General features: G+C 44.5%; 2 protein-coding genes across 3 annotated transcripts; one reads left to right on the top strand and one right to left on the bottom strand.

The window, feature by feature from the left end:
* Positions 1-28,242: 28,242 nt before the first annotated feature.
* LOC122926378 (protein BTG4-like) lies at positions 28,243-29,845 on the top strand. The gene is made up of 4 exons (XM_044277753.1): positions 28,243-28,415; positions 28,837-28,971; positions 29,056-29,341; positions 29,750-29,845. The coding sequence occupies exons 1-4, from the start codon at positions 28,243-28,245 to the stop codon at positions 29,843-29,845; spliced, it is 690 nt and encodes a 229-aa protein (XP_044133688.1).
* Positions 29,846-44,051: 14,206 nt separating this feature from the next.
* On the bottom strand, positions 44,052-70,397 carry LOC122927133. 2 transcript variants are annotated; one of them, XM_044278725.1, is made up of 6 exons: positions 70,310-70,397; positions 47,875-48,345; positions 47,312-47,519; positions 46,596-46,730; positions 46,230-46,515; positions 44,052-44,327 (listed from the first exon to the last, which is right to left on the bottom strand). In XM_044278725.1, exons 2-6 carry the CDS (start codon positions 48,317-48,319, stop codon positions 44,232-44,234), a joined length of 1,170 nt encoding a protein of 389 aa, XP_044134660.1. In that variant the 5' UTR covers positions 48,320-48,345; positions 70,310-70,397; the 3' UTR covers positions 44,052-44,231. The 2 variants fall into 2 exon arrangements, with proteins under 2 accessions (XP_044134660.1, XP_044134659.1); XM_044278724.1 differs by lacking the exon at positions 70,310-70,397 and adding an exon at positions 49,687-49,921.
* Between the last annotated feature and the right edge of the window lie 1,692 nt (positions 70,398-72,089).

Below are 72,089 nucleotides of genomic sequence, written 5' to 3'. Positions count from 1 at the left end.
GATTAATACCTCCACAACAAAAACAAACCGTCCCATGCGAGCTGAATCTTCTATTGTCAGAAGCAATCAACCCCAGCTGCATGGGCTCCTACTCAGAAGGGGCTGACAGCGACTGAGACCCCTGCGCACAGAATGGGACCGCTGCACAGTCCTGGGACCGAGTATGACATGAAGGAGAGATCTCTCCTCTCTCTCTAAGACGCCTGTCAATACGAACGGCCTGAGACATAGCAGAGTCCAAAGAAATAGGCCTTTCATGAAAGGCAAATGCATCTTTCAATCCCTCTGAAAGACCATGGCAAAATTGACTTCGGAGTGCAGCATCATTCCAACCAGTATCAGCTGCCCATCTCCGAAATTCTGAGCAGTATATTTCTGCGGATTGTTTACCCTGGCATAAGAGACGTAGTCTAGACTCCGCCAGAGCAATACGATCCGGATCATCATATATCTGACCCAGGGCTAAAAAGAATTCATCCACTGAACGGAGAGGCCGTGCCCCCTCCGGCAGCGAAAAGGCCCAAGACTGAGCGTTACCCCTGAGCAGCGATATAATGATCCCCACCCTCCGTTCCTCATCTCCAGAGGAAAGGGGAAGAAGGCGAAAATGGAGTTTGCAAGCCTCTCTAAAACGCACAAAATTCTCACTACCCCCGGAGAACGTATCCGGGAGCGAGATCTTAGGCTCAGAACAAGCTCCATGAACGCAAGCTGAACCGGTCACTTGAAGCTGAGAAAAAGTCTTACGGAGGTCAGCTACCTCCAATGAAAGACCCTGGAAGCGTTCAGCCAAAAGTGAAACCGGATCCATGCTTAAGACGGTTTTGGCGGCTTATAATGTCACGGAATGTGTACAGGTAACAAGGCAAAACAACATGCATAAATGACTCGCTGGATCCAACAGCTAAGGAACAAAAGGGAGACCCCTGTAGAAGACCTGGCACTTTCCCTGGCTGCTTAGCCTATGCATAGATCCGAATGGTGGAGGTATGCATATCCACGTACCTTGACTATATAACCCCTGAGCACCCTACAATAGTGAGGGGACACGACCACCGGCTCCCTACACCAGACACGGAGGGAGTCAGGGTCACCTGGGATCCAGCAAACAGAAAATAACAGATAACAGTTTAACACTTAACTTTGTAGAGGAGAGGAGAACCAGATTGGCATGCACACACACTCCAGGAAGAAATATAAGCCGCCCAGAAAAGCCTTCTGGGGAAGAATTTAAAGGGAAGCAATTAGTCCAACACATGACAGCTGAGAGAGGCTAAGGAGAGGAGGAGCTGAATACCACAACACAGAAACTCAAAGAGGAGGTTCTGAAAGGCCTCTGTCAGAGCTTCTCAGCTGTCTGGTTGTGACAATATTTTATTTGAAAAAATCTGCATATCCTTTATATTTAAAGGCGCCTCTGATCTTTCGTTTGCAGCTGTGACTTCACTTATGCGAAGTGCACCAAAGAATGTCAATAGGAGGGCTGCCTGAAATAGCGATGACTCGTAACTAGAATCACAAATGTAGGGTAAGTATTCGATGAATTTCTTTAAGTAATCTATTGACAACGGTCTTGTTCTAGAAGTTATGGGGTTGTTTCTTTTATATCCCTTTATGATTTGTTTCAATAAAAAAAAATTGGATGAAAAGGGGGGTATATTCAGTATCTTTTGAAAGTAAAAAAATTCCAGATATAATTTTTTGAATATAGTCTCCTTTTCTACCATTCCTTAAAAGGCAATTAATAAAGGGAATGACCGGTAGTATGTTCTTGTCACCATATTCGTAATTATGTGTTGAGAAAAATGTACTCCACGTGTTCCATGCGGCCGTGTAAGCAGCCCATGTATTAGGTGACAAAGCTTGACTAGATAAATTGTTGATCAATGACCATTCGATTTCCATAGCTCCGGAGGACATAGAATTCCTTTTCTTTCCGCATCTGGAACCAGTTGTCTGAACAGTGAGAATTTCTATCGGGAGAAAGAATCGGCAATTGAGTTTGATCTACCTTCTATGTATTTCGCTTTAACCTATATGTTATTGTTTAAACATATTAAGACAGTTTGTCTCAATATTTTAATAACCGCTTCCGATTTTGCGGTTAGGCAATTTATTGCAAAAACTACGCCTTCATTGTAAAAAAAACAACAAGATTTTATTTTTGAATTGATGTTGCCAAATCGTTAAAGATACTAACACTGGAAAGAGCTCTAAGAAATTAATGTTTTTAATAAAAGTTTTACCAACCAGTCCCCCGGCCATTTTTCAGCAGACCATTGTTTGTTAGATATTGCGCCATAACCTATTGATGCAGCAGCATCCGTAAATAATTGATATAAATCTGAATCGGCAAATTCTTCCTACTTGCCATTTAATTTTTCCCAAAAACATAACCAAATAACCATATCATCTTTCAATTTCCTCTTTAAACGGATATGATCTTGTGGGAATTTCTTACCCGCTGTGGCTGTATATAGACGTTTTGAGAAAATTCTTCCCATAGGGATCGCTCTTGATATAAAGTTTCATGATTCCAAGGCAGATTGTAATGTAATTGTTTCAAAGTATTTTTTTTTGTACTTGTACAATTTTTGTAGAATTCATTTTTTTCTTATAGGATTTTGAACTCCATATTGACGGTATTAATTTCAATGCCTAAAAATGTATGTAGTGGGATAGACCGTTTTTTCCTCAGCTAACTGCAAATTGAAATATTCAGCGATGTACTTTAAAGTAGTTAGTAAATTAATACAATCCTCAGATTTATCCTCACCTATAAATAAAAAATCATCTAAATAATGGAGGATATATCCTTCACTATAATGTTTTTCTACCATCCAATGTAGGAATGTAGAGAAGGCTTCATAGTAGTAGCACGATAGTGAAAAGCCCATGGGCGGTGCTTTGTCGTAGTTACCGTCTATTTGAAATCTATGTGAATTATATCCAGTTGGATTCATCGGTAACAGCTTGAAAGCGGATTTAATATCAGTTTTTGATAGTAAAACCTGTCTCCTGGCTTTTCCGAGTAAAGATAAAGCTTGTTCAAATGAAGCATAGTGAACACCAGCTGCATGTTTATCAATAGAGTCATTTAAAGAGAAGTCTTTCGGATAAGATAAGTTACGAATTAAACGGTAGCTGTTTGCTTCTTTTTTGGGAACCAAACCTAGTGGTGAAATTCAAAATTTTTTTGAAAGGAGGTGATAAAAATGGACCTGCAGCTCTATGCTCGGCTATTTCTTTCTTTATTTTTTATATAACCACTTTTACTTTTTTATTTTTATTAACTGATTTTTTATTTTAAATCATCAACAAAAGAACAACCGTTACCATTAAAGGTAGGAACATAAAAGCCTATGGAGAAACCTTCAATTAACAATTTTCTATGGAAGAAAGACGAGACAGAGGGGAGATGATAGAAACTTTTAAATACATAAAGGGAATCAACAAGGGAAAAGAGGAGAGAAGATTTAAAAGAAGAAAAACTTCTACAAGAGGACATTGTATTAAATTAGAGGGCAAAGGGTTAACAGTAATATCAGGAAGTATTACTTTACTGAGAGAGTAGTGGATGCATGGAATAGCCTTCCTGCAGAAGTGGTAGCTGCAAATACAGTGGAGGAGATTAAGCATGCATGGGATAGGCATAAGGCTATCCTTCATATAAGATAGGGCCAGGGGCTATCCATAGTATTCAGTATATTGGGCAGACTAGATGGGCCAAATGGTTCTTATCTGCCGACACATTCTATGTTTCTATGTAATTGAGCTTTCCCCTTGTCTGGATACATTTCTAACTAATGCATGAGCCTTGGCAATATCATTGGAGTTGCCTCCTCTATTGGATTCTTTGTTATTTGTGAAGCGTTGACCATGTTTTTTTAAAGCACTTTGTGGCTGGGTGATTCCCTGCACAGAAAGTGCACCCGTGTCTATATCTGCAGCTTGTTTGCCATTTGCATGTTGTCTCATTGAACGCAAAGCAAACTCCTTTTTTTGGTAATTGCTGACAAAAATGATGTGATCTTTTTGGCAACATTAAATGAATCCAAAAACCCACATCTTTGTATCCCCAATTTAATTCTGGATAAACAAATCATTTTGCCCAAAATTATCTATCATAAGTGCACCATGCTGTACCGCCAACAGTTCTGTCTGCGTCCAGTATACTGTCCAGGTGGTGAGATATTCCGCTGCAGTGCGCCGGATGTTTTTCACCTAAAACTGCAGCGTAAATGCAGAATGCCTGTATCCAATTTAAAAATTCTTCTGTCGACTCCTCTTTCTTTCCTCATCCTCTTTTTTGTCAATTTTCAATGTATCCTTAGAAGAGGGTAAGAGGGAAAAAACTTCACCATATTCCCTGTTCCCTATTTTTTTACTTTAATTGTTTTGACGAGTGGAATCCTAAAGGGGATATCTGGCATGGCGTGGATTCTTTTTAAAGATATCTCTATAATACCACTGCCAGCCTCTAAAGATGGTCTCAAACATTTATCATCTCAGAGGATTCAGGTAACATCTGACAATCTGATTCCGACTCTGCTAGGAGATGACCCAGCAGATTCCTGAGTATGACTCATATCCTTCTTAGATATAAATGATACAAACACCTTGGACACCTACCTGTATCCTGTCGTGAGGGCGTTGTTCCCCTACGTGATTAATATACATTTCAGGTTTTCAGTGCGCTGTAAAGTACAGTCACTATTAACTCTGTTGTGTGATTGCTCACCCTCCTGGGGGTGTTAACGGGTGATTTTTCCTTTTCAGGCGCGCGGGACCTCCTGACCGTTGACTCCGGTGATCGTTGGTCAGTATGAGATCGCTGTCGTCGTTCTCTGCGGGCGCTGTGGGGTGCAGAAACTATTTTATTTCTGCGTATGGTTTTGTCCAGCGATGGAGAGAAGGTCCTCTTCACTTTTCTGATTCTTTTCTTGGGAGGTGAAGATGGAGGAGCCTCAAAGTGCGCAGGCACCGCCATACTATCTGTATGTGCAGTGGAGCGCAGACTGGATGATCCGCTTGAAGATGATGGTCGCCGGTACTGTAGTCTTGTTGGAGACAATTCATTAGTCATTCTTCTCCTCCTTGTGATTCTGCCTTCCTAATAAGTTGCTTAAGAAGTTCCTCCATAGACTTGACTGGCGTAGGTCTGAATTCTTCGCTGCGACTTACGTGAATGCGCAGCAAGTAACTGTTGCTTTCTTTTACAGGTATCTCACGCTGCTGTTTGATGGATCGCCAAGCAAATTCTTATTTTCCACCTTGAGGATTTCAGACTGCTCCAACTGCATCTGTAACCCAGGTAAGTAAACCAACACATATGAACATTGCTTATGCAAAATTGAGGGTTCATGACACCATGTCCGCGCTTCTTGCCTATGCAATAAGGTTTGATAAAACTGTCAGAAACCGTCTCGGGGAAGCTCATCTGCTCGTCGTCCTCATCGGGGTCTGGACCTGACTGCAGTTCGTCGTCGTAACCAACTTGAGTGGGCAAATGCTCACATTCAATGGCGTCTGGCACGTTAGAGAGGCGTTCTGTTCACGGATGAGTCCCGGTTTTCACTGTTCAGGGCAGCGCGTGTGGCGTCCTGTGGGTGAGCGGTTTGCTGACGTCAATGCTGTGGATCGAGTGGCCCATGGTGGCGGTGGGGTTATGGTATGGGCAGGCGTATGTTATGGACAATGAACACAGGCGCATTTTATTGATGGCCTTTTGAATGCACAGAGATCCCGTGAGGAGATCCTGAGGCCCATTGTTGTGCCGTTCATCCACGACCATCACCTCATGTTGCAGCAGGATAATGCACGGCCCCATATTGCAAGGATCCGTACACAATTCCTGGAAGCTGAAAACATTCCAGTTCTTGCATGGCCGCATACTCACCGGACATGTCACCCACTGAGCATGTTTGGGACGCTCTGGATCGGCGTATTCCACAGCGTGTTCCAGTTCCTGCCAATATTCTGCAACGTCGCACAGAAGAGGAGTGGACCAGCATTCCACAGGCCGCAATCACCAACCTGATCAACTCTATGCCACGGAGACGTGTTGTACCCTGCCGGAGCTCCCGCCCACGTGGGAAGCCACGCTACGGGCAGGTAGAGCCCGGCCGGGCAATACTCTCTTTGCGGACATCTGGACTGGTAACGTAATTGAACATCTTACCGTTCTCAGTGACACTGTTTATAGACTCGCCTGACAAGCGCTTTAACTCTGAAACGGTGTGTTGCCAATTCCGTGGACACCGACTACTGCGCACTGTGTATACAGAACGATCCCATAGCGTTCAGCGCTACTACACTACAAGTATCAATACACTGCAGACTATTACAAATGTTAAACAGATCATTTCAACTTACTAGTAAATAGTTGATCTGTTATATGAAAACACAGATTGTTCCTGTTGGATCGCTGCAATTAAAGCTCCTCTCAGCACACACAATTATATATCCGCTGTAAGGGAGAGCCGAAGCGCGTTCATACGGCAGCACAGTGACTCACTTATCTATCACGGTCTTACAGCATCAGTAACTCTAAGACAACTGCTCCCCCTACTGGACACCAACAACAAATGCCCCAAAGCATCATTGCTGTGTTATAATATTATCACGGCTGCTTTATTCTTATAATATTTTTAATGGACTCTCTTTTTTAATATTTTATCAATTCTAATTACATTTTAATATATTTCATGTTAATCAACTCTCAGTATGTTTTTTCAGACCTTTTATTAATTTTCCATTAATTTTTTAATTTTAAATTTTTATTATCTTAATTTTTCATGAATTTTTATTTTTATTCCTCGCTTGATTTGTAAACACAATAAATTATTAATAGCACCACGACCATTGTGGTTTTTACATACAACCTGAGATACAGTGAGTGCTCCCCAAATCCAAAAACGACAGTATTTATTGTCTTTTGCGACACAGGGGTGAGTCGCTGGGTAGAGCACCTTGCTATTCGTTTCCAGTTTGGTGTAGCCACTAATCCAGTTCATTTGTTTCTGCAGTATTCATGCTGTCTAATCCGCACCTTGATATGCCTGTCACCGCCAGACATCTGAGAAGCTCTGACAGACGTTCTTCAGAACCTCCTGCTTGAGGTTCCTTTGTTTTGCTTTCGTTTTCTCATCTCGTTAGCCTCTCTCAGCTGTCATGTAGTTGCACTGATTGCATCCCTTTAAATCCCTTCCCATACTGCATCACTTTGCGGTTTATACAACTTCCTGGAGTGTGTACATGCTGGATGCTACAACTGATCCTTCTACAGATAAGTCTGTTCATTGATTTGTGTTTTCCTGTTTGCTTGGTCCTAGCCGGTGGTCGTGTCCCCTCACTATTATAGGGTGTTCAGGTGTCATACAGTCGAGGCACGAGGGCATGCAATTTTCTATCATAGAGATCTTTGCATGGGCTGAGAAGACAGGGAGAGTTTCAGGGCTTAAATAGGGGTCACCCTTTTGTTCCTTAGTTTCGGGTCAAGCCAGTCGGATCTATATTTGTAACTTCTTGTTTTCTGTTACACCATCCGTGACAATGCCACACCTGTGAGGTGGGATGGATTATCTCGGCGAAGGAGAAGTGCTCACTAACACAGACTTAGGCCTATTGCACACGATTGTGTGCGCTCCGTGGCCGTATTGCGGACCGCATTTGCGGATGCGCAATACACAGGCACCGTTTCGTGTGCATTCCACATCACAGATGCGGACCCATTCACTTAAATTGGTCCCCAAATCCGGAGATGCAGAATGGTGCGGAACTGAAGCACGGAACAGAACCCTATAGAAGCAGTCCGGAGTGTTTCCGTGAGCTTTCGTCCCGTACTTCCGTTCCGCAAAAAGATAGAACATGTCCTATCTTTTTGCAGAACGGCTGGATCGCGGACCCATTCACTTTGATCTGCTAAGGCTGCCCAACGGACGATGTTCGTGCGCATTTTGCGGCCCGCAGCACGACCACGGGGCGCACACGTTCGTGTGCAGGAGGCCTTAGACAGATTTGTGAATAATATTTGAGAGTAATGGGTCTTTTGTGTATATAGAAAATGCTTTAGATCTTTGAGTTCAGCTCATGCACACGGCCGTTGTTTTGGTCCACATCCGAGCCATTTTGGCAGCTCGGATGCGGACCCTTTTTCACTTCAATGGGGCCGCAAAAGATGCGGACAGCACTCCGTGTGCTGTCCGCATCCGTTGCTCCTTTTCCTGGCCCCGCTAAAAAAATATAACGTCCTATTCTTGTCCGCACTTTGCGGGTCTCATCATAGGTAGGGTCTCATTTTTTACTGGAAGAGATGATGCTTTCATTGGTACCATTTTGGGGCACATATTTTTGATCGCTTAGTATTACTTTTTGTGATGTAAGGTGATAAAAAATAGCTTTTTTTGGCACATTTTTTATTTTATTGCCGTTCACCAGACGGGTTGGATCACATACAATTTTTATAGAGCAGGTTGTTACGGACACAGCGATGCCTAATATGTGCACTTTTTTATTTTATTTTACACATTAAAAGCATTTTTGAAAAAAGAATCATTTTTTGGGCGATTGTCTCAAGGTAGAATCTCATTTTTTGCGGGATGAGATGACGGTTTGATTGGTACCATTATGGGGCACATATGGCTTTTTGATTGCTTGGTATTATTTTTGTGATGTAAGGTGATAACAAATAGAATTTCTGGCACATTTTTTATTTTATTCTTTTTATGGTGTTCATCAGATGGGTTGGATCAGTACATGCTATTTTTATAGAAACCGTCGTTACGGACATGATGATACCTAATATGTGCATTTTTTTAAAATTTATTTTATTCAATAAAAGCATGTTTGAAAAAAAATACATGTTTTTGGGGCTCATTTTTTGTGGGATGAGGTAACCGTTTAATTGGTGCTAATTTTGGATACATATGACTTTTTTGATCATTTTTTATACAATTCCATCATAGTTTTTCTTTTCTTTTTTATGGAGTTCACTGTGCAATAAAAGTCACATGATCCTTTTATAGATTAGGTCCTTACGGACGTGGCAATACCAAACATGTTTAGTGTTTTTTTATTTTGTACATTTTTAACCAATTATGTGTGGATATGGAAAGGTTTTTTATTTTGTTTTTACATTTTTCACTTTTTTTTTTATTTGTGGGACCCAGACCCACTTGGTTCTTGAAGATCCATTGGGTCCGATGGCTTACAATACACTGCAGTGCACAACTACAGTGTATTGAACTCACAATAAGGCCTCCTACACAAGTGCACCCCGTGGCCGTGCTGCGGCCCGCAAACTGACGTAATCCGTATTTTTTGCGGATCCGTTTTTTGCAGACCGCAAAATACATACGGTCATGTGCAAGAGGCCTAAGGCCACTTACACACGAAAAAAATAATTCAGTTTCCATTACGTCTTTGCGGGTTCCGTTTGCGGTCCGTACGCGGAACCATTCACTTCAATGGGTCTGCAAAAACAACAGAAGGTACTCCGTATGCATTCCATTTATGTATTTCCGTATTTCCATTCAAAGATAGAACATGTCCTAATATTGCCGCAAATTACGTTCCGTGGCTCCATTCAAGTCAATGGGTCCGCAAAAAAACTGAATGCGTACGGAATGCATGCGTATGTCTTCCGTATCCGTTCCGTTTTTGCTGAACCATGTATTGAAAATGTTAAGCCCAGCCCAATTAATATACTAACTGTTTAAACATTATTGCATGCTTCTCTTTTCGTTTGGAATCCGCAAAAAAACGATAAAAAAAACGGAAACCAAACGGAAAAACAGAATGGCAAAATGGAACGGAAGCGGAACGGAAACGGAAACACTACTAAAGCAAAAAAAAAAGGATCCGTTAAAAACAGACCGCAAAGCCATACGGTCGTGTGCAGGAGGCCTAATCCTGATCAGGCTTAGATATACCATGGCAAGCTGGAGGCCTGTGAACCTCTGTCCCTCAGGGAAACTTGTGTGTAGCGCTGTGTCTGCGTGGAGCGCTGTGTCCGCGTGTAGCGTTGTGTCCGCGTGTAGCGCTGTGTCCGCGTGGAGCGCTGTGTCCGCGTGTAGCGCTGTGTCCGCGTGGAGCGCTGTGTCCGCGTGGAGCACTGTGTGCTGATTGGACGCAGCGCCGAGCATGCCCAGTGCAAAACTAGTGACACACACACGGACACAGCGCACTCACACAGGGAGTTTATTATTATAGATATGGAGAAACGTTGAGACAAACAATGATCCAAATTGCCCCCCTGTATATTGGATCGATGCTCGTTTACCCGATTCCTGACATGGCCATTTCTGGGCCATAACTTTTTTATTTTTCCAACCAAGCCCATGTATGAGGAGTTGGTTGGTTGTTGCTGGACAATTTGCACTTTCTACTGGCACCATTTACGGTTACATACAATGTAGTGGGTAGCTGGAAAAAATTCCAAATGGGATGGAATAATAAAAAATAAAAAAAATTCTGTCCGTTTTTTATGGGTTTTGTTTTTAAGACGTCCTCTATGCTGTACAACTGACTTGTTACTTTCATTCTCGGGCTCAGTACGATCACAGCGATACCACATATGTATAGTTCCTCTTGTGCTTTATTACTGGAAAAAAAAAATTGGGAAAAATTTGCATCTCCATATTAAGACCCTCATAGTACAGAGCTGTTACATTAGCATAACTGGGGGCAGCCCGAGTCTCCACAGCCCCGCACGGACATCGTTTTAATAAACTGGATAACCGCGAGGCATGTTGGATGCTTAAATTACGGAGCCCCGCACCTGAAGGTCTGAACGAGGCCATAGAAAGAGTGAAGCAGTAGTGGTGACACCTAGTGGTCAGCTGGTATAATACATGGGGGATTATTATTAACTGGTTGTGATCCATATGTATGATGTGTTGATATGTATATTTGTAGTGTATTTATTTCATGATTTTTATTTTTATATTCACCTATTTGTGTAATTTATTCTTGGATCCATGCCTTGTTTTATAGATCGCTTATATCCTGGTTTACATTTTTCTTGGTATGGTGATATTTAAACCTTCTATGTCTCTGATGAAGGAAGCAGAACAGCTCCGAAACGTATTGTACGTGGCGATTTTGTTGAATTTTTTTATTAATAAATGTTCTTCTGGAAGACAGCGCTCTGGACCTTTTGTTTCCTTGGATCTATCCTCTGGCTTCTGTGTGGAGTGACGGGCGAGGAGGTGGCAGCCGTCTCCGGTGAAGCTCTCATCTGGTCCTTGCACAGCTCCATCTGGTGAGTGTGTTTCTATCCAGCGCAGTTGCTAATCTGGGAATGGTTTACACTATGGAGTGCTTGGGTTTTATATGTTTTAGTGTTTGAAAGCAGTTGTGATGTCATAGCGCCCACCAGCTGTGATGTCAGTGTTTGTGATGTCATAGCGCCCACCAGCTGTGATGTCACAGTGTTTGAGATGTCATAGCGCCCACCAGCTGTGATGTCACAGTGTTTGAGATGTCATAGCGCCCACCAGCTGTGATGTCACAGTGTTTGAGATGTCATAGCGCCCACCAGCTGTGATGTCACAGTGTTTGAGATGTCATAGCGCCCACCAGCTGTGATGTCACAGTGTTTGAGATGTCATAGCGCCCACCATCTGTGAGGTCACAGTGTTTGTAATGTCATAGCGCCCACCAGCTGTGCTGGCACAGTGTTTGTAATGTCATAGCGCCCACCAGCTGTGATGTCACAGTGTTTGTGATGTCATAGCGCCCACCAGCTGTGAGGTCACAGTGTTTGTAATGTCATAGCGCCCACCAGCTGTGATGGCACAGTGTTTGAAATACAAACCGGATTCCCAAAAAGTTGGGACACTAAACAAATTGTGAATAAAAACTGAATGCAATGATGTGGAGATGGCAAATGTCAATATTTTATTTGTAATAGAACGTAGATGACAGATCAAACGTTTAATCCGAGTAAATGTATCATTTTAAAGGAAAAATAAGTTGATTAAAATTTTCACGGTGTCAACAAATCCCAAAAAAGTTGGGACAAGTAGCAATAAGAGGCTGGAAAAAGTAAATTTGAGCATAACGAAGAGCTAGAAGACCAATTAATACTAATTAGGTCAATTGGCAACATGATTGGGTATAAAAAGAGCTTCTCAGAGCGGCAGTGTCTCTCAGAAGCCAAGATGGGTAGAGGATCACCAATTCCCACAATGTTGCGCAGAAAGATAGTGGAGCAATATCAGAAAGGTGTTACCCAGCGAAACATTGCAAAGACTTTGCATCTATCATCATCAACTGTGCATAACATCATCCGAAGATTCCGAGAATCTGGAACAATCTCTGTACCTAAGGGTCAAGGCCGTAAAACCATACTGGATGCCCGTGATCTCCGGGCCCTTACACGACACTGCACCACAAACAGGAATGCTACTGTAAAGGAAATCACAGAATGGGCTCAGGAATACTTCCAGAAACCATTGTCAGTGAACACAATCCACCGTGCCATCCGCCGCTGCCAGCTGAAACTCTACAGTGCAAAGAAGAAGCCATCTCTAAGCAAGATCCACAAGCTCAGGCGTTTTCACTGGGCCAGGGATCATTTACAATGGAGTGTGGCAAAAAGACTGTTCTGTGGTCAGACGAGTCACGATTCGAAGTTCTTTTTGGAAATCTGGGACGCCATGTCATCCGGACCAAAGAGGACAAGGACAACCCAGGTTGTTATCAACGCTCAGTTCAGAAGCCTGCATCTCTGATGGTATGGGGTTGCATGAGTGCGTGTGGCATGGGCAGCTTGCATGTCTGGAAAGGCACCATCAATGCAGAAAAATATATTCAGGTTCTAGAACAACATCTGCTCCCATCCAGACGTCGTCTCCTTCAGGGAAGACCCTGCATTTTTCAACAAGATAATGCCAGACCACATTCTGCATCAATCACAACATCATGGCTGCGTAGGAGAAGGATCCGGGTACTGAAATGGCCAGTCTGCAGTCCAGATCTTTCACCTATAGAGAACATTTGGCGCATCATAAAGAGGAAGGTGCAACAAAGAAGGCCCAAGACGATGGAACAGTTAGAGGCCGGTATTAGACAAGAATGGGAGAGCATTCCTATTTCTAAACTTGAGAAACTGGTCTCCTCGGTCCCCAGACGTCTGTTGAGTGTTGTAAGAAGAAGGGGAGATGCCACACAGCGGTGAAAATGGCCTTGTCCCAACTTTTTGGGGATTTGTTGACACCATGAAATTATGATTCAACATATTTTTCCCTTAAAATGGTACATTTTCTCAGTTTAAACTTTTGTTCCGTGATTTATGTTCTATTCTGAATAAAATATTAGAAGTTGGCACCTCCACATCATTGCATTCAGTTTTTATTCACGATTTGCATAGTGTCCCAACTTTTTTGGAATCCGGTTTGTAATTGTGATATCATAGCACCTGCTGGAAAACGGTTAAAAGAATAAATGAGAAGGGGCACTCCCAAAAGGATAGGTGAACCCCTGTAATACGATCTCCTTACCGGACTGTGCTGTGTGAACCAGGGATAACAATGGTACAAGGAGAAGTTCCTCTGTAGCTAGAGGATACCCGGGCTGGCTGAAATGTATAGCAGAGAAGAGGAGTCACCAGATGGACACGAGAACAATCGCGCGCTACACCAGGAGCTTCTGATAAAACCAATAAATAAAACAAAAGCAAAAACTAGACATACTACGCGTTTCAGCAGTGGCCCACCATCTTCATCAGGCTGCTTTATCAAGGTAGGTACATGATACATATACACAATGGTGACCTGTAAGCGAATGGTACATAATTGGTTAAATACATAATATAAGAAAAGTATATAAAATAAACTGAAAATGATCTAAGCATTACGACGGCTGCGCTACAAAGAAACAAGCTGGGGTGAAATATTTGAGTATAGGGAGACAGGAAGTGACATCACAAGCCTTACCTAGTGACAGGTAAACATGAATGTGGGCACCTGGTATACACAGGAGAAGTCCCAAAAAACCAAAGTGGAGGGGAACGGAAGCAGTCAGGAGTACGAGGCAATTTGAAAATCCAGAAGGTCTCCCAATCCACCAACATCGTAAAATCTAGAAGAGTGAGATATGGGAATCTGATCAACAATGGTGAGTCGGCAGGGCTGGTGCAAGGATTTTTGCCACCCTAGGCAAAAGCTAATTTTGCCGCCCCCCCTTGACTCCACCCATTGACCACACCTTTTGACCCACCCACAGACCTCAGAGCGCCCGCGTCCCCAGCAAGAGTGCGCTATACGTGATGGCCTACTCTGCTTATGGGTGGCGCCGGCCCTGTGAGTCGGAGATGATGAGTGTCCTTTGCATGTGTTTGAGCAAAATGTCTAGAGACACTATGAGTATAAAGTCCATGGCGGATATTTTACCGCTATTTACTCAAACATGTCCTCATAGGTTGGGTGGTCTTCCCCACATACTCCTCATAGGTTGGGTGGTCTTCCCCACATGCTCCGCATAGGTTGGGTGGTACACACTAAATGCTCCTCATTGGTTGGGTTGTCCATCCCACATATTCCTCATAAGTTCGGTGGTATGCCCCATATGCTCCTCATAGGTTGGGTGGTACACACCAAATGCTCTTTATAGGTTGGCTGGTACGCCCCACATACTCCTCATAGGTTGGGTAGTACACCCCATATGCTCCTCATAGATTGGGTGGAACGCCCCACATGCTTATAGGTTGGGTGGTACACCCCACATGCTCATAGGTTGGGTGGTACTCCCCCACATGTTCTTCATGGGTTGGGTAGTACGCCCCACATGCTCATAGGTTGGGTGGTATGCCCCACATGCTCATAGGTTGAATGCTATGCTCCACATGCTCCTCACAGGTTGGGTGGTATGCACCACATGCTCATAGGTTGGGTGGTACGCCCCACATGCTCCTCATAGGTTGGGTAGAACGCCCCACATGCTCCTCATAGGTTGGGTGGTACACCCCACATGCTTTTCAAAGGTTGGCTCGTGCACCCCACATTCTGAGTTCCCCAAAGTGCATCTCTGTGGTAAGTGTTGAAGGCCATCAGATGTGGACGGGTCTTTCCATAGATTGACAGTTACTGACCAATTTCTAGTCCAGAAGCCTAGACCATCGAGGATCTTGGTAGGACCCTTCACTACAGTACAGAAACGTCTCAAGAAGGCAGCAACCTCCTTCCTTGGTGTATGTGGGTTTTTCACTAAAACAGTTACTTTCCTCTCTTCACTTTCAGTAGAGCATAGATAGGAGGGGAATTAAGGATTCAAGGCTTCTTCTTCTATCTTGCTGTCAATTTTCGGGATGTCAGAGTAAGTGATCAGAGCTTCTGAGTTCCCCAAAGTGCATCTCTGTGGTAAGTGTTGAAGGCCATCAGATGTGGACGGGTATTTCCATAGTTGGACAGTTACTGACCAATTTCCAGTCCAGAAGCCTAGACCATCGAGGATCTTGGTAGGACCCTTTACTACTGTACAGAAACATCTCAAGAAGGCAGCAAACTCCTTCCTTGGTGTATGTGAGTTTCTCCCTTTCAGTAGAGCGTATAAAGGAGTGGGGTTCAGGATCGAAGGCTCTTCCATCTCACTGTCGATCTTCAGCATGTCAGAGTAAGTGATGAGAGCTTCTGAGTTCCCCAAGGTGCATCTCTGTTGTAAGTGCTAGAAACCATCAGATGTGGACGGGTCTTTACATAGATTGACAGTCACATGTTTCTCACTTTCAGTAGAGCGTATAAAGGAGTGGGGTTCAGGATTGAAGGCTTCTTCCATCTCACTGTCGATCTTCAGCATGTCAGGGTAAGTGATGAGAGCTTCTGAGTTCCCCAAGGTGCATCTCTGTTGTAAGTGCTAGAAACCATCAGATGTGGACGGGTCTTTACATAGATTGACAGTTACTGACCAATTTCTAGTCCAGAAGCCTAGACCATCGAGGATCTTGGTAGGACCCTTCACTACAGTACAGAAACGTCTCAAGAAGGCAGCAACCTCCTTCGTATGTGGGTTTCTAACAGAAACAGTCAATTTCCTCTCTTCAACTTCAGTAGAGCATGAAGAGGAGGGAGATCCCTTTTCCAATGTTTTATCCATGACTGTTTTCTGCTGATGGTGACTGGAGGATAGAGAGAAGAGTCCTGCAGGTCTGTAAAAGAGTGTGTATGAGCAGAGAGACAAGACCCCGGATTATGTCTGTGGAGGTGTCGGGGACAGGGCGTTCCTGTAATTGTCTCCTCCACCATTTTGTGTATTAGGAGTGTAAATCTGATTTACATAAAAGAAGTCTATTCAGTGTCTGAGAACCACACCCAAAATATCACACCATGGAAGGATCCCTCCAGTATCACATCTATCTCATATCTATCAATCAATCAATCTATCTATCTATCTATCTATCTATCTATCTCATATCTATCAATCTATCTATTTCATATCTATCTCATATTTATCTATTGTGGGGATTCGCTCTGGTAGTTAGGATAAGCGGGCGCAGTACAGAGGCATGCGCCATGATGACTTCTTCCTGGCCATTATAGTACAGAGCCGCAAATGCACAGGCCGGCTCTCTACTATACAGGCATATACGGAATAAGTCACCATGGCCCATGCGCGGCGGCGTGCGCGTTCAGAACACTGCGCGGCCCAGCCGGGAGAAAATCTTCAGTCTTCTGCGCAAGCGCGGCCCGGCCGGGAGAAGAATCCAGGAAGTGAACGTCGCACTCAAGGAAGGTAAGTATGAAAAGGGAAGATGAGAATACCCCTTTAACCAACTGCAGACTTTCAGAAACCGATGGGTAGACCTACCTGGGACTGGAAATTAGCCCGTCAGGAAGCTTTAAGAAATCCAAACAAATACTAAAAGACAAGGTGTGCAAAACCTTCTATGCCATCAGAAGGTGTCTGTATCATCTCAAAGCAACAGTGATCTTCTGGCTTCAAATCTTTGATAGCCTCATCGCTCCAATCTTCCTGTATGGGGGTGAAGTCTGAGGTCCGGATACATACCCAGACTGGTCGAAGTGGGACTCTGGGCCAACAGAAATATTTCACCTGGAGAACGACAAGCATCACCTCATGAGCAAAGCTGGGCAGATTTCCACTATACCTTGCTGTCCAGCAGTGGTGCTATCATTCAGGGGCCATCTACATAGCAGCAGTCCAAGCTCCTACCTTCACAAAGTCTTGCTGCACCAAGGAGCCCCAGGAAAATGAAGCAACCCACAACAATTCACCCAAACCGGGTCTAACTATGTCCCAACCAGTACAGCCTGACAAAGGGGGACATCCAGAAGACGATACACAAGAGAAATTTATCTGAGTCTGAAGGAACAACATAAGAACATCACAGAAGCTGACAATCTACCAGAGCCTACAGAGGAAGAACAAACTGCCCCATATCTGGAGAAACTCCCCAACCCCAGAAATGAACAGATCCTAAGCCTCTACAGACTCAGCGCCCACAGCCTGCTCATCAAACCCAGGCAAAGGTACAAACAGGCTGTGCCAGCAGTGCGACCAGGAGGCCGTGGAGGATGAGACCCCAAATACTCAGCAGTGAAGGACACTCACTTTAGGAAACTGTCTGATCTCCTCCCACATTTCACCTTGGGAGAAAGAGGGGAACACAGCGGCCATATCAGCACAATATTTTAGTGCCTGCCATAGACTTAGAGGAGCCTGATATGCCATATAATAATTATTTATTTGAAAGCGCTGTACATCCAGAAGGGGGTTACAAATACATAGTATAAAAACACCAACATAGTATGAAACTAATTACAGACAAGTAGAGCGTGGGAGAGGTCCCTGACTGCAAGAACTTAAAAGCAAGGGGAAGAATACAGTCGGTGAGTGTAGAAGCTTCTCGTCTGGCTGTGGGGTGGCAGTATGCTCATTGCAGGTGGTCGGATTTCCTGAAGAGGTGGTTTTAAGGAAACTTTTGAAGGTTTGGATGTTTGGGGAGAGTCTGATGTGCTGTGGTTGCAAGTTCTGAAGTAGTGGATAGTACATGACTGTGCAAGGAACAGACAAAAGGAGAACAGAGAAGGAGGTATTGTGGGGATCCAAGATTACGTGTGGGGATGTATCAGGAAAGCAGGTCAGAGATATGAGGAGGGGACAGGTTGTGGACGGCCTGATATGTAGTTGTTAGTATCTTGAACTGAATTTGCTGAGCAATGGGGAGCCAGTAAAGGGATTGACAGAGGGGAGAGGAGAAACGAGGGGAGAGGTGAAGTAACTGTGCAGCGGAGGTAATAGATTGGAGAGGAGTGAGAGTGGAGATGGGAGGCCACAGAGGAGAATGCTGCAGTAGTCCAGGGAGGAGATGATGAGAGCATTCACTAGTATTTTAGTTGATTCAGGATTGAGGAAGGAGCAAATACGAGAGATGTTCTTGAATTGAAAGAGGCAGGTATTGGTGAGGGTTTGGATGTGTGGCTTAAAGAACAGGTCCTAATCGAATGTTATCTCCAGGCAGAAGACCTGTGAATCTGGAGAAAGTGTTGTACTATTAACTGTAGTGGATAGGTGTGGTAGGGGGGCTGAGTGACATGGGAAAAGATGTGGAATTCCACTTTCTCCATGTTGAGTTTTAAGAAGTGTAAGAAGAATGAAGATACTGTATAGCCGACAGACAAGCTGGGATTCTGGACAGCAGGGAAGTGACATCTGGGCCAGAGAGGTAGACTTGAGTGTCCTCATCATAGAGGTGGTATTGGAAGCCATGGGACTCTACGAGCTGTCCAAGGCTGAATGTGTAAATGGAGAAAAGTAGGAGACCCAGGACAAAACCTTGAGGGACACCAACAGAGAGGGGCATGATGATGAGGTGGTGTATTAATAAGGAACAATGAAGGTTCTGTCGGTGAGGTATAAGGAGATCCAGGAGAGGGCCAGGTGTCTGATGCCGAGGGAAGAGAGGGTTTGTAACAGGAGAAAATGGGCAACAGTGTCCAAGGCAGAGGAAAGGTAAAGAAGGAGGAGGACAAAGTAATGACATACACCTCTATACCCCGCCCTGGATGTGTCCCTATCCCAACCCAATTACAAACCGGATTCCCAAAAAGTTGGGACACTATACAAATCGTGAATAAAAACTGAATGCAATGATGTGGAGGTGCCAACTTCTAATATTTTATTCAGAATAGAACATAAATCACGGAACAAAAGTTTAAACTGAGAAAATGTACAATTTTAAGGGAAAAATATGTTGAATCAGAATTTCATGGTGTCAACAAATCCCCAAAAAGTTGGGACAAGGCCATTTTCACCACTGTGTGGCATCTCCCCTTCTTCTTACAACACTCAACAGACGTCTGGGGACCGAGGAGACCAGTTTCTCAAGTTTAGAAATAGGAATGCTCTCCCATTCTTGTCTAATACAGGCCTCTAACTGTTCAATCGTCTTGGGCCTTCTTTGTTGCACCTTCCTCTTATGATGCGCCAAATGTTCTCTATAGGTGAAAGATCTGGACTGCAGACTGGCCATTTCAGTACCCGGATCCTTCTCTTACGCAGCCATGATGTTGTGATTGATGCAGAATGTGGTCTGGCATTATCTTGTTGAAAAATGCAGGGTCTTCCCTGAAAGAGATGACGTCTGGATGGGAGCATATGTTGTTCTAGAACCTGAATATATTTTTCTGCATTGATGGTGCCTTTCCAGACATGCAAGCTGCCCATGCCACACACACTCATGCAACCCCATAACATCAGAGATGCAGGCTTCTGAACTGAGCGTTGATAACAACTTGGGTTGTCCTTGTCCTCTTTGGTCCGGATGACATGGCGTCCCAGATTTCCAAAAATAACTTTGAATCGTGACTTGTCTGACCACAGAACAGTCTTCCATTTTGCCACACTCCATTGTAAATGATCCCTGGCCCAGTGAAAACGCCTGAGCTTGTGGATCTTGCTTAGAAATGGCTTCTTCTTTGCACTGTAGAGTTTCAGCTGGCAGCGGCGGATGGCACGGTGGATTGTGGTCACTGACAATGGTCTCTGGAAGTATTCCTGAGCCCATTCTGTGATTTCCTTTACAGTAGCATTCCTGTTTGTGGGGCAGTGTCGTGTAAGGGCCCGGAGATCACGGGCATCCAGTATGGTTTTACGGCCTTGACCCTTACGCACAGAGATTGTTCCAGATTCTCGGAATCTTCGGATGATGTTATGCACAGTTGATGATGATAGATGCAAAGTCTTTGCAATGTTTCGCTGGGTAACACCTTTCTGATATTGCTCCACTATCTTTCTGCGCAACATTGTGGGAATTGGTGACCCTCTCCCCATCTTGGCTTCTGAGAGACACTGCCACTCTGAGAAGCTCTTTTTATACCCAATCATGTTGCCAATTGACCTAATTAGTGTTAATTGGTCTTCCAGCTCTTCGTTATGCTCAAATTTACTTTTTCCAGCCTCTTATTGCTACTTGTCCCAACTTCTTTTGGGATTTGTTGACACCGTGAAAATTTGAATCAACGTATTTTTCCTTTAAAATTATACATTTACTCGGATTAAACGTTTGATCTGTCATCTACGATCAATTACAGATAACATATTGACATTTGCCATCTCCACATCATTGCATTCAGTTTTTATTCACAATTTGTTTAGTGTCCCAACTTTTTGGGAATCCGGTTTTTATTTATCACTTGCTTTGGCAATACTAATATGTATTTAGTCCTGCGAATTAAGCCAGATAGATGATAGATAGATAGATAGATAGATAGATAGATAGATAGATAGATAATAGATAGATAAGAGAAAAACTTCACGGCACTTCCAAAAATTTATCAAATAAAGTATATTTCAATCACCAAACAGCAACGTTTCAGTCCTCTCACAGGAACCTTTCGCAAGCAGTTCCAGTGAGAGGACTGGAAAGTTGCTGTTTGGTGATTGAAATATACTTTATTTGATACATTTTTGGAAGTGCCGTGGAGTTTTCCTCTTTTGTATTTTTGGAGGTTGGATCGCTGTCACGGCCGCTGGCCCCTCTTACATCTTTATGCTGTGCTGCTCACATTCTGTGGACTGTATATTAGATAGAGAGATGATTTTGCTTTGTAAGAGGAGCTGGAGATAACGAGCAGGAAAGGAAATAGTTTTTGTTTTAGAATAAACTTTTATTGAAAAAAAAATATCTATGGACAAAATCAGAAAATACACAAGAAGATCCAAGAGCCGTGTCGTCAATATTTGGGCGTCTCTGAGGGTCGTACTGAATTCCACACCGACCAGCAGTTGTTTCATCATCTCCGCCAGTAGGAAAGGGATTTTACTCACGTTACCTATGGAGAGACGTGAGAACGTAATATTGTCAAGGGATGTACAATACGCATTTTCTACAGATTTGTCAAACTTCTACAAGTTTCTTCTGAAATGTCCTAATTTTTTTTATCTTATTGGCCTTAATAATTAGGTTAATTGACAGTAATTTTAGATTCCAACAAAAGTATAAAAGAAAATCCCAATATATCAATATTAATGATCTGTGCTCTCACCTCATGGCTTCTTTCTTCCTTTGGCACTTCTTGGTCTTCTTTGCTCTCTTTGGACTGTCTTTGTTGTTGATGGTCTGTTGATGCTCGGCCTGGCTCTGTAGGTCGCAGATTGTTGGACAGTCCTCGGACACATGGCCGATCATTGTGCAGGTGATGCAGAATGATATTTTACGGTCTTTGTTTTTGTGGTCCATCTTGCTGCAAATCTCTGTCATGTCTGAGTAGGTGATGAGAGCTTCTGAGTTACCCAAGGTGCATCTCTGTGGTAAGTGTTGAAGGCCATCAAATGTGGACGGGTCTTTCCATAGTTGGACAGTTACTGACCAATTTCCAGTCCAGAAGCCTAGACCATTGAGGATCTTGGTAGGACCCTTCACTACAGTACAGAAACGTCTCAAGAAGGCAGCAACCTCCTTCCTTAGTGTATGTGGGTTTCTCACTGAAACAGTTACTTCCCTCTCTTCACTTTCATTAGAGCATGGAGAGGAGGGGGATTCAGGATTCAAGGCTTCTTCAATCTTGCTGTTGATTTTCAGGATGTCAGAGTAAGTGATGAGAGTTTCTGAGTTCCCCAAGGTGCATCTCTGTGGTAAGTGCTGGAGACCATCAGATGTGGACGGGTCTTTCCATAATTGGACAGTTACTGACCAATTTCCAGTCCAGAAGCCTAGACTATTGAGGATCTTGGTAGGACCCTTCACTACAGTACAGAAACGTCTCAAGAAGGCAGCAACTTCCTTCCTTGGAGTATGCGGGTTTCTCACAGAAACAGTCACTTCCCTCTCTTCACCTTCAGTAGAGCACGGAGAGGAGGGAGATCCCGTCCCAATTCTTTATCCATCACTATTTTCTGCTGATGGTGACTGGAGGATAGAGAGAAGAGTCCTGCAGGTCTGTAAAAGAGTCTGTGGAGGTGTCGGGGGCAGGCGTTCCTGTAATTGTCTCCTCCACCAGTTTGTGTATCAGGAGTGTAAATCTGATTTACATAAAATAAGTCTATTCAGTGGCTGCGAACCACACCCGAAATACCACACGTGGAAGGGTCCCCCCAGTATCACATCTATCTCCTGTCTATCCATCTGTCTATCTCTGTCTGCCTCATCTCTCTCTGATACTGACCGTCTCTATACACGGATTTATAGTAAGACAGATATGGGATGTACAGATGGAGACATAATAGATGGATGAGCCCAGCACAGCGGCCAATAGAAGCGCCATTTCTTTTTTGATGCCTGTAAAAAGCTGGAGAAACACGTGTCGTCCTTCATCGCGGCAAATCATATTAATCAATAAATTGTAACGATGAGACGCCCCCCCCAATCCAATCCAGTTTGATCCTTTATATCTGTCCTGTGCACATTATATGATTTGCCGCGATGAAGGACGACACGTGTTTCTCCAGCTTTTTACAGGCATCAAAAAAGAAATGGCGCTTCTATTGGCCGCTGTGCTGGGCTCATCCATCTATTAAGTCTCCATCTGTACATCCCATATCTGTCTTACTATAAATCCATGTACAGAGACGGTCAGTATCAGAGAGAGATGAGGCAGACAGAGATAGACAGAAGGATAGATAGATAGAAAAAAGATAATCCACAGAACTTCCAAACAATAGTGTTTATTCCACCAGGTGCCACGTTTCCGTCCTCTCAATGGAACCTTTTTCAAGCAAGAAGAGGAGAGGACGGAAACGTGGCACCTGGTGGAATGAACACTATTTTTTGGAAGTTCTGTGGATTTTCTTTTTTATATCTGATTTGGATGTTGGACGCTTCCTCTGCTCCGTGTTTCTATTTGTCTGCAGAGCTCCCCAATATCTCATTCACTGTCTATTAGACAGATATTGGTACAAATTGAAAAACGTTGAATACACAGAACAGGGTGCGATGTGCTGCAGGTGACCACATTCCCATCTCTTTCTCATTGTTTTCTGATCACGGATACATAGATACATAGATATGGGATTGTCTTCTCCACCATTGTATCCGCAGAGGAAATCTCATTTACATAACAGAAGTCCATTCAGTAGGTGGGAACCGCACCCAGGACCTCCTGTGAAGGGAGGGTCCGTCTTCTCCTCCCCCCCCCCCCCCCATATACGGAGATTATAGATAGTTCTCCATATACGATTTCTTCTGGCCGTAGGGGACTGTCTGATCTGTCTGTGACCTCCCTCATGTCTCGCCTGTAGGAGTCTGTAATGTTCTCACCGCTCTGAGGTCGTGTGGACTGACATCTATACATTACATAACATAGACATTTCTATCAACGCAGACCCCGGAGGAAACGCAGCCGCGGAGAGAGGTTCTGCGCTCAGTCCGAGTCCAACAGACGTGAGAGTCTCTCCACCGGGAAATCCGGAAGTGTCTGAGGCCGCGGTCACATCCGCGTTTAGTCTTCCGTTCTTCTGATCCTTCAGGAAAACAACAAATAATTGGGAAAAAATAATATGGATCTTTTATGTTGAGCTTCAGTTCTGCTTAAGTCATTTCCGTCAGAGATCCGTTATTGTTTACGGGAAGAAAAGTCTTCTACTGAGACATAAGACTGACCTGTCTACATCTCCGAGAACTATCCTCTATAACATCAGACAATATCCATCTATCTATCTATTATCTATCTATCTATTATGTATCTATTATCTATCTATTTATTATCTATCTATCTTTCTATCTCTCTATCTATCTATCTATCATCTATCTATCTATCTATTATGTATCTATCATCTATCTATCTATCTATCTATCTCTCCTCTCTTATATCTGCAGGTATAGTCCGGGTCCAGGACTCTGTACAGTGGCTCATTCGGCCCATTATCCCACACACACATGTACTGCGGAGGGGCAGCTCATCAGGAGATCTATATACTCGCGCTCTCCGCTGTATACTCTCACTTTACACGTCTATGTACAGGCGCGGTTGTGGTAATAAAGCTGCATTATCCGGATACACTTTCTATACGCCGGTCCCTGGGGCGGTGGCCCCCGTCATCTACATATGAAATGCTGGGAGGTAGCAGTGGTGGAAATCCAGTACAAGGATGATAATGAACTGGGACCAGTTTGTGATGAGATATGCACTGGGATTCGGCCAGACAGGTGTGAACTCTGCACAGAGTCTGCTGTGTCTGATGGATAATTCTATCGGATTCTATCTATCATTTATCTACTAGAAAACGACATTACAGTGAAAGAAAAGAGACAGTTACAGATTAGGAACAATCTCGGTTACACAGAGACAGACACACGGACAGAGAGACGTCCGGCAGTGAGAGATCAGACTGCACAGAACACAAGTGATCACAGCTCTCACATCTCACCAATTCTGCTGCCAGTTTTTCTTTATAGACAGAGAAATGTATCTTATCTCCAAACACTTTAAAAAGGGAAAATAAGAAATGAGCATAGCTATAATACTGGGCTGTGGTGTCTCAGTCACTAGTGGTTCTGGTGCTACAAGTTCGTATGGAGGGATGGATGATGAGCGGGGAATCATACACCTGGCAGCCGAATAGAAATATGCAGAAAGTGTTTATTACTATCTCCCCATAAAATAATAAAAGCCAATATAAAAACGGTACAATAAAAAGACAATGACATGTAGTAACAGCAATCACATAAGATGAATATAAATAATCGGTATAATCGATAATATGGATCGCACCGAAAATCTTCACATTATACCCAGACTATTATTTCAGAGAAGGAGATATTTCCTTTATGTCTCTATCCCAGGTTGGGAAGGTAAAAGTCACTCAAGATGTTGCAGGTACATTTGCCATGGGAACGCAATATATTTGTGTGGCGTCCACAGGGATCCGGTGATACTGGACTTGAAGTCTCTTATAACATTTCCTTAATGTATAGAGGTAGGTATTTTTAAAAAACAATGTTCAGCTTACCATCTAACGCCTGCTGTCTCCCGGTTGCTTGGACGGAGCTTTAGATATTAGCCGGCTTGTTTGAGGCACTCCTTGAGGCACGCTGGTTCAAATTCCGCCGGAGTCCCAAAGATCGCGGGAGTTGACACTCTGTTCCATGCCCACTCATCATCCAATTTTCAAAAAATGAACATAACCTTTAAGAAATGCATTTCTTAGACAGACTGATTCTAAGATTGATAGTTATGAGATAGAAAGGTTGATAGATAATAGATAGATAATAGATATGAAATAGATAGATGATAGATGATAGACATTTCATCCAGACCTGATACTGTTTTGGAGGGAAGGTGCGGGTACCGGGGAGGGGGCAGTGGCGGGATCCTCCCTGTATTGTCATGTTCTGGTCGTCACCCTCTGAATGGTCTTGTGTTATGTAAATCAGGTTCACTCTCCGGATAATCACGATGGTGGAGGAGACAATCACAGGACCCCGTCTCCTCCTCAGATAAATACTGGGGTCTTGTCTCTGCTCAGACACACACCTGCTGCAGACCCTGCAGGACTCCTCCGTATCCTGCACATCCCTGAGCTTCATCTTCTCCATCACCTTAAAGGTAAGTGAATCCGCCGTCACCCACCTGCCGATCCCTCTGTAGACGGACATTTTATTTGCATCTTTTAATTTGGTAGATATTATCCTGCTGTCAGTCGTAGAATAATATCATTTAGACCCTAGTTTTTAGTTTGGGTGTAATATATATTTTATAATAGAGACCTCGCCCAGACAGCCCTGACAACCTACCTGACCCCACAGCCCATCACCACCATTCAGATTCCAGGGGTGATCTGCCTTGTGCAGAATATGGAGGTTGATCGGTTGTGGTGACCGTCAATGTCAAATCCCAACTGGGAAAAATGTGATTAAAAAAAGTTTCATTCTTTTATATTTATTTATAAGTCATTAATTCCCTAAAAAGGGGGTTCACATACTTAATATATACAAACAAGTAGAATAAGTGTGGACTATCTAAGTGACTGATACAGAGGGGGAGAGGACCCTGCCCATGAGGTAAGGGTAAGACACAATAGGTGGGGGTAAAAGCTTCTCGTCCGGCTGTGGGGTGGCAGTATGCTCATTGCAGGTGGTCGGATTTCCTGAGGAGGTGGTTTTCAGGTTACTCTTGAAGGTTTGGATGTTGGGGGAGAGTCTGATGTTCTGAGGTTGCAAGTTCCAGAGTAGCGGGTAGTACACGACGAGGAACAGACAAGAGGAGAACGGAGAAGGAGGTCTTGTGAGGATTGGAGATTACGTTGGGGGATGTATCTGGAGAGCAGGTCAGAGATGTACAGAGGGGACAGGTTGTGGACGACCTGATATGTATTTGTTAGTATCTTGATTTGAATTAGCTGGGCAATGGGGAGCCAGTGATGTGACTGGCAGAGGGGAGAAGCAGAGGAGAAACGAGGGGAGAGGTGGATTAACCAAGCAGCAGTTGAGGATGGATTGAAGGGGTGTGAGAGTTCTAGATGGGAGGCCACAAAAGAGACTGTTGCAGTAGCCCAGGCGTTAGATGATGAGGGCGTGCACTAGCATTTTGATGAGGGAGCTTCTGTCTAACTAACATGGATAGGAGAGGTGCAGGAGATGCGACTACTGCAGGGAGAACCTTACAGAGCAAAGCATGATGGGATTGGTTAGCAAAGCCAGCAGGGAGCTGAGGAAAACAGGAAGTTCTGCATGTAAACATCCTGTCAGGATGCCATGATGTCAACACCATGGGAAGGAAAGTGAAAAACAGCTATATGGGACAAAATATGCAGTGTTTAAAAAATCATTACGTGGCCAGAGAGTCACTTTAATACCTCTACAATGTCTTCTTTGGGTTACCTGCAACTTTTACAAAATTACAACCCAAAAATTACAAAAATCTAAGTTGCCTTAAACATGTTTTAATGTAGATTATCTAACATTTTAATACTTGTATTCTTCTCCTCCATATCCTGTAGTCATCACTGGCAGAAGGTACAGGGAGATGGAGAAAGAGACAAAACCCAAGATCCCTTCCTCTCACTGCTCTGCTGAAAAAGAGGAGAGAAAAGTGACTGTCTTAGTTAAAAACCCACATACACCAGTCAGACATGTCATTGCCTTCTTAAGACAATTCTGCACTGTGGTAAGAAATCCTACGAAGAACCTGGATGGGAATGGCTTCTGGAATTCAAGCTGGTCTGTGACTGTCCAACTGAAGAAAGACCCGTCCACATCTGATGGTCTTCAACACTTACCACAAAGTTGCACCTTGGGGAACGCAGAAGCTCTCATCACTTATTCAGACATACCTCAGATCTGCAAAGGAAATCCAGGCCAGAAATTCAAGGACTCTCCAAGGAAAACAACCTGCAACCTTCCGGACCAGGAACACCATGTTGACCAGGAATGTCCCAAGAAGAGCCATATGCAGCTCAAAATAAAGCAAGGTGGGATGGTACCACAAACAACTCTTACCATGTTTTCCTAAGATAACACCATTAAAGGGTGTTCTGCTGTTAAGGTTAACAGAAATGAGACATGATATTCCCATGTCCTCATGTCAGTAGGCACTGGCAGCCCTTCAGACCAGAACATACTTGATATAACTCATGGTTCTAACTAATATATAGGTGGTGCAGATAAAGAGGCTTTAAGGGTTTTCCCACCATAGACAATATTTAAATATCTTATAGGTGGAGGTCCAATATATCGGGAATATTGGCAAATAGGGATATTTTACGCAGTCAAGCTACAAAAAGTAACATTTTCTGTTTTCCCCCCCTCCAGATAATATGGCTGTGTTATCTTCTATACCAGTGGAGATGAGGGACGAACTGCTGGCCGGTGTAGAATACATCAAGACTCTTGCAAACAGATTCCAGAATCTGGATCCTGCCATGGTTGACTTGTTTGGGGAAAAACTAGCAGAGAGACTTTGTCAAAAATATACTGGGCACTGGTATCCCGAGAAGCCCATGAAAGGACAAGCCTACAGGTAACTCATGAGGTTTTTTCTATAGTACAGAATCTTGCAAAACTTCCCATATTGGTCCATTGGCATTTCAAAAATTCCCACATTGGTCTATTACCATCTCCAAAAACTTTATGTATTTGTCCATTGGCATCTCAAACCTCCCTCAATGGTCAATTAATGTCTTCAAAAACCTGCCACATTGGTCTATTACCATATCCAATACTTCCTGTATTTGTCCATTGCATAAAAAAAATAAAAATCCTGCATTGGTTTATTGACATCTTCAAAAATTTCCATTTTGGTTCTTCAGCATCTTCAAAAACCCAAATTGGTGCATTGACATCTCAAAAAAAATTCCCATATTGCTTTATCAGCATCTCCAAGAAATTCCCTAATTCTTCCATTGGCATTTCTTCTTTAATGGCTGATTTTTACATTTCAGGTGCATCAGGATCAACAGACATGACAGGGATGAGAGCATCTTGGAAGCATGTGCCCATAGTGGCCTAAAATATCATGAATTGACCCTGCCCAAGGAGATGACCTTGTGGATTGACCCTTTTGAAGTCTCCTGCCGGTGAGTAGTCTCCCTTCTTATAACAGACAGTCAGGTTGGTGGTCGATAATTTCCAGTACTGATAACTGATCTATCTACGGACAGGTTAAGAGAAGAGAGTAATCCGTACACAGTGGCCAGGTTCGATCCGAGGACTCCTCACCTTCCAGATCCTTCTTCTAGAGTTCCCAACTCTAGTTATGCTGATTGCTCCACACCCACACCAGAAGAAGACAGTTCAATAGGCAGCTCATCACTCCCATCATCTCCAAGTCTTAATGGTGAGGACAGTGACAGTGGGATAGATGTCAACTGTGATAGAACTACTACCCCTCCAATGTCATGTAGTCCAACAGAGGAGCATATCTGGAGGAACCCAGCAGTAAATCAGGTAAGAAAGCCTTTACTAGAGCGGTGACTGTGCATAGTGAGGTTGGTCCATGTTGTCTTCATGTGATACCCGACGCTGCTCCACAGCAACCACTGGTGCAGATTTACATGGAAGTAATAGTCTGACAGTGCTGAGGAGCAACGGCAGCTATTATAAGTACATGAAGAAACCTAGAAAGTGGAAATCTCATTGTGATCCACAATACTCATGTCACTGTGGGCACCCAAAAATATAGCTGGGGCACAGGACAGTGAAATACTGACACTTGGGGAGCGGGACATTGACACTGACACTTGGTTTACAGGATTGTGACACAATGACACTTTAGGTTCAAGATGATGACACTAGGGGTACAGGATGTTGATACTTTGGATTCTCCATGACTTATTCTTTATTCTTGTCTTTTAGGACTCCATATTCAGAATGTCGTCCCCTCTCTGGATTCCAGCATGGAGTGCTCCCCAGTTCTGCCACCCAGACCCCCAGCAGTTTCACTGGTTGTAGATACTGTGAGGAGCAGTAAACATTGGGGGTGTATATGTACTGTGTAGACTATGGGGGTGTATATGGTGTATACTGTGTAGACTATGGGGGTGTATATGGTGTATACTGTGTAGACTATGAGGGTGTATATGGTGTATACTGTGTAGACTATGGGGGGTGTATATGGTGTATACTGTGTAGACTATGAGGGTGTATATGGTGTATACTGTGTAGACTATGGGGGGTGTATATGGTGTATACTGTGTAGACTATGAGGGTGTATATGGTGTATACTGTGTAGACTATGGGGGTGTATATGGTGTATACTGTGCAGACTATGGGGGTGTATATGGTGTATACTGTGCAGACTATGGGGTGTATATGGTGTATACTGTGTACACTATGGGGTGTATATGGTGTATACTGTGTAGACTATGGGGGTGTATATGGTGTATACTGTGTAGACTATGGGGGTGTATATGGTGTATACTGTGTAGACTATGGGGGTGTATATGGTGTATACTGTGTAGACTATGAGGGTGTATATGGTGTATACTGTGCAGACTATGGGGGTGTATATGGTGTATACTGTGTAGACTATGGGGGGTGTATATGGTGTATACTGTGTAGACTATGGGGTGTATAGGGTGTATACTGTGTAGACTATGGGGGTGTATAGGGTGTATACTGTGTAGACTATGGGGGTGTATATGGTGTATACTGTGTAGACTATGGGGGTGTATATGGTGTATACTGTGTAGTCTATGAGGGTGTATATGGTGTATACTGTGTAGACTATGGGGGTGTATATGGTGTATACTGTGTAGACTATGGGGGTGTATATGGTGTATACTGTGTAGACTATGGAGGTGTATATGGTGTATACTGTGTAGACTATGGGGGTGTATACGGTGTATACTGTGCAGACTATGAGGGTGTATATGGTGTATACTGTGTAGACTATGGGGGTGTATATGGTGTATACTGTGTAGACTATGGGGGTGTATATGGTGTATACTGTGTAGACTATGGGGGTGTATATGGTGTATACTGTGTAGACTATGGGGGTGTATATGGTGTATACTGTGTAGACTATGGGGTGTATATGGTGTATACTGTGTAGACTATGAGGGTGTATATGGTGTATACTGTGTAGACTATGGGGGTGTATATGGTGTATACTGTGTAGACTATGAGGGTGTATATGGTGTATACTGTGTAGACTATGGGGGTGTATATGGTGTATACTGTGCAGACTATGAGGGTGTATATGGTGTATACTGTGTAGACTATGAGGGTGTATATGGTGTATACTGTGTAGACTATGGGGGTGTATATGGTGTATACTGTGTAGACTATGGGGGTGTATATGGTGTATACTGTGTAGACTATGAGGGTGTATATGGTGTATACTGTGTAGACTATGGGGTGTATATGGTGTATACTGTGTAGACTATGAGGGTGTATATGGTGTATACTGTGTAGACTATGAGGGTGTATATGGTGTATACTGTGTAGACTATGGGGGTGTATATGGTGTATACTGTGTAGACTATGGGGGTGTATATGGTGTATACTGTGTAGACTATGGGGGTGTATATGGTGTATACTGTGTAGACTATGAGGGTGTATATGGTGTATACTGTGTAGACTATGGGGTGTATTGGTGTATACTGTGTAGACTATGGGGATGGTGTTATATGGTGTATACTGTGTAGACTATGGGGGTGTATATGGTGTATACTGTGTAGACTATGAGGGTGTATATGGTGTATACTGTGTAGACTATGGGGGTGTATATGGTGTATACTGTGTAGACTATGAGGGTGTATATGGTGTATACTGTGTAGACTATGAGGGTGTATATGGTGTATACTGTGTAGACTATGGGGGGTGTATATGGTGTATACTGTGTAGACTATGAGGGTGTATATGGTGTATACTGTGTAGACTATGAGGGTGTATATGGTGTATACTGTGTAGACTATGGGGGTGTATATGGTGTATACTGTGCAGACTATGAGGGTGTATATGGTGTATACTGTGTAGACTATGAGGGTGTATAGGTGTATACTGTGTAGACTATGGGGGTGTATATGGTGTATACTGTGTAGACTATGGGGGGTGTATACTGTGTAGACTATGGGGGTGTATATGGTGTATACTGTGTAGACTATGAGGGTGTATATGGTGTATACTGTGTAGACTATGAGGGTGTATATGGTGTATACTGTGCAGACTATGGGGGTGTATATGGTGTATACTGTGTATACTATGGGGGTATATATGGTGTATACTGTGTACACTATGGGGTGTATATGGTGTATACTGTGTATACTATGGGGGTGTATATGGTGTATACTGTGCAGACTATGGGGGTGTATATGGTGTATACTGTGTACACTATGGGGGTGTATATGGTGTATACTGTGTACACTATGGGGGTGTATATGGTGTATACTGTTTAGACTATGGGGGTGTATATGGTGTATACTGTGTAGACTATGGGGGTGTATATGGTGTATACTGTGTAGACTATGGGGGTGTATATGGTGTATACTGTGTAGACTATGGGGGTGTATATGGTGTATACTGTGTAGACTATGAGGGTGTATATGGGTATACTGTGTAGACTATGAGGGTGTATATGGTGTATACTGTGTAGACTATGAGGGTGTATATGGTGTATACTGTGTAGACTATGGGGGGTGTATATGGTGTATACTGTGTAGACTATGGGGGGTGTATATGGTGTATACTGTGTAGACTATGGGGGTGTATATGGTGTATACTGTGTAGACTATGGGGGTGTATATGGTGTATACTGTGTAGACTATGAGGGTGTATATGGTGTATACTGTGTAGACTATGAGGGTGTATATGGTGTATACTGTGTAGACTATGGGGGTGTATATGGTGTATACTGTGTAGACTATGGGGGTGTATATGGTGTATACTGTGTAGACTATGGGGGTGTATATGGTGTATACTGTGTAGACTATGGGGGTGTATATGGTGTATACTGTGTAGACTATGAGGGTGTATATGGTGTATACTGTGTAGACTATGAGGGTGTATATGGTGTATACTGTGTAGACTATGGGGGTGTATATGGTGTATACTGTGTAGACTATGGGGGTGTATATGGTCTATAGTGTGTAGACTATGGGGGTGTATATGGTGTATACTGTGTAGACTATGGGGGTGTATATGGTGTATACTGTGTAGACTATGAGGGTGTATATGGTGTATACTGTACAGATGCTATTTATGTGAATCTTTATAATAAAGATCTAATTATGAATCTGCGTTTCTATCATTAATAATATGGAAGCAATTTAAAGGGGAACACCCCAAAATACCACGTGGGACCCAGCATCCAGGGCATCAGCTTCGATGCTAGATGTCTTCTAGCGCCTGACAGATAGACACGGCCGGCAGCTTCCAGTCTGGGGGCACCGGGGGGTAGACTGCACGTAGGCTGTGTAGAGGTAGATCAGTGGGTCAGGCTCCAAGAGAAAACAACTGGTGAGACACAGACGATGGATGAAAGCCTGACATCACAAGTGTGTTTGAACGGAACAGCATCAGAACATCACAACTGGCTTCAAACAGGAACTATGACATCACAACTGGTACCAAACAGGCACTATGACATCACAACTGGTTCCAAACAGGAACTATGACATCACAACTGGTTCCAAACAGGCACTATGACATCACAACTGGCTTCAAACAGGAACTATGACACCACGACTGGTTCCAAACAGGCACTATGACATCACAACTGGTTCCAAACAGGAACTATGACATCACAACTGGTTCCAAACAGGCACTATGACATCACAACTGGCTTCAAACAGGAACTATGACATCACAACTGGTTCCAAACAGGCACTATGACATCACAACTGGTTCCAAACAGGAACTATGACATCACAACTGGTTCCAAACAGGCACTATGACATCACAACTGGCTTCAAACAGGAACTATGACATCACGACTGGTTCCAAACAGGCACTATGACATCACAACTGGTTCCAAACAGGCACTATGACATCACAACTGGTTCCAAACAGGAACTATGACATCACAACTTGCTTCAAACAGGAACTATGACATCACAACTGGCTTCAAACAGGAACTATGACATCACAACTGGCTTCAAACAGGAACTATGACATCACGACTGGTTCCAAACAGGCACTATGACATCACAACTGGTTCCAAACAGGCACTATGACATCACAACTGGTTCCAAACAGGAACTATGACATCACAACTGGTTCCAAACAGGAACTATGACATCACAACTGGCTTCAAACAGGAACTATGACATCACAACTGGCTTCAAACAGGAACTATGACATCACGACTGGCTTCAAACAGGAACTATGACATCACGACTGGTTCCAAACAGGCACTATGACATCACGACTGGTTCCAAACAGGCACTATGACATCACAACTAGTGATGAGCAGCAGGGGCAATATTCGAAAATTCGCAGCATTTCACGAATATGTTGTAGAATATTCGTCATATATTTGCGAATTCTCAAATTAGCGATTCTATTCTTGATTGTGAAAATTGGCAATGTAATATTCGCGTAATGCACGCAAAATACCGGCGCGGGTCACTTATGCTACATTTTTCAAGCTGGTATAAGTTTCCTGAAACTGGAGAAAATGGTCGGCACGGCAGAGCATTAGAATAGCTTTATATGCAGGTAGAGTGCTCCAATATATTTTCAACAATTAATGATGCGCATATTGTCCACTCTCAAAAGACTTAAAACCCCGCCCCCAGGCCATGCTAAGCCACGCCCCTGAACTGGTTAGGCCACACACCCTCACACTCCTGAGCCAACGGGGATTTAAAAAAATGAAGGTAGAAATCAACTTCTGTCAGCTGCAGGGATGGGAGGGAGGGTGGCGTTCTCCCTTCAGCTCACACTCAGACAGTACAGTGCTGGTTTATAAAAAAAGGTTAGAAATTGATGAATACCCCATCAAAGTGGTTTGGACACATGAGGATGGCTGGATGCGTCTTAGACTCCTATTACATACGACATACAATAGACAACCACACAAAGGCTGTATGCCAAAAGCCAGGTATGTGCAAGCCAACAACCTACCCCTGAGACAGATGACAGCCGGCACACCTTACAATGGCAGCGAGATATTCCAGCTCTCCTCTGACTGAGGCTACTGTCACACTTGCGGCAGAGAGATCCGGCAAGCAGTTCCGTCAAAACCTATGCCAACTGATGGCACACGTAAGACTGATCAGTCAGAAAAATGTATTGAAATGCCAGATCTTTCCGGTGTCATCCGGCAAAACAGATTGATTTTTTTACCTTTTTTTCGGTCTTTCCAGTATTTTGAATGCCGGATTCGGCAGTAATACATTCCTATGGAAAAAAATGCCGGATCCGGCATTCAGGCAAGTCTTCAGTTTTTTGGGCCGGACATAAAACCGTAGCATGCTGCGGTTTTATCTTTTGCCTGATAAGTCAAAAAGACTGAACTGAAGACATCCTGATTAGTGATGGACGAACATCTGCCGGGACGGTTCGCAAACGCGGTGGGTCCCATTCATTTTAATGGCAGGCGAACCAGAAAAACCTTCAGCTCATATTTGCAGCCAAGAAATAATTACTAGAAGTGCACAAATAGTCCCACAACATGGACAGTGACACCAGATGGATTATTCGAATTTGCGATCTCCATTCCTTATTTTTTTCAATGCGAAATATCGGCAATGTAATTTTCGCGTACGCGCAATCGCACTATAAAGAAAGTATATTGGTATATAACTCCCCGCTTAAATCAGATTTTTTGGGGGGCGACTGGTATATCACACCAGTAGAAATTATTTGTTCCAATAACGCTTGTCCCGCTATATACCTGCAGTATCGCAGCAGAACCGCACACGACTGCCGCACAATACACATGCGCTATAATATACTGTCTAACATAGAAAGTATATTATAACATTGTACACGGAAGGCAAACCATTAGAATATACATGAAGATAAAACGTAACCTTTAATGATATTACTATGAGGGTCTATTCACCGGATCCGCAAAACACAGACACCGGCAATGTGCATTCCGCAATTTGTGGACCGCACATCGCCGGCACTATAATAGAAAATGCCTAATCCTGTCTGCAATTGCGGACAAGAATAGGACATGTTCTATTTTTTTGTGGAAACAGAAGCACGGATGCGGAAGTGCGGATCCGCAAATGCAGACAGCACATTCCGGCCCCATTGAAAATGAATGGGTCTGCACCCGTTCCGCAAAATTGCGGAACTGATGCGGACCCATTTTGCGGACGTGTGAATGGAAAAGATATCCCTCAAAATGAAAATAAAATTATTAAAGTTAAGCAAAAAGCATAGCTGTGGTCGGCAATAACAAGTGCTCGGCGGCACTAAATCAGGTCTTCGGCGGCACCAAATCAGAAAACCATATGTCCTACCACAATCCGGGGGGCTCCAGTGCACATCGATGAATCCCGGAGGGAAAGCAAAAAAACATCCATCCCTGGGCCTGATGATGATGTGGTATTGAAGGACAGGGTGGGCAAAGAACTGTCCCTGATATTGCCCTACAGGGGGTGCTATTCTGGCCCTGATAGCCTAACCACAGACCACCCGCCCTGATAAGAGCGACCCCGTCCGGAACCTTACCCTATATGGCCCTAGTCAGCCCCTAGCCCCTAGGCCCCTGACTTCCAGGTGATCACTATATTGATCTATGTTTTGACTCATTATAAAAGTATATTATAAGTATATCGCACCCTCTGTGTATCACACCTATCGATAACTCACCTATACTGGTGCTTAAAGGACTTTTGTGGCCCTATTAGCCAGCGTTTGGTGTCCCTTACAGCCGGTCCCTGCTCCACACGGCAACCTCTCCCTACACTGGCAAAAGACTGAATGTAAAATGGCGGCCAGATCAGGTTTAATTATAGGGCGGGGGTGTGTCCATGTGCTGAAACGTCTCAATTGGCTGTCCTGTCCCACCTGATGGATGTGTCATGGGTCAAAGTTCTTCACAATGTAAAAGAATATGACGGGAGCAAATTGCGAACACGCAAAGTTTGCCGCGAAACGACTGATGGGCGAACCGCAAGGCCATCTCTACGCCTGAGGCATCCTGAACGGGTTGATCTCCTTTCAGACTGCATGGGGATAGAACTGATCAGTTCTTTTCCGGTATTGAGCCCCTAGGACGGAACTCCGTGCCGGAAAAGAAAAACGCAAGTGTGAAAGTACCCTAAGAACCAGGAAACGAATATTCTAAAAAAAGAATATATAGCAATATAGCGAATATTATGTAATAATTATGCAGTAAGTCAGTGATAATATCTGACACTGGAAAAGCGGTGTAATAACTAAGTGTAGATTGCGAATTTTCTAATCGCAAATTTCCCATGCAAAAGGCTAATAAGCTTGTCATAAGAATCAGTCTAAAATTCTTGTCAGAAGACTATGAAACCAATAGATGGCGCTATTGAGTTATGAACAGCACCATCTATTGGTTTCATAGTCTTCTGACAAGAACATTAGACTTGGCATAAGACGGTAAAACCAATAGAGGGCGCTATTCATAACTCTATAGCGCCATCTATTGGTTTTTTAATAGTCTTATGGCAGCTGAAAAACAAGGCAGATTCTGCTCATTTGCATGTTTTTCCCATATACCCATGTTTATGCAAATTAGTATTTACATGACAAAACTGTATAGAAAGGTTATTGAATATTATGTTAGGACAATCAGAAGACTTTTTGTCGCCCTAATGATACTGATCTAGGTGTGCAGGTCCATCCAAGCCATCCAACAGATGTAAAATAACCTTGATGCTTACTGGTTCCCAGTCAGACGAGAGCTGGGTTGGAATCTCTCATAGTGTACAAGACTGCCATTGTAAGGTATGCTGGCTGTTATCTGTCTCATAGATAGATTGATCAATTGATCAATTGCACATATTTGGCATATATCCTTTGTGTGGTTGTCTATTGTATATAGTACACCATAGGAGTCCAAGACATATCCAGTTATCTTCTTATTGCTGTTTCCAATTCATTTTGATGGGGTTTCTATTAATTTCTAACTTTTTTTATGAACCAGCCACCCTCTTCTCTTCCAAGCAGGGGGTGCCTGGTTGTCTTCCATTATACTTGGGTGCTTGAATGAGCACACGAATACCCAAGCGAAGCTGCGTTCTTCGGCAAGTACATATATATATATAAGAAACAATACTCTGTCTTCCTTCTCCATGACCTGTCCTCTGCCTTCGACACTGTTGACCACTCCCTTCTGTTGCAAACCCTCTCATCTCTTGGCATCACTGACCTGTCCCTCTCCTGGATCACATCATACCTCACAGACCGGACGTTTAGCGTCTCCCACTCCCGCACCACCTCCTCGTCTCGTTCCCTCTCTGTTGGTGTCCCGCAAGGCTCTGTCCTAGGACCCCTGCTCTTCTCTATCTACACTTTTGGCCTGGGACAGCTCATAGAATCCCATGGCTTTCAGAATCACTCCTACGCTGACGACACACAAATCTACTTCTCTGGTCCAGACATCACCACCTTACTATCAAGAATCCCACAATGTCTATCTTCTATATCATCCTTCTTCGCCTCTCGCTTTCTTAAACTTAACATGGATAAGACAGAATTCATAATCTTTCCCCCATCTTGTTCAACCCCCCCAACACACCTTTCTATCATGATCAATGGCTGCACACTCTCCCCAGTCAACCAAGTCGGCTGCCTTGGAGTGACCTTGGATTCTGCCCTTTCCTTCCGACCGCACATCCAAGCACTTTCCACCACCTGCCACCTCCAACTCAAAAACATCTCCCGCATCCGCGCTTTCCTTAACTTTGAGTCTGCGAAAATGCTTGTACATGCCCTCATCATCTCCCGCCTAGACTACTGCAACATTCTCCTCTGTGGCCTTCCATCTAGCACCCTCGCACCCCTCCAATCTATCCTCAACTCCGCTGCCCGACTTATCCACCTCTCACCCTGTTACTCCTCTGCCTCTCTCCTCTGCCAATCCCTTCACTGCCTCCCCATTGCCCAGGGAGTTCAAAGTACTAACAAATACATACAAGGCCGTCCATAACCTGTCCCCTCCCTACATCTCTGAGCTACTTTCCCGATACACCCCCATACGCACTCTCCGATCCTCACAAGACCTCCTTCTCTCCTCTCCTCCTATCTCCTCTTCCCACAATCGCCTCCAGGATTTCTCCCGTGCATCCCCCATACTCTGGAACTCGCTACCCCAACATATCAGACTCTCACCGACAGTGGAATCCTTCAAAAGAAACCTGAAAACCCACCTCTTCAGACAAGCCTACAACCCGTGACCCTGCTGCCTCTATACCGCCATGGCCAGCTTCACCCGCACCTACTGTGTCCTTCTCCCATACCATGTAGATTGTAAGCCCTCGCGGGCAGGGCCCTCTCTCCTTCTGTACCAGTCTGTAACTCATCTTGTTCATGCTTAGTGCAATGGTCTGTATTATGTATGCGCACCCCTTATCATATGTACAGCGCTATGGAATGAATGGCGCTTTAATAATAAATAATAATAACTGTCTAAATGTAATACAACAGAGCACAGCAATGTCACTGCTCTCTCTTTCAGAACTGCAATAAACTTTAGAAAATATCTGCTGGGGAGGTTCTTATATAGTTAGGGGCCGGAAGCTTTCCTATTGGTTGCTAGGGATGTTGCTAAGCTCAGACAAAGACATTGCAGCCTTCTCATTGGCCCACAAGCAAGAAGAAGGGAGGGATCATGGGATCAGATGGAAAAAAAATCTAGAATATTCGTAAATACGAATATATAGCACTATAGTCTAAATCTTTGCGAATTCTCAAAATTGCGATATTCACGATTAATATTCGTGATTCGAATATTCGCACCCAACACTAATCAAAAATTGGTTCCAAACAGGCACTATGACATCATCTTCATCAGGCTGATAAAGGTCCGTCACCAAAACACATAGCTATTCTAATGTAATCATGACGTTTTATAATAAACTGTGACATCACAACTTAAATCAAGCAGACACTAAGGCGTCACAAACAGACACTTTGAAATCCCCAGTTTCAAACCGGCATTATGACATCCCCTTCATCAGGCTGCTGGTCTCCAGTGTAGTGCCTAGGTAAGGTATAATTACCTCTGTTCACCTCAGTACCAGTGGCGTACTAAAGATGGGTATGGGGGGGGTGCCGACTCTCAGGGGGGAGCTGTAGCGCTGGGAGCTGCGGTCCTGTCACTCACCGCTCAGCTCCCCGCGCTCCTCCTCTCCTTCAGGCCGGCGGCGCACAGAATGGTGAAGCAGGAAGACTTCTCCCCGCTCCACTATTCAGCCTGCAGGCACGGATCGTGCAGCCAGCCTGTGTGGGCGGAGCCTGAAGCCTTGTAATCTGCATAAGCCGGCCCACACAGTGCTGCAGAGCAATCTGTGCCTGCAAGGAAGACAGGTATGTGAGCGTCAGGACAAGGTGAGTAGTTAGACTACTTTCACACTCGCGTTCTGGCTTTCCGTTTGTGAGATCCATTCAGGGGTCAGCGTCCAAAACGGATCAGTTTTGCCCTAATGCATTCTGAATGGAAAAGGATCCGCTCAGAAAGCATCAGATTGCCTCCGATCAGTCACTGATCCGCTCTGGAGGCCGCCTGCAGCGTTTTGCTGTCCACTTGATAAAACTGAGCCAAGCGGATCCGTCCTGGCGCACAATGTAAGTCAATGGGACGGATCTGTTTTCTCTGGCACAATAGAAAACGGATCCGTTCTCCATTGACTTTCAATGGTGTTCAAGATGGATCCGTCTTGACTATGTTAATGATAATACAAGCAGATCTGTTCATGACGGATGCATGCAGTGGTATTATTGTAACAGATCCGCCCAAAACAGGAGTGTGAAAGTAGCCTTACTGTGCTTTTCTTATTCTTATACAGGGGGCTTTATTACTATGGAGGGGGCACAGAGGGCTTTATTACTATGGAGGGGGCACAGAGGTCTTTATTACTATGGAGGGGGCACAGAGGTCTTTATTACTCTGGAGGGGGCACAGAGGACTTTATTACTATGGAGGGGGCACAGAGGTCTTTATTACTATGGAGGGGGCACAGAGGGCTTTATTACTATCCAGGGGGCACAGAGGTCTTTATTACTATGGAGGGGGCACAGAGGTCTTTATTACTCTGGAGGGGGCACAGAGGACTTTATTACTATGGAGGGGGCACAGAGGACTTTATTACTATGGAGGGGGCACAGAGGTCTTTATTACTTAGGAGGGGGCACAGAGGTCTTTATTACTCTGGAGGGGGCACAGAGGACTTTATTACTTAGGAGGGGCACAGAGGTCTTTATTACTATGGAGGAGGCACAGAGGACTTTATTACTATCCAGGGGGCACAGAGGACTTTATTACTATGGAGGAGGCACAGAGGTCTTTATTACTATGGAGGGGGCACAGAGGACTTTATTACTATGGAGGGGGCACAGAGGACTTTATTACTATGGAGGGGGCACAGAGGGAATTATTACTATGGAGGGGGCACAGAGGACTTTATTACTTAGGAGGGGCACAGAGGTCTTTATTACTTAGAAGGGACACAGAGGTCTTTATTACTATGGAGGAGGCACAGAGGACTTTATTACTATAAAGGGGGCACAGAGGGCTTTATTACTATGGAGGGGCACAGAGGTCTTTATTACTATGGAGGGGGCACAGAGGACTTTATTACTATGGAGGGGGCACAGAGGACTTTATTACTATGGAGGAGGCACAAAGGTCTTTATTACTATGGAGGGGGCACAGAGGACTTTATTACTATGGAGGGGGCACAGAGGACTTTATTACTATGGAGGAGGCACAAAGGTCTTTATTACTATGGAGGGGGCACAGAGGACTTTATTACTATGGAGGGGGCACAGAGGACTTTATTACTATGGAGGAGGCACAGAGGGCTTTATTACTATGGAGGGGGCACAGAGGACATTATTACTATGGAGGGGGCACAGAGGACTTTATTACTATGGAGGGGGCACAGAGGACTTTATTACTATGGAGGGGGCACAGAGGGAATTATTACTATGGAGGGGGCACAGAGGACTTTATTACTATGGAGGGGGCACAGAGGGAATTATTACTATGGAGGGGGCACAGAGGACTTTATTACTTAGGAGGGGCACAGAGGTCTTTATTACTTAGAAGGGACACAGAGGTCTTTATTACTATGGAGGAGGCACAGAGGACTTTATTACTATAAAGGGGGCACAGAGGGCTTTATTACTATGGAGGGGCACAGAGGGCTTTATTACTTAGAAGGGACACAGAGGTCTTTATTACTATGGAGGAGGCACAGAGGACTTTATTACTATAGAGGGGGCACAGAGGGCTTTATTACTATGGAGGAGGCACAGAGGACTTTATTACTATAGAGGGGGCACAGAGGGCTTTATTACTATGGAGGGGCACAGAGGGCTTTATTACTATGGAGGGGCACAGAGGGCTTTATTACTATTGAGGGGGCACAGAGGACTTTATTACTATCCAGGGGGCACAGAGGACTTTATTACTATGGAGGGGGCACAGAGGACTTTATTACTATGGAGGGGGCACAGAGGACTTTATTACTATTGAGGAGGCACAAAGGGCTTTATTACTATGGAGGGGGCACAGAGGACATTATTACTATGGAGGGGGCACAGAGGACTTTATTACTATTGAGGAGGCACAGAGGGCTTTATTACTATGGAGGGGCACAGAGGGCTTTATTACTATGGAGGGGCACAGAGGGCTTTATTACTATGGAGGAGGCACAGAGGACTTTATTACTATCCAGGGGGCACAGAGGACTTTATTACTATCCAGGGGGCACAGAGGACTTTATTACTATCCAGGGGGCACAGAGGACTTTATTACTATGGAGGGGGCACAGAGGACTTTATTACTATGGAGGGGGCACAGAGGACTTTATTACTTAGGAGGGGCACATAGGTCTTTATTACTATGGAGGGGGCACAGAGGACTTTATTACTTAGAAGGGACACAGAGGTCTTTATTACTATGGAGGGGGCACAGAGGACTTTATTACTATGGAGGAGGCACAAAGGGCTTTATTACTATGGAGGGGGCACAGAGGACTTTATTACTATGGAGGGGGCACAGAGGACTTTATTACTATAAAGGGGCACAGAGGACTTTTTTACTATAAAGGGGCACAGAGGTCTTTATTACTATGGATGGGGCACAGAGGGCTTTATTACTATGGAGGGGGCACAGAGGACTTTATTACTATGGAGGGGGCACAGAGGACTTTATTACTATGGATGGGGCACAGAGGGCTTTATTACTATTAGGGGGCACAAAGGTCTTTATTACTATGATGAGGGCACAGAGGACTTCATGATAGAAACGCAGATTCATAATTAGATCTTTATTATAAAGATTCACATAAATAGCATCTGTACAGTATACACCATATACACCCTCATAGTCTACACAGTATACACCATATACACCCCCATAGTCTACACAGTATACACCATATACACCCTCATAGTCTACACAGTATACACCATATACACCCCCATAGTCTACACAGTATACACCATATACACCCCCATAGTCTACACAGTATACACCATATACACCCCCATAGTCTACACAGTATACACCATATACACCCCCATAGTCTACACAGTATACACCATATACACCCCCATAGTCTACACAGTATACACCATATACACCCCCATAGTCTACACAGTATACACCATATACACCCCCATAGTCTACACAGTATACACCATATACACCATATACACCCCCATAGTCTACACAGTATACACCATATACACCCCCATAGTATACACAGTATACACCATATACACCCCCATAGTCTACACAGTATACACCATATACACCCCCCATAGTGTACACAGTATACACCATATACACCCCCATAGTCTACACAGTATACACCATATACACCCCCATAGTCTACACAGTATACACCATATACACCCCCATAGTCTACACAGTATACACCATATACACCCCCCATAGTGTACACAGTATACACCATATACACCCCCATAGTCTACACAGTATACACCATATACACCCCTATAGTCTACACAGTATACACCATATACACCCCCATAGTCTACACAGTATACACCATATACACCCCCATAGTCTACACAGTATACACCATATACACCCCCATAGTCTACACAGTATACACCATATACATCCCCATAGTCTACACAGTATACACCATATACACCCCCATAGTCTACACAGTACATATACATCCCCAATGTTTACTGCTCCTCACAGTATCTACAACCAGTGAAACTGCTGGGGGTCTGGGTGGCAGAACTGGGGAGCACTCCATGCTGGAATCCAGAGAGGAGGCGACATTCTGAATATGGAGTCCTAAAAGACAAGAATAAAGAATAAGTCATGGAGAATCCAAAGTATCAACATCCTGTACCCCAAGTGTCATCATCTTGAACCTAAAGTGTCATTGTGTCACAATCCTGTAAACCAATGTCACGGCTGAGGATGGGGGAAACCCTCAGCCGTGTGTTGCCAGATGATGATGTGGCTACTCGGCCATGAGAACAAGATAGGGAGCAGGTCACCTCCTACAGCGTCCCTAACCTGACCCTAACTCCTAACCTGCATGGACCGACCTTTAAAGGGAACCTGTCACCGGGATTTTGGGTATAGAGCTGAGGACATGGGTTGCTAGATGGCCGCTAGCACATCCGCAATACCCAGTCCCCATAGCTCTGTGTGCTTTTATTGTGTAAAAAAAACAACGATTTGATACATATGCAAATTAACATAAGAGTCATATCTTACTTGTGTGACCAGAGAAGAGTCATATTTTCAAGCTCTGACTCATCTCAGGTTAATTTGCATATGTATCAAATCAAATTTTTTAAACAATAAAAGCACACAGAGCTATGGGGACTGGGTATTGCGGATGTGCTAGCGGCCATCTAGCAACCCATGTCCTCAGCTCTGTACACAAAATCCCGGTGACAGGTTCCCTTTAAGGTAGGAGGACCCATGCGCAGGAACCTCGGAGCCCTGACTTACCCTCCGCAGATCCCTGAGCTAGGAGCTGGGTAAGACAACCTACTCCTCCAAGGTACGGAGGAGCAGGAGTCTCAATGGCCAAGCTGCTGGGAATGGGGAACAAATGCAGGCCTATGTATATGGCAGGTACTGCACTAGTTCCAGCCACCTGCCACAGCCTTGCTGACTGGATCCGTGTGCAGGCAAGCTGAAGTCCACAAATAAACAAACAGAACTCAGCACAAACTCATCCACACACAGGAACCCAGATACATGGCTGCACAGAATAATACAAGAAAGTCCCAACAAAACATCACATACAACATGGCATAAACATCATGAGACAATATCCTTGTTTATGACCACAGGGGTGGCTCTCACTGGCAGATGGGAAGCACAGGATACTGCTCCAGCAAAGCATGACTGAAGCAACCTCCTGAGCCATGCCAAACACTAAGGCTTTATAGGCCAAGAAGCCACACCCCACAGTCGGACACACCCAGTGACATCACACACACACTGGGAAGGGAGTTAACCCTTCCAACACCACAGAAGGGAAAACTTAAAGAGGAAGTGTCCAACTCAACAAACACACTGTGGCTGTTGCCGCAGGCAATGGCATGGGTGGCAACCGTGTCCTGGGAGTCAGCCCAAAGGCCGGGACACTGCCACCACATGTACACAATCAACCAAACATTGCCACGGACAGCCACAGTGAAGGAACGGATGACAGTTCACACCACACACAACACAGAGTGCACACAGACAAACTACAAGTGCTTACAAAGACGCACACAACTCCAAGGGAACCGCACACATAGCTGTTGTCCGCGGCAACCGCACTTGAGGCCAACAACATGACGCCTCAAGCTGCGGCTGAAACAACAACCCAAAAACCGCGGGCAACAGTATGCGGCTCCCAAGGAGTCACGGCCATAACCGTGGCCGTGACAACCAAGTGTCAGTGTCAATGTCCCGCTCCCCAAGTGTCAGTATTTCACTGTCCTGTGCCCCAACTATATTTTTCGGTGCCCACAGTGACATGAGTATTGTGGATCACAATGAGATTTCCACTTTCTAGGTTTCTTCATGTACTTATAATAGCTGCCGTTGCTCCTCGGCACTGTCAGACTATTAGTTCCATGTAAATCTGCACCAGTGGTTGCTGTGGAGCAGCGTCGGCTATCACATGAAGACAACATGGACCAACCTCACTATGCACAGTCACCGCTCTAGTAAAGGCTTTCTTACCTGATTTACTGCTGGGTTCCTCCAGATGTGCTCCTCTGTTGGACTACATGACATTGGAGGGGTAGTAGTTCTATCACAGTTGACATCTATCCCACTGTCACTGTCCTCACCATTAAGACTTGGAGATGATGGGAGTGATGAGCTGCCTATTGAACTGTCTTCTTCTGGTGTGGGTGTGGAGCAATCAGCATAACTAGAGTTGAGAACTCTAGAAGAAGGATCTGGAAGGTGAGGAGTCCTCAGATCGAACCTGGCCACTGTGTACGGATTACTCTCTTCTCTTAGCCTGTCCGTAGATAGATCAGTTATCAGTACTGGAAATTATCGACCACCAACCTGACTGTTATAAGAATGGAGACTACTTACCGGCAGGAGACTTCATAAGGGTCAATCCACAAGGTCATCTCCTTGGGCAGGGTCAGTTCATGATATTTTAGGCCACTATGGGAACATGCTTCCAAGATGCTCTCATCCCTGTCATGTCTGTTAATCCTTATGCACCTGAAATGTAAAAATCAGCCATTAAAGAGGAGATGCCAATGGAAGAAATAGGGAGTTTCTTGGAGATGCTGATGAACCAATATGTGAATTTTTTTGAGATGTCAATGCTCCAATTTAGGTTTTTGAAGATGCTGAAGAACCAAAATGGAAATTTTCGGAGATGTCAATAAACCAATGCAGGATTTTTTTGAGATGCAATGGACAAATACAGGAAGTTTTTGGATATGCTAATAGACAAATGTGGCAGGTTTTTGGAGACATGAATTGACCATTATGGGGGGTTTTGAGATGCCAATGGACAAATACATAAAGTTTTTGGAGATGGTAATAGACCAATGTGGGAAATTTTTGAAATGCCAATGGACCAATATGGGAAGTTTTGCAAGATTCTGTTAGGCCAATGTGGGAAATATTTCATATGCCAACGGACAAATACAGTTTTTGTAGATGTTAATAGAACAATATGGTATTTTTTTTTGGAGATGCTAAAATACTAATATGAGATTTTTTGGGAGATGGCAATCAAACAATATCCACTGAAATCCAAACAAAAGTACTATAGTAAAAACCTCATGAGTTACCTGTAGGCTTGTCCTTTCATGGGCTTCTCTGGATACCAGTGCCCAGTATATTTTTGACAAAGTCTCTCTGCTAGTTTTTCCCCAAACAAGTCAACCATGACAGGATCCAGATTCTGGAATCTGTTTGCAAGAGTCTTGATGTATTCTACACCGGCCAGCAGTTCGTCCCTCATCTCCACTGGTATAGAAGACAACACAGCCATATTATCTGGAGGGGGGGGAAACAGCAAATGTTACTTATTGTAGAGTAAAATATCCCTATTTGCCAATATTCCCGATATATTGGACTCCCACCTATAAGATATTTAAATATTGTCTATGGTGAGAAAACCCTTAAAGACATTGTAAGGGGACAGAGGGGGCCTCTTTATCTGCACCACCTATATAATAGTTAGAACCATGAGTTATATCAAGTATGTTCTGTTCTGAAGGGCTGCCAGTGCCTACTGACATGAGGACATGGGAATATTACGTCTCATTTCTGTTAACCCTAACAGCAGAACACCCTTTAATGGTGTTATCTTAGGAAAACATGGTAAGAGTTGTTTGTGGTACCATCCCACCTTGCTTTATTTTGAGCTGCATATGGCTCTTCTTGGGACACTCCTTGTCAACATGGTGTTCCTGGTCCTGAAGGTTGCAGGTTGTTTTCCTTGGAGAGTCATTGAATTTCTGGCCTGGATTTCCGTTGCAGATCTGAGGTATGTCTGAGTAAGTGATGAGAGCTTCTGCGTTCCCCAAGGTGCATCTCTGTGGTAAGTGTTGAAGACCATCAGATGTGGATGGGTCTTTCTTCAGTTGGACAGTCACAGACCAGCTTGAATTCCAGAAGCCATTCCCATCCAGGTTCTTCGTAGGATTTCTCACCACAGTGCAGAATTGTCTTAAGAAGGCAATGACATGTCTGACTGGTGTATGTGGGTTTTCAACTAAGACAGTCACTTTTCTCTCCTCTTTTTCAGCAGAGAAGTGAGAGGAAGGGATCTTGGGTTTTGTCTCTTTCTCCATCTCCCTGTACCTTCTGCCAGTGATGACTACAGGATATGGAGGAGAATAATACAAGTATTAAAATGTTAGATAATCTAAATTAAAACATGTTTAAGGCAACTTAGATTTTTGTAATTTTTGGGTTGTAATTTTGTATAAGTAGCAGGTAACCCAAAGAAGACATCGTAAATGGATTAAAGTGACTCTCTGGCCAGGTAATGATTTTTTAAACTCTGCATATTTTGTCCCATATATAGCAGTTTTTTGTGTTTTTCACCTTCCTTCCCATGGTGTTGACATTATGGCATCCTGACAGGATGTTTACATGCAGAACTTCCTGTTTTCCTCAGCTCCCTGCTGGCTTTGCTAACCAATCCCATCATGCTTTGCTCTGTAAAGTTCCCTCTGCAGTAGTCGTATCTCCTGCACCTCTCCTATCCATGTTAGTTAGACAGAAGCTCCCTCAACCCAGAGTCCTCAAAATGCTAGTGCACGCCCTCATCATCTAACGCCTGGGCTACTGCAACAGTCTCTTTTGTGCCTCCCATCTAGAACTCTCACACCCCATCAATCCCCTCGTTTCTCCTCTGCTTCTCCCCTCTGCCAGTCACATCACTGGATCCCCATTGCCCAGCTAATTCAAATCAAGATACTCTGTACATCTCTGACCTGCTCTCCAGATACATCCCCCAACGTAATCTCCCAATCCTCACAAGACCTCCTTCTCCGTTCTCTTGTCTGTTCCTCGTCGTGTACTACCCCCTACTCTGGAACTTGCAACCTCAGAACATCAGACTCTTCCCCAACATCCAAACCTTCAAGAGTAACCTGAAAACCACCTCCTCCGGAAATCCGACCACCTGCAATGAGCATACTGCCACCCCACGGCCAGACGAGAAGCTTTTACCCCCACCTATTGTGTCTTACCCTTACCTCATGGGCAGCGTCCTCTCCCCCTCTGTATCAGTCAGTTAGATAGTCCACACTTATTCTACTTGTTTTTATATATTAAGTATGTGAACCCCCTTTTTAGGGAATTAATGACTTATAAATAAATATAAAAGAATGAAGCAGTTTTTAATCACTTTTTTCCCAGTTGGGATTTGACATTGACGGTCACCACAACCGATCAACCTCCATATTCTGCACAAGGCAGATCACCCCTGGAATCTGAATGGTTGTGATGGGCTGTGGGGTCAGGTAGGTTGTCAGGGCTGTCTGGGCGAGGTCTCTATTATAAAAGATATATTACACCCAAACTAAAAACTAGGGTCTAAATGATATTATTCTACTACTGACAGCAGGATAATATCTACCAAATAAAAAAATGCAAATAAAATGTCCGTCTACAGAGGGATCGGCAGGTGGGTGACGGAGGATTCACTTACCTTTAAGGTGATGGAGAAGATGAAGCTCAGGGATGTGCAGGATACGGAGGAGTCCTGCAGGGTCTGCAGCAGGTGTGTGTCTGAGCAGAGACAAGACCCCAGTATTTATCTGAGGAGGAGACGGGGTCCTGTGATTGTCTCCTCCACCATCGTGATTATCCGGAGAGTGAACCTGATTTACATAACACAAGACCATTCAGAGGGTGACGACCAAAACATGACAATACAGGGAGGATCCGCCACTGCCCCCTCCCCGGTACCCGCACCTTCCCTCCAAAACAGTATCAGGTCTGGATGAAATGTCTATTATATATCTATCTATTATCTATCTGTCTTATAACTATCAATCTTAGAATTAGTCTGTCTAAGAAATGCATTTCTTAAAGGTTATGTTCATTTTTTCTATCCCCCCCCCCCCCCTTCCTTTTTTAAAGTGTTTGGAGATAAGATACATTTCTCTGTCTATAAAGAAAAAACTGGCAGCAGAATTGGTGAGATGTGAGAGCTGTGATCACTTGTGTTCTGTGCAGTCTGATCTCTCACTGCCGGACGTCTCTCTGTCCGTGTGTCTGTCTCTGTGTAACCGAGATTGTTCCTGATCTGTGACTGTCTCTTTTCTTTCACTGTAATGTAGTTTTCTAGTAGATAAATGATAGATAGAATCCGATAGAATTATCCATCAGACACAGCAGACTCTCATCACAAACTGGTCCCAGTTCATTATCATCCTTGTACTGGATTTCCACCACTGTATTTACAAATGCCTATGAGGGCAATAGAAACCTATCTTGACCCAAGTGCAAAATAATACTTCACTTTTATTATATTATTCATTAAAAAGTGTCACTGGTGGGTGACATGTGAAGGGACACAGACAAACAAACAGAATACAGTGAAGAGTATACAGCGGAGAGCGCGAGTATATAGATCTCCTGATGAGCTGCCCCTCCGCAGTACATGTGTGTGTGGGGTAATGGCCGAATGAGTCACTGTACAGAGTCCTGGACCCGGACTATACCTGCAGATATAAGAGAGGATAGATAGATAGATAGATAGATAGATAGATAGATGGATGGATATTGTCTGATGTTATAGAGGATAGTTCTCGGAGATGTAGACAGGTCAGTGTTATGTCTCAGTAGAAGACTTTTCTTCCCGTAAAATATAACGGATCTCTGACGGAAATGACTTAAAGGGGTTGTCCGAGTTCAGAGCTGAACCCGGACATACCCTTATTTTCACCCAGACAGTCCCCCTGAGCCTAGCATCGCAGCATCTTATGCTCCGATGCGCTCCTGTACGCTGCGCTAAACCGCGCAGAGCACGGGCTCTTTTGTTTTCAATAACACACTGCCGGGCAGTAACTTCCGCCCAGCAGTGTGTTCGGTGACGTCACCGGCTCTGAGGGGCGGGCTTTAGCTCTGCCCTAGCCGTTTTACTGGCCCATCAGTGCCGGGTTCCTGTCAGCCCCATGGAGAGCCCCGGAACGTCACCGGAACTCTTACAAATGCCTTTGCCCTACGCAATTTAGCGCAGGGCAAAGAAGAGCATCGGAGCATGAACTGCTCCGATGCTCCTGTCAGGGGGGCTGCCGGGGTGAAAATGGAGGGATGTCCGGGTTCAGCTCTGAACCTGGACAACCCCTTTAAGCAGACCTGAAGCTCAACATAAAAGATCCCTATATTTTTTCCAAAATTATTTTTTGTTCTCCTGAAGGATCAGAAGAACGGAAGACTAAACGCGGATGTGACCCCGGCCTCAGACACTTCCGGATTTCCCGGTGGAGAGACTCTCACGTCTGTTGGACTTGGACTGAGCGCAGAACCTCTCTCCGCGGCTGCGTTTCCTCCGGGGTCTTCGTTGATAGAAATGTCTATTTTATGTAATGTATAGATGTCAGTCCACACGACCTCAGAGCGGTGAGAACATTACAGACTCCTACAGGCGAGACATGAGGGAGGTCACAGAAAGATCAGACAGTCCCTACGGCCAGAAGAAATCGTATATGGAGAACTATCTATAAGGAGGAGGACGAGGATGAGGAGGAGGTGGAGGAGGATGAGGATGAAGCATGGTCACAGCGGGGTGGCACCCAACGCAGCTCGGGCCCATCACTGGTGCGTGGCTGGGGGGAAACGCAGGACGATGACGATACGCCTCCCACAGAGGACAGCTTGTCCTTACCTCTGGGCAGCCTGGCACACATGAGCGACTACATGCTGCAGTGCCTGCGCAACGACTGCAGAGTTGCCCACATTTTAACGTGTGCGGACTACTGGGTTGCCACCCTGCTGGATCCCCGGGTACAAAGACAATGTGCCCACCTTACTTCCTGCACTGGAGCGTGATAGGAAGATGCGCGAGTACAAGCGCACATTGGTAGACGCGCTACTGAGAGCATTCCCAAATGTCACAGGGGAACAAGTGGAAACCCAAGGCGAAGGCAGAGGAGGAGCAAGAGGTCGCCAAGGCAGCTGTGTCACGGCCAGCTCCTCTGAGGGCAGGGTTAGCATGGCAGAGATGTGGAAAAGTTTTGTCAACACGCCACAGCTAACTGCACCACCACCTGATACGCAACGTGTTAGCAGGAGGCAACATTTCACTAACATGGTGGAACAGTACGTGTGCACACCCCTCCACGTACTGACTGATGGTTCGGCCCCATTCAACTTCTGGGTCTCCAAATTGTCCACGTGGCCAGAGCTAGCCTTTAATGCCTTGGAGGTGCTGGCCTGCCCGGCGGCCAGCGTTTTGTCTGAACGTGTATTCAGCACGGCAGGGGGCGTCATTACAGACAAACGCAGCCGCCTGTCTACAGCCAATGTGGACAAGCTGACGTTCATAAAAATGAACCAGGCATGGATCCCACAGGACCTGTCCATCCCTTGTGCAGATTAGACATTAACTACCTCCCCTTAACCATATATTATTGTACTCCAGGGCACTTCCTCATTCAATCCTATTTTTATTTTCATTTTACCATTATATTGCGGGGCTACCCAAAGTTGAATGAACCTCTCCTCTGTCTGGGTGCCGGGGCCTAAATATATGCCAATGGACTGTTCCATTGTTGGGTGACGTGAAGCCTGATTCTCTGCTATGACATGCAGAATGATTCTCTGCTGACATGAAGCCAGATTCTCTGTTACGGGACCTCTCTCCTCTGCCTGGGTGCTGGGCCTAAATATATGCCAATGGACTGTTGCAGTGGTGGCTGACGTGAAGCCTGATTCTCTGCTATGACATGAAGCCAGATCCTCTGTTACGGGACCTCTCTCCTCTGTCTGGGTGCCGGGGCCTAAATATATGACAGTGGCCTGTTCCAGTGTTGGGTGACGTGAAGCCTGATTCTCTGCTATGACATGAAGACTGATTCTCTGCTATGGGACCTCTCTCCAATTGATATTGGTTAATTTTTATTTATTTTATTTTTATTTTTATTCATTTCCCTATCCACATTTGTTTGCAGGGGATTTACCTACATGTTGCTGCCTTTTGCAGCCCTCTAGCCCTTTCCTGGGCTGTTTTACAGCCTTTTTAGTGCCGAAAAGTTCGGGTCTCCATTGACTTCAATGGGGTTCGGGTTCGGGACGGAGTTCGGGTCGGGTTCGGATCCCGAACCCGAACATTTCCGGGAAGTTCGGCCGAACTTCTCGAACCCGAACATCCAGGTGTTCGCTCAACTCTAATAAAGACATTTGCACTCGCGGTCGCTCTACTATTTTAGACACATTGTTTCAGCCCTAATATCAATGAGCAAATCTGATTGTAACATCTGAATGTTAGGATTAGAAATTTGGTCTCCAATAATTACAGTATACTCTAGGACTGTACGGGCAATTATGGCATTTATTTATTTTAATAAAATATTTTTATTTTAAAACAAATTAGATGGTGAGTGCCTGTTTTTAAACTTCATAATTTGCTTTTAATTTTTGATGACTAGATGAGTCAACTAAAAACAGTGCACCTTAACCATAGACCGGGTTCGGGTTCGCCACGGTATACCTGTCATATAAGATGTGGAATTCCACTTTCTCCACGTTGAGTTTTAAGAAGTGGAAGAAGAATGAAGATACTGTTTAGCCGACAGACAAGCTGGGATTCTGGACAGCAGGGAAGTGACATCTGGGCCAGAGAGGTAGACTTGAGTGTCCTCATCATAGAGGTGGTATTGGAAGCCATGGGACTCTATGAGCTGTCCAAGGCTGAATGTGTAAATGGAGAAAAGTAGGAGACCCGGGACAGAACCTTGAGGGACACCAACAGAGTGGGGCATGATGATGAGGTGGTGTATGAATAAGAAACACTGAAGGTTCTGTTAGTGAGGTATAAGGAGATCCAGGAGAGGGCCAGGTGTCTGATGCCGAGGGAAGAGAGGGTTTGTAACAGGAGAGAATGGGCAACAGTGTCCAAGGCAGAGGAAAGGTAAAGAAGGAGGAGGACAAAGTAATGACATTTACCTCTATACCGCGCCCTGGATGTGTCCCTATCCCAACCCAGTTATTCATCACTTGCTTTGGCAAAACCAAAATGTATTTAGTCCTGCGAATTAAGCCAGATAGATAATAGATATGAGATAGATAAGAGAAAAACTCCACGGCACTTCAAAAAAATGAATCAAATAAAGTATATTTCAATCAACAGCAACGTTTCAGTTCTCTCACAGGGACTTTTCGCAATCGGTTCCAGTGAGAGGACTGGAAAGTTGCTGTTTGGTGATTGAAATATACTTTATTTGATACATTTTTGGAAGTGCCGTGGAGTTTTTCTCTTTTGTATTTTTGGAGGTTGGATCGCTGTCACGGCCGCTGGCCCCTCTCACATCTTTATGCTGTGCTGCTCACATTCTGTGGACTGTATATTAGATAGAGAGATCATTTTGCTTTGTAAGAGGAGCTGGAGATAACGAGCAGGAAAGAAAATAGTTTTTGTTTTAGAATAAACTTTTATTGAAAAAAAAATCTATGGACAAAATCAGAAAATACACAAGAAGATCCAAGAGCCGTGTCGTCAATATTTGGGCATCTGAGGGTCGAACTGAATTCCACACCGACCTGCAGTTGTTTCATCATCTCCGCCAGTAGGAAAGGGATTTTACTCACGTTACCTATGGAGAGACGTGAGAACGTAATATTGTCAAGTGATGTACAATATGCATCTTCTACAGATTTGTCAAACTTCTATAAACTTAGAACTAACTTTATACCCCCCCCCCCATTTCTTCTGAAATGTCCTCATTTTTATTATCTTATTGGCCTTAATAAAAAGGATAATTGACAGTATTTTTAGATTCCAACAAAAGTATAAAAGAAAATCCCAATATATCAATATTAATGATCTGTGCTCTCACCTCATGGCTTCTTTCTTCCTATGGCACTTCTTGGTCTTCTTTGCTCTCTTTGGACTGTCTTTGTTGTTGATGGTCTGTTGATGCTCGGCCTGGCTCTGTAGGTCGCAGATTGTTGGACAGTCCTCGGACACATGGCCGATCATTGTGCAGGTGATGCAGAATGATATTTTACGGTCTTCGTTGTTGTGGTCCATCTTGCTGCAAATCTCTGTCATGTCAGAGTAAGTGATGAGAGCTTCTGAGTTCCCCAAGGTGCATCTCTGTGGTAAGTGTTGAAGACCATCAGATGTGGACGGGTCTTTCCATAGTTGGACAGTTACTGACCAATTTCCAGTCCAGAAGCCTAGACCATTGAGGATCTTAGTAGGACCCTTCACTACAGTACAGAAACGTCTCAAGAAGGCAGCAACCTCCTTCCTTGGTGTATGTGGGTTTCTCACTGAAACAGTCACTTCCCTCTCTTCACTTTTATTAGAGCACGGAGAGGAGGGCGATTCAGTTTGCAACGCTTCTTCCATATTGCTTTTAATCTGTGGCATATCAGAGTAAGTGATGAGAGCTTCTGCGTTCCCCAAGGTGCATCTCTGTGGTAAGTGTTGAAGGCCATCAGATGTGGACGGGTCTTTCTTCAGTCGGACAGTCACAGACCAGCTTGAATTCCAGAAGCCATTCCCATCCAGGTTCTTCGTAGGATTTCTCACCACAGTGCAGAATTGTCTTAAGAAGGCAATGACATGTCTGACTGGTGTATGTGGGTTTTTAACTAAGACAGTCACTTTTCTCTCCTCTTTTTCAGCAGAGCAGTGAGAGGCAGGGATCTTGGGGTTTGTCTCTTTCTCCATCTCCCTGTACCTTCTGCCAGTGATTACTACAGGATATGGAGGAGAAGAATACAAGTATTAAAATGTTAGATAATCTACATTAAAACATGTTTAAGGCAACTTTGATTTTTGTAATTTTGGGGTTGTAATTTTGTATAAGTAGCAGGTAACCCAAAGAAGACCTTGTAGAGGTATTAAAGTGACTCTCTGGCAACGTAATGATTTTTTAAACTCTGCATATTTTGTCCCATATAGCTGTTTTTCACTTTCCTTCCCATGGTGTTGACATCATGGCATCCTGACAGGATGTTTACATGCAGAACTTCCTGTTTTCCTCAGCTTCCTGCTGGCTTTGCTAACCAATCCCATCATGCTTTGCTCTCTAAGGTTCCCTCTGCAGTAGTCGTATCTCCTGCACCTCTCCTATCCATGTTAGTTAGACAGAAGCTCCCTCAACCCAGAATCCTCAAAATGCTAGTGCATGCCCTCATCATCTAACGCCTGGGCTACTGCAACAGTCTCTTTTGTGGCCTCCCATCTAGAACTCTCACACCTCTTCAATCCATCCTCAACTGCTGCTCGGTTAATCCACCTCTCCCCTCGTTTCTCCTCTGCTTCTCCCCTGTGCCAGTCACATCACTGGCTCCCCATTGCCCAGCTAATTCAAATCAAGATACGAACAACTACATATCAGGCCGTCCACAACCTGTCCCCTCCGTACATCTCTGACCTGCTCTCCAGATACATCCCCCAACGTAATCTCCAATCCTCACAAGACCTCCTTCTCTGTTCTCCTCTGTCTGTTCCTCGTCGTGTACTACCCCCTACTCTGGAACTTGCAACCTAAGAACATCAGACTCTCCCCCAACATCCAAACCTTCAAGAGTAACCTGAAAACCACCTCCTCAGGAAAGCCGACCACCTGCAATGAGCATACTGCCACCCCACAGCCAGACGAGAAGCTTTTACCCCCACCTATTGTGTCTTACCCTTACCTCATGGGCAGAGTCCTCTCCTCCTCTGTATCAGTCAGTTAGATAGTCCACACTTATTCTACTTGTTTTTATATATTAAGTATGTGAACCCCCTGGGTGGGTGACGGCAAATGAATGACTTATAAATAAATATTAAAAAATTTAAAAATTTGTAATCACTTTTTTCCCAGTTGGGATTTGACATTGACGGTCACCACAACTGATCAACCTCCATATTCTGCACAAGGCAGATCACCCCTGGAATCTGAATGGTGGTGATGGGCTGTGGGGTCAGGTAGGTTGTCAGGGCTGTCTGGGCGAGGTCTCTATTATAAAGATATATTACACCCAAACTAAAAACTAGGGTCTAAATGATATTATTCTACGACTGACAGCAGGATAATATCTACCAAATTAAAAGATGCAAATAAAATGTCTACAGAGGGATCGGCAGGTGGGTGACGGCGGATTCACTTACCTTTAAGGTGATGGAGAAGATGAAGCTCAGGGATGTGCAGGATACGGAGGAGTCCTGCAGGGTCTGCAGCAGGTGTGTGTCTGAGCAGAGACAAGACCCCAGTATTTATCTGAGGAGGAGACGGGGTCCTGTGATTGTCTCCTCCACCATCGTGATTATCCGGAGAGTGAACCTGATTTACATAACACAAGACCATTCAGAGGGTGACGACCAAAACATGACAATACAGGGAGGATCCGCCACTGCCCCCTCCCCGGTACCCGCACCTTCCCTCCAAAACAGTATCAGGGCTGGATGAAATGTCTATCATCTATTATCTATCTATCTATCTATTATCTTTCTATCTTATAACTATCAATCTTAGAATCAGTCTCAAGAAATGCATTTCTTAAAGGTTATGTTCATTTTTTCATATTATTTTTTCCCCTTTTTAAAGTGTTTGGAGATAAGATACATTTCTCTGTCTATAAAGAAGAAACTGGCAGCAGAATTGGTGAGATCTGAGAGCTGTGATCACTTGTGTTCTGTGCAGTCTGATCTCTCACTGCCGGACGTCTCTCTGTCCGTGTGTCTGTCTCTGTGTAACCGAGATTGTTCCTAATCTGTAACTGTCTCTTTTCTTTCACTGTAATGTAGTTTTCTAGTAGATAAATGATAGATAGAATCCGATAGAATTATCCATCAGACACAGCAGACTCTGTGCAGAGTTCACACCTGTCTGGCCGAATCCCAGTGCAAATCTCATCTCAAACTGGTCCCAGTTCATTATCATCCTTGTACTGGATTTCCACCACTGCTACCTCCCAGCATTTCATATGTAGATGACAGGGGCCACCGCCCCAGGGACCGGCGTATAGAAAGTGTATCCGGATAATGCAGCTTTATTACCACAACCGCGCCGGTACATAGACGTGTAAAGTGAGAGTATACAGCAGAGAGCGCGAGTATATAGATCTCCTGATGAGCTGCCCCTCCGCAGTACATGTGTGTGTGGGATAATGGCCGAATGAGTCACTGTACAGAGTCCTGGACCCGGACTATACCTGCAGATATAAGAGAGATAGATAGATAGATAGATAGATAGATAGATAGATAGATAGATAGATAGATAGATAATAGATAGATAGATAGATAGATGGATAATAGATAGATAGATATTGTCTGATGTTATAGAGGATAGTTCTCGGAGATGTAGACAGGTCAGTCTTATGTCTCAGTAGAAGACTTTTCTTCCCGTAAAATATAACGGATCTCTGACGGAAATGACTTAAAGGGGTTGTTCAGAGCTGAACCCGGACATACCCTTATTTTCACCCCGGCAGCCCCCCTGAGCCTAGCATCGCAGCATCTCATGCTCCGATGCGCTCCCGTGCCCTGCGCTAAACCGCGCAGGGCACGGGCTCTTTTGTTTTCAATAACACACTGCCGGGCGGTAACTTCCGCCCAGTAGTGTGTTCGGTGACGTCACCGGCTCTGAGGGGCGGGCTTTAGCTCTGCCCTAGCCGTTTTACTGGCCCATCATTGCCGGTGACGTCACCGGGGTTCCTGTCAGCCCCATGGAGAGCCCCGGAACGTCACCGGAACTCTTAAAAATGCCTTTGCCCTACGCAATTTAGCGCAGGGCAAAGAAGAGCATCGGAGCATGAATTGCTCCGATGCTCCTGTCAGGGGGGCTGCCGGGGTGAAAATGGAGGGATGTCCGGGTTCAGCTCTGAACCTGGACAACCCCTTTAAGCAGAACTGAAGCTCAACATAAAAGATCCGTATCATTTTTCCAAAATTATTTGTTGTTCTCCTGAAGGATCAGAAGAACGGAAGACTAAACGCGGATGTGACCGCGGCCTCAGACACTTCCGGATTTCCCGGTGGAGAGACTCTCACGTCTGTTGGACTCGGACTGAGCGCAGAACCTCTCTCCGCGGCTGCGTTTCCTCCGGGGTCTTCGTTGATAGAAATGTCTATGTTATGTAATGTATAGATGTCAGTCCACACGACCTCAGAGCGGTGAGAACATTACAGACTCCTACAGGCGAGACATGAGGGAGGTCACAGAAAGATCAGACAGTCCCCTGCGGCCAGAAGAAATCGTATATGGAGAACTATCTATAATCTCCGTATATGGGGGGGGGGAGAAGACGGACCCTCCCTTCACAGGAGGTCCTGGGTGCGGTTCACACCTACTGAATGGACTTCTGTTATGTAAATGAGATTTCCTCTGCGGATACAATGGTGGAGAAGACAATCCCATATCTATGTATCCGTGATCAGAAAACAATGAGAAAGAGATGGGGATGTGGTCACCTGCAGCACATCGCACCCTGTTCTGTGTATTCAATGTTTTTCTTCTTGTACCAATTTCTATCTAATAGACAGTGAATGAGATATCGGGGAGCTCTGCAGACAAATAGAAACACGGAGCAGAGGAAGCGTCCAACATCCAAATCAGATATAAAAAAGAAAATCCACAGAACTTCCAAAAAATAGTGTTTATTCCACCAGGTGCCACGTTTCCGGCCTCTCAATGGAACCTTTTTCAAGCAAGGAGAGGAGAGGCCCGAAACGCGGCACCTGGTGTAATAAACACTATTTTTTGGAAGTTCTGTGGATTTTCTTTTTTATATCTGATTTGGATGTTGGACGCTTCCTCTGCTCCGTGTTTCTATTTGTCTGCAGAGCTCCCCGATATCTCATTCACTGTCTATTAGATAGAAATTGGTACAAGTAGAAAAACGTTGAATACACAGAACAGGGTGCGATGTGCTGCAGGTGACCACATTCCCATCTCTTTCTCATTGTTTTCTGATCACGGATACATAGATACATAGATATGGGATTGTCTTCTCCACCATTGTATCCACAGAGGAAATCTCATTTACATAACAGAAGTCCATTCAGTAGGTGTGAACCGCACCCAGGACCTCCTGTGAAGGGAGGGTCCGTCTTCTCCTTCCCCCCACATTAAGGCGTCCCCCCACCTCCCATATTATGTCCCCCCCCCCCATATACGGAGATTATAGATAGTTCTCCATATACGATTTCTTCTGGCCGTAGGGGACTGTCGGATCTTTCTGTGACCTCCCTCGTGTCTCGCCTGTAGGAGTCTGTAATGTCCTCACCGCTCTGAGGTCGTGTGGACTGACATCTATACATTACATAACATAGACATTTCCCGGAGGAAACGCAGCCGCGGAGAGAGGTTCTGCGCTCAGTCCGAGTCCAACAGACGTGAGAGTCTCTCCACCGGGAAAACGGAAGTGTCTGAGGCCGCGGTCACATCCGCGTTTAGTCTTCCGTTCTTCTGATCCTTCAGGAGAACAAAGAATTATTTTGGAAAAATGATCCGGATCTTTTATGTTGAGCTTCAGTTCTGCTTAAGTCATTTCCGTCAGAGATCCGTTATTATTTACGGGAAGAAAAGTCTTCTACTGAGACATAACACTGACCTGTCTACATCTCCGAGAGCTATCCTCTATAACATCAGACAATATCTATCTATCTATCTATCATCTATCTATCTATTAATCTATCTATCTATCTATCTATCTATCTATCTATCTTTTATCTATCTATCTATTATCTATCTATCTATCTATCTCTCCTCTCTTATATCTGCAGGTATAGTCCGGGTCCAGGACTCTGTACAGTGGCTCATTCGGCCATTACCCACACACACATGTACTGCGGAGGGGCAGCTCATCAGGAGATCTATATACTCGCGCTCTCTGCTGTATACTCTCACTTTACACGTCTATGTACAGGCGCGGTTGTGGTAATAAAGCTGCATTATCCGGATACACTTTCTATACGCCGGTCCCTGGGGCGGTGGCCCCTGTCATCTACATATGAAATGCTGGGAGGTAGCAGTGGTGGAAATCCAGTACAAGGATGATAATGAACTGGGACCAGTTTGTGATGAGATTTGCACTGGGATTCGGCCAGACAGGTGTGAACTCTGCACAGAGTCTGCTGTGTCTGATGGATAATTCTATCGGATTCTATCTATCATTTATCTACTAGAAAACTACATTACAGTGAAAGAAAAGAGACAGTTACAGATCAGGAACAATCTCGGTTACACAGAGACAGACACACGGACAGAGAGACGTCCGGCAGTGAGAGATCAGACTGCACAGAACACAAGTGATCACAGCTCTCACATCTCACCAATTCTGCTGCCAGTTTCTTCTTTATAGACAGAGAAATGTATCTTATCTCCAAACACTTTAAAAAGGAAAAAGAAGAAATGAGCATAGCTATAATACTGGGCTGTGGTGTCTCAGTCACTAGTGGTTCTGGTGCCACAAGCTCGTATGGAGGGATGGATGATGAGCGGGGAATCATACACCTGGCAGCCGAATAGAAATATGCAGAAAGTGTTTATTACTATATCCCCATAAAATAATAAAAGCCAATATAAAAACGGTACAATAAAAAGACAATGACATGTAGTAACAGCAATCACATAAGATGAATATAAATAATCGGTATAATCGATAATATGGATCGCACCGAAAATCTCCACGTTATATACCCAGACTATTATTTCAGAGAAGGAGATATTTCCTTTATGTCTCTATCCCAGGTTGGGAAGGTAAAAGTCACTCAAGATGTTGCAGGTACATTTGCCATGGGAACGCAATATATTCGTGTGGCGTTTATAGGGATATAGTAATAAACACTTTCTGCATATTTCAATTCAGTTGCCAGGTGTATGATTCCCCGCTCATCAGCCAATTTTCAAAAAATGAACATAACCTTTAAGAAATGCATTTCTTAGACAGACTGATTGTAAGATTAATAGTTATAAGATAGAAAGATAGAAAATAGATAGATAATAGACAGATAATAGATAGATAATAGATGATAGACATTTCATCCAGCCGTGATACTGTTTTGGAGGGAAGGTGCGGGGACCGGGGAGGGGGCAGTGGCGGATCCTCCCTGTATTGTCATGTTTTGGTCGTCACCCTCTGAATGGTCTTGTGTTATGTAAATCAGGTTCACTCTCCGGATAATCACGATGGTGGAGGAGACAATCACAGGACCCCGTCTCCTCCTCAGATAAATACTGGGGTCTTGTCTCTGTGCTCAGACACACACCTGCTGCAGACCCTGCAGGACTCCTCCGTATCCTGCACATCCCTGAGCTTCATCTTCTCCATCACCTTAAAGGTAAGTGAATCCGCCGTCACCCACCTGCCGATCCCCCTGTAGATAGACATTTTCTTTACTTTTTTTTTATTTGTTAGTAGAGATGGGAAGTTCGGATCTTTTTTATGAATCTAATCTTCGGTTCACTTCCTGAGCCGGCAGAAGCAAGTGAACTGAAGATCTGGAGGGACTCGCTCCTGGCAAACACAGCTCTGCTGCAGTGAATGCAGTGGAGCAGACTGGGATGTAATTACACTGTATAGTTATTGCAGGGATTTAGATAATTGTCTGAGAGTTGATTAGTTAAAAGAATCATGTCACCGAGTCCCTGCCAGGCTTCCTGCTCTGCTACATTGCTGCAAGCACCCTATGCACACACAGCTCTGCTACATGCAATACTATACCCCCTCTATAGCACCCTATACACACACAGCTCTGCTATATGCAATACTATACCCCCTCTATAGCACCCTATACACACACAGCTCTGCTATATGCAATACTATACCCCCTCTATAGCACCCTATACACACACAGCTCTGCTATATGCAATACTATACCCCCCTCCCCCCACGGACTTGTCGGGAGACAGGGAGCCTGGCGGCAGGGACTCGGTGACTCGTCTCTGACTCATTCGATTCTTTTAACTAATAAACTCTCAGCCGATTCTCTGAGTCCCTGCGACTCCCCCTGTGCTGTGAGTCAGTGCTGGTTGCCTCTGATTGGTTGGAGGGCGGGGAGGGGCGGGGCTAGCTTCCACTGGAGGCTCCTATTACACTGCCTGCTGCTGCTCTATGCTAATCTGACTGAGCGGCTTCACACGGATCGGATCAGTCAGAGGAACCGACTCTTTCGGTTTACTGAACTGAATCGATTCAAAAGAACGATTCGTTCATGATCCGGACATCACTATTTGGTAGCTATTATCCTGCTGTCAGTCGTAGAATAATATCATTTAGACCCTAGTTTTTAGTTTGGGTGTAATATATCTGTTATAATAGAGACCTCGCCCAGACAGCCCTGACAACCTACCTGACCCCACAGCCCATCACCACCATTCAGATTCCAGGGGTGATCTGCCTTGTGCAGAATATGGAGGTTGATCGGTTGTGGTGACCGTCAATGTCAAATCCCAACTGGGAAAAAAGTGATTAATTTTTTATTTTATTTTTATATTATTTATAAGTCATTCATTTGCCGTCACCCACCCAGGGGGTTCACATACTTAATATATAAAAACAAGTAGAATAAGTGTGGACTATCTAAGTGACTGACACAGAGGAGGAGAGGACCCTGCCCATGAGGTAAGGGTAAGACACAATAGGTGGGGGTAAAAGCTTCTCGTCTGGCTGTGGGGTGGCAGTATGCTCATTGCAGGTGGTCGGATTTCCTGAGGAGGTGGTTTTCAGGTTACTCTTGAAGGTTTGGATGTTGGGGGAGAGTCTGATGTGCTGAGGTTGCAAGTTCCAGAGTAGGGGGTAGTACACGACGAGGAACAGACAAGAGGAGAACGGAGAAGGAGGTCTTGTGAGGATTGGAGATTACGTTGGGGGATGTATCTGGAGAGCAGGTCAGAGATGTACGGAGGGGACAGGTTGTGGACAGCCTGATATGTAGTTGTTAGTATCTTGATTTGAATTAGCTGGGCAATGGGGAGCCAGTGATGTGACTGGCAGAGGGGAGAAGCAGAGGAGAAACGAGGGGAGAGGTGGATTAACCGAGCAGCAGTTGAGGATGGATTGAAGGGGTGTGAGAGTTCTAGATGGGAGGCCACAAAAGAGACTGTTGCAGTAGCCCAGGCGTTAGATGATGAGGGCGTGCACTAGCATTTTGATGACTCTGGGTTGAGGGAGCTTCTGTCTAACTAACATGGATAGGAGAGGTGCAGGAGGTGCGACTACTGCAGGGAGAACCTTACAGAGCAAAGCATGATGGGATTGGTTAGCAAAGCCAGCAGGGAGCTGAGTAAAACAGGAAGTTCTGCATGTAAACATCCTGTCAGGATGCCATGATGTCAACACCATGGGAAGGAAAGTGAAAAACAGCTATATGGGACAAAATATGCAGAGTTTAAAAAATCATTACGTGGCCAGAGAGTCACTTTAATACCTCTACAATGTCTTCTTTGGGTTACCTGCTACTTATACAAAATTACAACCCAAAAATTACAAAAATCAAAGTTGCCTTAAACATGTTTTAATGTAGATTATCTAACATTTTAATACTTGTATTCTTCTCCTCCATATCCTGTAGTAATCACTGTCAGAAGGTACAGGGAGATGGAGAAAGAGACAAAACCCAAGATCCCTTCCTCTCACTGCTCTGCTGAAAAAGAGGAGAGAAAAGTGACTGTCTTAGTTGAAAACCCACATACACCAGTCAGACATGTCATTGCCTTCTTAAGACAATTCTGCACTGTGGTGAGAAATCCTACGAAGAACCTGGATGGGAATGGCTTCTGGAATTCAAGCTGGTCTGTGACTGTCCAACTGAAGAAAGACCCGTCCACATCTGATGGTCTTCAACACTTACCACAGAGATGCACCTTGGGGAACGCAGAAGCTCTCATCACTTACTCTGATATGCCACAGATTAAAAGCAATATGGAAGAAGCGTTGCAAACTGAATCGCCCTCCTCTCCGTGCTCTAATAAAAGTGAAGAGAGGGAAGTGACTGTTTCTGTGAGAAACCCACATACACCAAGGAAGGAGGTTGCTGCCTTCTTGAGACGTTTCTGTACTGTAGTGAAAGGTCCTACCAAGATCCTCAATGGTCTAGGCTTCTGGACTGGAAATTGGTCAGTAACTGTCCAACTATGGAAAGACCCGTCCACATCTGATGGCCTTCAACACTTACCACAGAGATGCACCTTGGGGAACTCAGAAGCTCTCATCACTTACTCTGACATGACAGAGATTTGCAGCAAGATGGACCACAAAAACGAAGACCGTAAAATATCATTCTGCATCACCTGCACAATGATCGGCCATGTGTCCGAGGACTGTCCAACAATCTGCGACCTACAGAGCCAGGCCGAGCATCAACAGACCATCAACAACAAAGACAGTCCAAAGAGAGCAAAGAAGACCAAGAAGTGCCAAAGGAAGAAAGAAGCCATGAGGTGAGAGCACAGATCATTAATATTGATACATTGGGATTTTCTTTTATACTTTTGTTGGAATCTAAAATTACTGTCAATTATCCTAATTATTAAAGGGTTTCTACCACTTCGTTTTCACATAATTAGGTGTCAGACACTAGCGATCCGCTAGTGTCTGCTCTGCCAAACAATCCTAATATAATAGCTTTTGGGGCAGCCGTTTCGCTAAAAAAAGAACTTATATTGACATGCTAATGACCCTCTAGGTGCTATGGGGGCGTCACTAGCATCTAGAGGATCGGTCTACCTTCACAAGATGCCGCCGCCCAGCGCGTCCCTCCAGCCCGCCCATCTCCTCCGGAATGCGATCAAGCGGACGACTTCTTGCGCATGCGCCGTGCGCGTCTGTATTCGGCGCATGCGCAGTGAATGCCCGACCACTTCCCTGCTCAGACATCTCCACTGCGCCTGCGCCGATGGAGCACTATGACGTCATCGGCGCAGGCGCAGTGGAGATGTCTGAGCAGGGAAGCGGTCGGACATTCACTGCGCATGCGCCGAATACAGACGCGCACGGCGCATGCGCGAGAAGATGTCCGCTTGATCGCATTCCGGAGGAGATGGGCGGGCTGGAGGGACGCGCTGGGCGGCGGCATCTTGTGAAGGTAGACCGATCCTCTAGATGCTAATGACGCCCCCATAGCACCTAGAGGGTCATTAGCATATCAATATAAGTTCTTTTTTTAGCTAAACGGCTGCCCCAAAAGCTATTATATTAGGATTGTTTGGCAGAGCAGACACTAGCGGATCGCTAGTGTCTGACACCTAATTATGTGAAAACGAAGTGGTAGAAACCCTTTAAGGCCAATAAGATAAAAAAAATGAGGACATTTCAGAAGAAACGGGGGGGGGGTATAAAGTTAGTTCTAAGTTTATAGAAGTTTGACAAATCTGTAGAAGATGCATATTGTACATCACTTGACAATATTACGTTCTCACGTCTCTCCATAGGTAACGTGAGTAAAATCCCTTCCCTACTGGTGGAGATGATGAAACAACTGCTGGTCGGTGTGGAATTCAGTACGACCCTCAGAGACGCCCAAATATTGACGACACGGCTCTTGGATCTTCTTGTGTATTTTCTGATTTTGTCCATAGATTTCTTTTTTCAATAAAAGTTTATTCTAAAACAAAAACTATTTTCTTTCCTGCTCGTTATCTCCAGCTCCTCTTACAAAGCAAAATGATCTCTATCTAATATACAGTCCACAGAATGTGAGCAGCACAGCATAAAGATGTGAGAGGGGCCAGCGGCCGTGACAGCGATCCAACCTCCAAAAATACAAAAGACAAAAACTCCACGGCACTTCCAAAAATGTATCAAATAAAGTATATTTCAATCACCAAACAGCAACTTTTCAGACCTCTCACTGGAACCGATTGCGAAAAGTCCCAGTGAGAGAACTGAAACGTTGCTGTTTGGTGATTGAAATATTCTTTATTTGATTCATTTTTGGAAGTGCCGTGGAGTTTTTCTCTTATCTATCTAATATCTATTATCTAAGTGGCTTAATTTGCAGGACTAAATACATATTAATTAGTTTTGCCAAAGCAAGTGATAAATAACTGGGTTGGGATAGGGACACATCCAGGGCGGGGTATAGAGGTGTATGTCATTACTTTGTCCTCCTCCTTCTTTACCTTTCCTCTGCCTTGGACACTGTTGCCCATTGGTGTCCCTCAAGGTTCTGTCCTGGGTCTCCTACTTTTCTCCATTTACACATTCAGCCTTGGACAGCTCATAGAGTCCCATAGCTTCCAATACCACCTTTATGATGAGGACACTCAAGTCTACCTCTCTGGCCCAGATGTCACTTCCCTGCTGTCCAGAATCCCAGCTTGTCTGTCGGCTATACAGTATCTTACTTCTTCTTCCACTTCTTAAAATTCAACGTGGAGAAAGTGAAATTCCACATCTTATATGGTGGCTCACCCGAACCCTAATGGTGGGGACTCCCTGTCCTCGATCCTTGGCTAGCAACTCCTATAGTGCCCTAATTATGTGTGGGCCGGTAGTTTAAAGCCTAACAGTGGATTCTTACATGGACAGACAGACAAGACAAACACAAAGAAATGCCCAATGTATACAAAATCATTGATCGGGCCATTTATCATCGCCTCTACCCTGGGGAAGCCCATCCATGTATTTATGGACTTCCTAAGATACATAAGGACGGGACCCCTCTCAGGCCAATTGTCAGCAGCATCAACTCTGTGACCTACAATGTGGCCGAAGTACTTAGCCAGAATCCTAGCGCCCTTGGTTGGAAACACACAACATCACATACAGAACTCTCAAGATTTCACCACCAAAATCCAGAACTTGGTATTGGGCACAGAAGAAACAATGGTCTCCTATGATGTTACATCCCTCTTCACCTGCATACCCACTACAGAGGCAATTGAAACAGTCAGGAAACAGTTGCTATTAGACAACACCTTAGGATGCAGAACAGAACTTAGCCCAGACCAAGTGTGTGCCTTACTGGACCTTTGTCTGAGTACCACCTACTTCAAGTATAAGGACAAGTTCTACAAGCAAAAACATGGCTGTGCTATGGGATCGCCAGTCTCGCCTATTGTAGCGAACCTGTATATGGAGGAAGTAGAAAGGAAAGCCCTGACCACTTTCAAGGGAATTACACCGAGTCATTGGTTCAGATATGTGGATGACACTTGGGTTAAAATTCATAAACAAGAGTTACAGGCTTTCACCGACCACATCAACTCAGTGGATCACAACATCAATTTCACGCGGGAAGATATGCAGAACAACAAACTGGCGTTTCTGGACTGTCTTATAACAGTGGAAGAGGGAAGGAAGCTGGGAATAGAGGTCTATCGAAAACCAACACACACAGACCAGTACCTGCTATTTGATTCCCACCATCCTCTAGAACACAAACTGGGAGTCATCCAGACTCTACACCACCGGGCAGAGAAAATCCCCACCAGCACAGAGGCCAAGGCGAAGGAACTCAAACACCTCAGAGGGGCACTTAAAACTTGTGGGTATCCAGTTTGGGCCTTTGTCAAAACAGAAGGAAGGAGAAGAAAGACCACCAAGACTACCAGTGAGGGCGAGAAGCATGACAGACGCAAGAATATGGTTATCCCATATGTAGCTGGGGTGTCTGAGAAACTCAAAAGGATTTTTAATAAACATCACATTCCTGTTTGCTTTAAACCCAGCAACACACTGAGGCAACAACTGGTTCACCCCAAAGACCCAACGCCTAAACACAAGATGGACAACATTGTGTACGCAGTCCAGTGCAATGAGGAATGCTCAGAACTGTATATCGGCGAAACAAAACAACAACTACATCAGCGTATGGCTCAGCATAGAAGAGCCAAAACCTCTGGTCAAGATTCAGCCGTGTACTTACATCTAAAAGGAACAGGTCACACCTTTGAAGACAGTCAAGTACGTGTTTTGGATAAGGAGGCCGATTGGTACAAACGAGGCGTGAAGGAGGCCATCTACGTAAAAATGGAGAAGCCAAGCTTGAATAGAGGTGGGGGGGGTTAGACATCTATTGTCTGCCACATACGATGCTGTCTTGACACCTTTTTCTGGGAAGTCTTTATCACCTACTGACTCCAATTAGGATAATGGAATCAACACCTTTGACCCAATGCTGGGTATAATTACCAGATGTGGATTCAGTTACATATTTATTCCCAGAATTTTTGTACAGTCACTCAGAATTGAGAAAGCTCGTTGGAAGAACGAGTTAAATGTTTTCAAGAAATCTACAGTACGTCCAGTTGCCTTGATTTATTCTTTACAGATATATACCCAATGTATACAGCCCCGATGATGTACTAACAACAAGAGGTACATGGTGCACTTGACTGACTATTAAAAGACACCCTAATATGATAGTATTTAATATCACAGACAAATTATCTAGCGAACCCCAACATGTTTCCCCCACGGTGTGGGATCATCAGGGGGTGAATGAATCTATATATTTAAACAGATGAAAAAACAAAAACAAGAATAGAACGGACGGAGACCCATATTATAATGAGGTATCCGTAAGACGGGTGTAGATCACCGTTCAAAGTACAATGGTGTCAATTCACATACAATGATTAATTTTAAAATGGACCAGATGATAATCCCAGGAGGAGGAGGAGGTAGATCAAGTATCGCATCCCCTGATGTGTAAACAGATGTTTCACATGATCAAGGACTCAAGGTAGGTTTCTGTGGAAAGAAAGATATATATACATGTATTTGTGCAATAAAACCAACACTGGCTATTAAATAGCTGATGAATAACCACCACCATTTAAAGCCCCAGAAAAGGAGATAACTCACTGTGTCCGGGGGTTACTTGGTGTACCTGTGAATGCAGTATATACCGCAATAGAGCCACACAGGTCATGGACCACAGGACGAGCATCCATGTATATTTTGATAAGTGCAGCTGAAACATGAAAACATATGGATTTGCTGGTAAATGCACAGAGAAACCAACACTTGGGACCACCACCTTACGGAACCCAAAGGTATAAGGACAAAGCTACCTCAGATACGTCACTAATTAGGTAGACCTCTGCCCGAGATAGATGGCTTGTTCATTATAGGTCACCTATATGACAGAAGGCGTAAATCAAAACGTAGGTATAACTATAGCTTAACCTTGTGGCAAAAAGTGTCCAGAGAGTACTCACAGTCAGAGCCTGTTGCGGCGCTTCCTCCAATCTTAATCCTCCTAGGGTCCAGTGCTTTGCCTATCTAGCCATCCCCACCTTATAAGCATAATCCTAATTGGTCCCAGGTGGCTACCACATGGACCAAATTGTGGCTACCACTTACAGGCCTGTCGGTGTGGACGTGCGTTCCACTGTGGAACGCACGCCAAAGCATCAACTTCCGGCAGGAACTTCCGGTCAGGACGCCGCAAATCCTATGGGTGTGCGTTCCACTCTGGAGCGCACGATAGAGCGCCAGCTTCCGGCCGGGCTTCCGGTTGGGTGAGGACATAGTACAGACCAATTAGTCCCGGAACGCATCACCCATCCGGTCGTTGGACCGCAAATGACTTCCTGTCTCGCATTGCTTTTATAGATCCAGGGGATGTATTCAAAGATGTTAGGGCTATCCAACAGTGGCTCATGAAAATGAAAATATTCAAAGGGATAGAACCGGGATATTTAAAATTATTAATAAGATAACTTCAAAATGGGTCCCAGGTATAATTAAATGAACGCACGATAGCGTGACACTGATAGTGGACCACGATCCAAATAGGATGAAAGTGATCATAAAGCCAGAGTCTGGGGACCAGGTTAGGGGAAGGTCAGGTGGTGGAGGGAGGACAACCAGTAATACAGAAGAGATGGTCGCAATAATCGATACACACTATCCCCATAGTGATAAATCAGGGGAAAGTAGACACAGCAGTGAATCTATTGATATTCACTGTTTACGATAATTAATACTTCGGTGCTTCACGCACCAGACCCAGTTTAAGGGGCAATACATTCACTAAAGCCTCAAAAGCTACGAGGGATATGAAGGGGAGGGGAGAGGGGACGGGGACGAGGGGGAATTGGGGATGTAGAATAGGGATATCCCAGGGATATGTCAACAGGCCACTCAAGTGATTAGATGTTGGTAAGTTAGGATGACACAACGGAACCAGTGCCTAGGGATAGGTCAATGGGTCTGGTAACGGACAGGATGGTCTGTAGGGGAGGGTGAGTGACCCAATAAAATAGACGTCAAAGGAAACATGAAAAAGTTAGTCTTTCATTAAGGCTTCATTGGGACTGAAGTCTATGGATCCATTCACTCTCCTTCTGTAGGATCCTCCTGTCCCAATCACCCCCGCGTGGAGATGGAGGTACCAGTTCAAGCACTGTAAAATGAAGTGACCTAGGGTCACCCCCGTGAACATCATTGACGTGTGTAGCAACAGGTGTTGCCTCCTTATTATTTACGTCATTGACGTGTTCCAGAACTCTCCTTCTCAGCTCCCTCACTGTCTTTCCGACATAGTCCATGGGACATGAACATTGACAGAGATAGACCACGCCCTTAGATCTACAGTTAATAAAATCCCGAACGTGGAACGTCTGCCCCGTCACCGAACATGTGATAATTTTAGCGGTGGACATGTAATCACAGGGCTTTTCAGCTGCCACACCTGTAAACGCCAACGGGTTTACGGTCGAGCCAGGTGCCCGTTTTGGCGGGTGGTGTAAAGTGGCTGGATACTAACCGATCCTTTAGACTCCTCCCCCGTCTGTAGGAGACGGCAGGATGTTCAGTAACTATCTCTGAGAGGTCAGGGTCCATTCTAAGGATCGGCCAGTATTTGCTCAATACTTTTTTAACATCATGATTTGCTGCATCAAAGTTGGAAATGATTCTGGTCGGTTGGGGGCAGTCAGCCGTCCTGCTTTTGGGGATTAATAGGTCATTACGGTCTCTGGTCAATGCATGTTT

Source organism: Bufo gargarizans, chromosome 2 (assembly GCF_014858855.1).
Source record: "Bufo gargarizans isolate SCDJY-AF-19 chromosome 2, ASM1485885v1, whole genome shotgun sequence".
Classification (NCBI taxonomy): Eukaryota; Metazoa; Chordata; class Amphibia; order Anura; family Bufonidae; genus Bufo; species Bufo gargarizans.
The sequence above is the reverse complement of the archived record's forward strand: the minus strand, read 5'-3'. Positions and strand labels throughout refer to the sequence as shown.

Bases quoted from the DNA above. Each gene is read 5' to 3' on its own strand.
- LOC122927133 (XM_044278724.1), bottom strand. From the start codon at position 49,882: ATGGTCTTGTGTTATGTAAATCAGGTTCACTCTCCGGATAATCACGAT. The intron at 47,520-47,874 runs GTGGGATGGTAC...CCCCCCCTCCAG, and splicing joins GCAGCTCAAAATAAAGCAAG to ATAATATGGCTGTGTTGTCT. The intron at 44,328-46,229 runs GTAAGAAAGCCT...CTTGTCTTTTAG, and splicing joins GGAACCCAGCAGTAAATCAG to GACTCCATATTCAGAATGTC.
- LOC122926378 (XM_044277753.1), top strand. From the start codon at position 28,243: ATGAGGGACGAACTGCTGGCCGGTGTAGAATACATCAAGACTCTTGCA. The intron at 28,416-28,836 runs GTAACTCATGAG...TTTACATTTCAG, and splicing joins ATGAAAGGACAAGCCTACAG to GTGCATCAGGATCAACAGAC. The intron at 28,972-29,055 runs GTGAGTAGTCTC...ATCTACGGACAG, and splicing joins CCTTTTGAAGTCTCCTGCCG to GTTAAGAGAAGAGAGTAATC.